This window comes from Mytilus californianus, unplaced genomic scaffold, assembly GCF_021869535.1.
Source record: "Mytilus californianus isolate M0D057914Y unplaced genomic scaffold, xbMytCali1.0.p SCAF_10, whole genome shotgun sequence".
NCBI classification, from domain to species: Eukaryota; Metazoa; Mollusca; class Bivalvia; order Mytilida; family Mytilidae; genus Mytilus; species Mytilus californianus.
Window position 1 is genome coordinate 48,282,184 of NW_026262582.1, and position 72,089 is coordinate 48,354,272.

At 31.7% G+C, this 72,089-nt stretch overlaps 1 protein-coding gene and 1 long non-coding RNA gene across 2 annotated transcripts; both read right to left on the bottom strand.

The window, feature by feature from the left end:
- Nucleotides 1-5,194: 5,194 nt before the first annotated feature.
- On the bottom strand, nucleotides 5,195-39,332 carry LOC127718253 (uncharacterized). The gene is made up of 13 exons (XM_052224248.1): nucleotides 39,223-39,332; nucleotides 38,655-38,753; nucleotides 37,076-37,129; nucleotides 30,014-30,038; nucleotides 28,467-28,724; nucleotides 23,470-24,159; nucleotides 21,070-21,450; nucleotides 18,382-18,488; nucleotides 14,404-15,648; nucleotides 11,594-11,624; nucleotides 10,418-10,692; nucleotides 10,178-10,205; nucleotides 5,195-9,008 (listed from the first exon to the last, which is right to left on the bottom strand). Exons 5-13 carry the CDS (start codon nucleotides 28,624-28,626, stop codon nucleotides 8,698-8,700), a joined length of 3,228 nt encoding a protein of 1,075 aa, XP_052080208.1. The 5' UTR covers nucleotides 28,627-28,724; nucleotides 30,014-30,038; nucleotides 37,076-37,129; nucleotides 38,655-38,753; nucleotides 39,223-39,332; the 3' UTR covers nucleotides 5,195-8,697.
- Nucleotides 39,333-41,445: 2,113 nt separating this feature from the next.
- On the bottom strand, nucleotides 41,446-48,210 carry LOC127718275 (uncharacterized). The gene is made up of 4 exons (XR_007989688.1): nucleotides 48,135-48,210; nucleotides 47,249-47,347; nucleotides 42,683-42,787; nucleotides 41,446-41,544 (listed from the first exon to the last, which is right to left on the bottom strand). It is a non-coding gene; the product is annotated as an uncharacterized LOC127718275 (long non-coding RNA).
- Nucleotides 48,211-72,089: the final 23,879 nt, after the last annotated feature.

The window sequence follows — 72,089 nt, forward strand, 5'->3', positions numbered from 1 at the left end:
CGCTATAAAAACAAACAAATATGTCAACAAAGAACAAGAAAAAGGCATATAATCAAAGCACATAAAAAAAAAAAAGACAAGAACAAACAAATTTACCATGATAGCACAATAACACAATGACGGGAAGTACCGAGCCACATCAAATGGATATTACCAAAAATAGACTAAACAGTAAAAGTAATAATTTACAAAGACAAATAAAAGAATACTATAAACAACGTCAGTACTTAGAATCTATACTTCAAGACCATCGTGTAATATTTGTGAGGTTGAAACGGAATATTTACCAACAAGGTTTAGATATCTTACGAAGACACATTTTTAGAAAAAGGACGAGACGTGCTTTAACATACCCCTGGTTCATCAACTTTCTGCTCAGACACCGGTGTCGTTTTACAAAGTCTGAGTAGCAGCTGCAAGCTCTTGAATACCGAATGAGTTGAGAAATGTACATCCCATATGCAGTTGAAGTTGGTATATTGCTACTAAGGTGGGGAAAAATTGATAATTTCAAAATTAAAATCGTCTCGTTTGTCATATATTCTGACCGATTATGTCAAATTCGAGGTATAAATATACAAATGAGGCAGAGGAAGCCGTGTCTCTTCTTTCTTTAATTTCTAGTTCTGGAGGATATATTAATGGAAACCAATCAAAAAAGTTTGGATTGTTAATGGAAAGAACATCATCAATATATCTGGATGTAAAATTAAATGATCTGGCTTCCTTGATCTTCTTGTTTTTGACAAATATCTGAAGGAACTCCGCCTCATATGAAAATAACAAGAGGTCGGCAAGGAGAGGCGCACAGTTTGTTCCAATAATGCCGACAATTTTTTGAAAAAGTCTACCTCCAAATTCAACAAATATGTTGTCAATAAGATACTTCAGCATACTGATCACTTGTTCCTCTATGTAGCATGTTTTACTTTTTTGTTCACTAATAACAAAATATGCCGTATGGTATCCCAAAGTAATAAATGTATAGCGTATGATACCATTGTTATGTTGAAAAGCATTGTGTATTATTTCTTTTAGACAATTTTAGAATTTCACTTGGTGGTAAACAGGTTTGAAAAAATCAAAAGTTATGATAGAACTAATTTCAGAGAAAGATCGAGATTTAAAGTTATCCAGAAGTTCTTTTGAGTTTTTTAGAATCCACATATGGTAAATACCACTACGCGAGTAAACAGTTTCACATTATTTCTGAAGACCCTTTCTCACTGCGGACAGAATCTTTGTCAATCTAATGGACAATTATATCATCGAACAAGCAAATGAGCCGGCAATGTACCGCTGTTAGTACGGAATTTTGTGAAGCTTAGGTATGGAATACATACAAGGTATGTCCTCCGATTTGCTGTTCAATGTAATGTTCATTGCAGCTATGAAGGACTTATGATTCGCCAAAATCTCATCTTTGTCAAATGATATGTTTTTATATGTGGAATTACCTGATTGCTCATTTATTCCTAATTCTTTTACAAAACACTCGTAGTAGTACGATTTACATACAAAGACAATATTATTTGAAGCTTTGTCCGCAAGAACAACAGCATACTTATCGTGAAGAGATGATAGACATTTCACAGCCTCTTTGTCTCTGAAAATGGACTTTGGTCGATCATTCACACAGGTTTTCAACGTTGAATGCGACGTTTTATCAGAGATCTGATTGTTTTGACCCGTTCTGACAAAATGACCAGTTCAACTTCTTCTCGTATAGCCCATGCTCTAGCGTAGTCCTCAATTGATTCCATGATTATTTTGAAGTTATGGTTCTGATGCACCTTGGATCGTCTTGAATTTGGGTGGGTTTCGTGTTGTTCCCTTTAAAGTTTTCTTCCGCCTCTATTGCTATTGTTATTGCAAATTCATTTATTGGTTTGAACGATAAATGTAAATTCACTAAAACGCTTAGAAAGCACGCAAGTCATTAAATGTTATTTTCTTTAAATGCTTTAAAGAGTTGAATATTGATAGAAATGTGTACTCTGTATATATACATATGACTAAAGTGAACAAGATTTAGTTCCATATCCTGAGTGAGGAAATTTTATATGTTTCGCCTCTCATTTTGCACCAAAAAACCCGCTTGCATTAACTCTTATATATTCCCTTTTCCACTCACCCTCTTTTTCAGTTATAATTCTTTTTTTTATTCGCACAGTCAAGAAACGTAGCATAAATAATCTGGTCATTAAAATACTAAACTATTTGCCACTGAACTTGTAACAAGCAATAATTAACCGAACTATCCATGGTATCACTTTTAGAGCAGAAACTGCTAACCCTTAAGGGTTATAAGGGTTCACCCCTGTTTTTTTTATATTTTCATTTGGTCATGATGTTGTTTGTTTTTATTGGATAGTTAACTATTGTTCCCTTAGTATTTTTGTTTATTATTTATGCAAAATATATTGATGCATACGATTTTATTGCCAAATATGTATTATAACTTGAATAGGTTGAAAAAAATATATGGCCTATGGCCTAGGCATCGTTAAGCTATAGCTTTTGGGAAAGAAGTTGGTTTCGAAACTAATTGAAAAAAATGTACCTGTTAACAGTAGAGATGCAAGTTCATCTGCGATTAGTTGAAACAGAGATCAAATCGGTATGCGTAGATTTTAATGTTGAAGTGTTTGATTAGTTTATATTGGAATATTTTACAAAGAGTTTCATGAGTATGTTAAAACGAAATCGTTACTAAGGCACATGTGTTTGTTTTGACAATAATTAAGTCGAAAAACATATTCAAACCAACATGCATTGTTAGTTTTTTTAAACAAAATAAAACATAACTCTACTTCGTAGATATTATTTCTGTTTACAATGTTTGTCTTTTTCATTTTGGAATACTTTTCTTATTTGCCAATCAGGCAATAGTGCAGTTACTACTCTTATTAGTTGTATATATAATTTAATTAAATGGTAAGACACGATTGTACAGTGTTATATTGCGCATATAACTGTTTGGTAAAAAACGCAAGACTCTAAGAATGATCATGGTGTTAAATAAGTTTGGGAAAAATTCTCTTTTCCATAAAAACGTTATGCATCAGGTCGGCTGTCGCAGAATTTCCATATATGTTCGTTACGATAATTTAACACAATACTTTCTTGATATTTCTCCCATAATTACACCTACAACAAAAATGTCAAACGTAATTGTTAAAACAAAAAAAACTAGATGTTATAAGCATAGTGGAGTTTTGTACCAATTTGATTGAAAAATTGGACAATAAATAAGAGGTGACAGTAGTATATTGTTTATTTCATCAATGCATGATTTGTACTTCCAATTTATTTATTTATCTAACGTAGCAAATTGTAAGCCTTGTGTCATTGATTAGACTAGAACGGTTCCACTGCTTCGTCCACTAGAGCATCACCAGCCTAGGATTAGTTCTTTTGTGTTGCTCTTCAACTTCGTATTTGATTTGACATTCCAACTAATTTGATTCGAGCGCTACTGGTGGGTCTTATTTCGACGAGAAAAAATTCTGGCATATCAAATTATTAGGTAGGTATCTCTCATGAGTATTAAATCACTGGATTGAAAAGTTTTTGTCCACGAAGGCTTCATGTGCCAAATAGTCAGAACGTCTGTGTTGACATACAATATCAACTATGCGGTCAATTTTTGTAAATCTTTGTTAAGAAATTGAAGCAATTTTCAAAACACTTCAGTGTTTTCTATCCAGGTATATATGTAGATGACATAAGCCGTATTTAGCACAACCCTTTAGAATATTTCTCGTTCAATTTTATTCAACATCGTTGGGTCCCACTAAGACGAAACACGTGTCTGGCGTAGTAAATTATAAGCCTCGTAGCTTTGATGAATTTCTAACCCCCAATAATTAATCTGTACGCAATTCAAAAGGCCCACCTATGGGTTCATTTCTGTTTACTATCAATTAACTGTTGTAGGTTTCAATTGAATGTGTGTCCGTTAAATTCATTCATCACTTGTCAGTGTGTGAAAAACTGTCTTATGAATAGATAAGGGACATTAACAGGTCTGCTTTTGTATGGTGCATACTCACCAATTATGAATAATTGCTATTTTTTAACCAAAGTTTTGTTGTTGATCAGAGCACTAACGAGCGTGTGAGACCATGAGGATATCGTCAGAACCAGGAGGCACTCCATTGGCACTGACAATATTTACCACCTTCATATTCATTTGAGAAACTAAGGTAACAACTCCCTCAGCCAAATTGACTCGCTAAATGTTTTACTTATTCTGTTCATGTCGGTTTTGGTCATATAGCTGTCCAAGAATTTTCTTCTGGATTTAAATTATTGGTGTTTAAGAGTTCTTAAAGAAGATAAATCTAGATAGGCATGTCAAACACACCACATTTAAAAAAACATTTGTTTTTTTTTATTTCCTAGGACGTAGTGAACACCTTTAATGTAGGCTTTATATCTTACAATATCATTACTTAACAATACTGGCAGAAATTTAAAGCATACTTTACCTAATTTGGGTGATCAAATTATAAAGTTTTTACTTCATGATGATGTAATTCCAAAACAAGCCTCTCCAAATCAAAGGGTTTAAAGTTTAATGGCTCGATTAGGTTCCACCTCATTCAGTCACAGTTGACATTAGATTGTTTGGGTTCTTCTGGGTAGGCCCTGTTTAGTCATATCTAGCTCCTCAATAAAATTAAAAATGGAAATGGTGAATGTATCAAAGAGACAACAACCCGACCAAAGAGCGGAAAACAGCCGAAGGCCACCAATGGGTCTTCAACACAGCGAGAAAATTCCGCACCCGGAGGCGGGCTTCAGCTGGCCCCTAAACAAAATGTGAGATTCAATTCCCTGAAAACTATTGATACATCCGCGGTTGAGAGATCCTGAAAAATGTTAAATCAAACTTGTACATCTGACGGTTTGGACGTTATTTGCGGTTTGTAATTGTTATAATAAGAAATTGTGTCTGGTGAACTTTTCTTGGATGTAACGGTCTCGTCAATTGCATAAATGATAAGTGCCAATGTTGCCAACAAGGACCGTTTCAAGAGCTGCACAGGACCGGCTAAATATTGATATATGTATATGTTAGTTTTCAGAAAATTGAGTCTCATGTGTATACCCCTTTCAACTACATTTTACGTATCGTGTTTAACTTCTGTCTTTGCACGAGGCTGTGGATAACAACAACCACTTTCTTTGATATTTTAATGTGTAAAGCAAACAATCAATGTACAGCAGAAAAAAAATAATAAGCAAATACAATTAGAGGTTGGTTACTATATTTTTTGATATTAGAAATTAAACTTAAATGTTGAAAAACATTTATTCATGCAGACCTTTTTTTGTATGTTAAAATACTTTCGATTTTGACTTAACAATGAAATGCTACAAAAGGTTTTGGTTTCTGCATGGAGAGCTTGCATATTTCACAACAAACATATTCAATTTATAAAAAAAAACATATCTTATTTACAAAAGATGAAAATCTGATTGATAGTTCAAAAGTTCTGAACGCTCTCTGTTTGAGGCATTGCATAGACTAACTGAAGAAAACTAGCCTATAAATTATTTCACGAAAGAGATATAATTGGGAGAACCCTGACAACAATTGAAAAGTGTCATGCAGTCAGTTGCGTTGGGTGGAGATGGACTCGTCTAAAACCACTGACCACTGAATAATATATATATATATATATGTGTAGGACTATAAATGAAAAAAAAATATGATTAGGTTTATTGAAAGCCTATAAAATTACTTTTAGTTCCCGAAAAACCATTGCAATTTTCTTTAGAAAAATAAAAGGTTTTGATAAAAAAAAATGTGATCTATAGCCGTCTCTTTAAAACTACAAAACAATCTAGGTGTATTGCAAACAGAAATTTGACAATTGACACAAATCATTTTGAACTTGTATATATGATATATATACAGCTACTTTAAGAGATTTTGATTAATAATTGTATACATATTGTAAGAATATTACGGAAATCTCATCCTTGACCTCTAAGAAAATATGTAGTAAAAAAAACATGAATATATAGCATACCAGTTATACAACTAACTAAGGTATCGACTTTAACTTATAAATGAAGCAAAGCATACCCACCACCTCTAAAGTAACAAAAACATATGTAGTTATCAAATTTACATAAATATCACACCATTCATACATGTATAACTAAAGGTTATTGATAATATAAAAAAATAAAAAGCATTAGCAAAAACTAAAAAAAAACTAATATATTGAAGAAAAAATCAAATCGCCAAACATAAACAAAAAGAATATTTTTTTGCACCTGTCCTAAGTCAGGAACCTGTTGTTCAGTGGTTGTCGTTTGTTGATGTGGTTCACAAGTGTTTCTCGTTTCTCTTTTTTCATATACATTAGACCGTTGGTTTTCCTGTTTGAATGGTTTTACACTAGTCAATTTTGGGGCCCTTTATAGCTAACTATTCGGTGTGAGCCAAGGCTCCGTGTTGTAGGCCGTACTTTGACCTATAATGGTTTACTTTTACAAATTGTGACTTTTATGGAGAGTTGTCCCATTGGCACTTATACAACATCTTCTTATATCTATCAAATATTTTCTGTAACGAGTGTTCCTGAAGAGATACAAATGTTATGCGTTAACTCAAAGTCTTTTTTACAGTGGATTATCACAAATAGAACGTTCCAACGAATGAATATGATTGTAGTCAATCTGTCTTAAAATCTTGAAGGGGGTATTCTTATGTGTTTATCTTGTAAAAAAATTTAAATGTTTACTCTAATTTCTGTAAAACCTGTGCTATCTTTCCATCCTTGATGTTGTATTGTTTTGTGTCGATTGATTTCTTCTTTTTCAGATTATAAAAAAAATGTTGACTTTCGAAGTATAGCTTACATATACACAGATTCATGTTAACTAATATGTGAAAACTATATACAGAACTGCAAGGAATTAATCGAGCTGCATGCACTACGCGTTTAAATGCAAGCATTTTAACACTGAACGTTGTATTGAACAAGTTGATTATGTTATCGAAACTTCCGAAAAATCCCACCAAATTTGCACAAATCATACTAGTTTAATCACTAGACTAACATAGCTTATATCATTAAAACTTTCATCCTTACTTATTAGTGTTTCGTGGGTTATATGACAGTCTTATATGTGAGTTGGCATAACATGGGATATTTGTTATTTGTCATTTTGTTTAAAGCAATATGACCCTTACAATGAGCAATGTGGAAATTTGATATAAAATTAGTATATATGAATACATTGGAAAGATAAATACATCCTCTTAAATTAAATTATTACACAGTACTATAAAAAAACAAACTCACCAAAGATACTTATAACTTATAATTGAATATTTTATGAACAATAAATTTACAGAAAATGAACTTCTACTGGTTATTCCTTATCAACATAACGTAAACTTCTTTTATGACATGAACATTCTCTGAAACAACTAAATTTTAAAGGTGACTGATTTAAGTAAGTACAAACATAATGCAAACATAAATTATCGCAATAATGTATCTATGATCCTCTTTAAAAAATGAAAACTTTAATTGAACTAGATTTTTAATTGAAATTAGAGTGAACTAATTATTATTCTTACTTTGTGTGAAATTGCAATGTAACATTTACTGTATGTTTCTGCTAATGTGAATTGTTTGCATACAGGACGTATACAAACTCCTCTGCATAACACTAAAACAATTATCAACATGTTAGAATTTGAACTATTTTAATTCAGTTTTTGCCAAAAAGAAGTTATCTCACAGAAAAATTAAGTTTTAAATTACCTACTAATTATTTAAAACTATAAAGGCTATACGCGACATTGTAAAATTGAAGTGATTTCTTGTAATCTCAAGATTTATCTATAAGAAATAATGAATAAAGCACATTTTGAATAAATTGTTTGAAAGTAAGACACAAAGCATCTTGTTATATCAAAAATAATATATTGCTTATATACACTGTATACATCTGATATTAATTGAGGTAGACTTTTTCGAAAGCTAAGTATGGGCATATACATAAAGTCTAACCAGTTCACAGTGAATACTATTGAAAACAAAAGTTTACTTAGTTTAACATTCAAAGCGCAGACGTTAGAAATTAAACATGTTACTACCTAAAAATATCTTGTTTCAAAATACAATCAAAAGTAGATCAAAGCATCTAGTAACGTAAAACAATTCACATATTTTGTTGAGCTAATTTATGAATAACAATAAGAAAATAGCTCACACCGAATATTGTAATTTTGAAGGATAAGAAGAACAGGTGAATAATGCATTGATCAGCTTTGAATTTATCTTTTATTTTAAAAAGAATCGGAACGATCGATGCTGGTGTAACAGAATCACAGTATTGCTAAGCCTGTTACCCGAGATATTATTTCATCTTAAATAGGAAATATTTGAAGAATTCTTATTTAACTAAGCTCTAAAAAGGACAACATACAATAACTCAAATACTTAATCTGCAATGTATAATACAACATCAAAGAAAGTAGATAATGTGTGTATCATATTTACAAGTGTTAACTGACATTAAGCATATGATTACAGAACAGCAATTGTACATGTGTGTTTAAATACTAAAAATGTGCATTTATCATGTTAGTAATAATCGTTTATTGAATCTGTAGGATTGTTAATGTAAGTAAGATCAAAGACACAAATTTATAAACATGGTTCAAAAGAAGTCTGTCAAAACGTTTTCAACGATTTTTATATTTTTGCCAATGTTGTTGAAAGCCTGACCGATGTGTCTGAGTGATGGTCTAATAGTTTTTAAGCTACAAAATGTAGTCTTCCACTCTTGCAAAATATCTCGGTTAAGTTTTACCAAATCTCTGTCATTTTGTTTGAATCGGATATGCTCCCAGGTTGCAAATTCCATTCCAAGCTCAACAAGAAATGCCAACGAGTTGTTTCCAACTAACGGAGCCAGTTTGTCGAAATGTTCCTCTGAAGGTACCAAGTCCCATTTTTCTGGTTCCTGATCTAATATATTGAAAGATATTTCATTTCTATTTATTTAATTATGTGCTCCATATATTGGCAAATTCGGAATTCAATCTTGTAATCAGATATCTACTTGTCGAGATCTTTCCCTTGGGAGGGAAATACAGGTTCATTGACTAGCGGAAAAGAAAACAAACTTATCTTTGCGTACTGTGCGTATTTTTTTTATTTTTTTTATTTTTCAAATATTCTAGTTACATTTAATCTTTTGTTAAGCTACACAACATTTAATAACAATATTAATGTATCATTGACAATTGGTTAAAACTCCGAAAAATCGCTTTCAACTTATACATGTTATAATGGTTTGCATGGGCAGTAGCCAATTTTGTCCGATTGCAAACTAGTTTACAATTGGCAAAGGGAAAAAATATTGTGTTAAACGTGTGTTATATCAGATTCAAAAGAGGCGAATGACATCAATGGGTCAATCAAACTTGTAAGTCGAAAACGAACTGATAATGCCATGGAAAAAAACAGGATAAATGACCAAAAGACAAAAACAGTACACAAAAAAAAACACTGAAAACTACCGACTGAGCAACACGAACGACCCAAAAACCGAGGGTGATCTCATGTGCTCCGGAAAAGTAAGCAGATCCTGCTCCACATGTTGCACCCGTCATATTGCTCATGTTAATTCAAACCCAGTGATAAATCTTATTCGATATTTATCCGTCGTCATCTTCCAAAAGGGTCAACCAACTCGATGGCGTCCATAAAATTTTGAACGGATAATTTTAACTTCAACTCTTGGTTTAAAGGCTTCCTTGCATCCCTCTATCCAGGAACTCATAATCGGAAATGCAAGCTTTAGAATATTGTATCAACTGACAAAATATATACTCTATATTGTCCATTCTATTGGAATGTTTCTACATAAAAACTGAAAATTAACAATTGGGAAACTGAAATGATCTCTCTGTCGTAATGTTTTGTTCTCAACCGACTAACATTGTCAATTTCTAGATGTATACACAGATCGGTAATTTGGAAATAAAATGTTGTAAGAATTATTATCTCAGGAAAAAACGATAAACTTTGTTTACGACAAGAGTCATATATTGACATTCTTTTTTAAAATGTTAATTGATGATAGTCCTTTACATGTCTAATATATAGCTATCATGGCTTTTTGTTAAACTTACCGAAGTCAATTGGCTGTCCTCTCACCACCTAAAATATGATTACCAAGTATTAGTTTGCAGGAAAGGAAATATTTAATTTTATATATTTTGTGAGAGAAATTTGAAGTAAACCATTGAAAGTCAAGGATATATAAACCGTTGAAGAATGATAACATAAATTTTTGAGGTACAAACTGCACGCAGACAAGGAATATGAGCTAGACAGGGTTAAATTAGTTTTCAAGCATCAATTGAACTAACCTTGCAAAGAGTGTGTGGGTTCTGTATTTTACCACTTTTAACAGCTTTTCTTATTTCATTAAATGTAATATTAGAACCATTAAGACATCTACGAAGTATTTCAAAGTTCAACCTTTCTGGTTCTTCCCCAAATGTCTCATACAGCCTTTCCCATGTGTTAAACTGCATTCCTAAATGAATTGCTAACTCTTTAGTTTCGTTTACGCTGTACTGCATTGACAACCGACGCAGATGAATATCTGTTGGAAACTGCTTCAAGAATTCAGTATCGGTAGCTAAAAATTTCAAAGAATAATGAGTTTCTAAATATAAAAGAAATGCAGTAATAAGGACTGCTTATACGTAATAAAGGCTATTACAGAAATACTTGTTAAACGCAAGTAAATCATATCACACATGTATCTTATCGCTTGGTATCCTTTCTAAGGAATTATTATTTGCCGAATGTTTCAACCCACCAAACAAGACATTGCTTCATGGCATGATCAAAATATTTAATTAAAACCTTGTTTCTATTTTTTTTCATGCTTTCAAACATTTTATAAACTATACTTACTTTCCCATCTTTAGACTAGAATGTACCTGACAGGAGTTATTCCAAAAATATTCCTATGCTTGTATTGAGAAAAAAATTTAATCGAAAAAAATTTGAACTCCAAGCAAAATTCAAAACGGAAAGTCCCTAATCAAATGGCAAAATCAAAAGCACAAACACATAAAACGAATGGACAACAACTGTCATATTCCTGACTTGGTACTTGAGACTATCTATTGTTTGTGACAAATTGTATGAAACAATAAAAACACAAAGGGTATATACATACTAACACAAATACGCGTTATGAAATTACAAGCGTACGAATAAACAAGTTAAAAGTTTTATGCTTCGATAAAGTAAAACCGTTCTTCTTTGTCCATTCCCAAAATTGGGAAATGGTCTACCACTAGTATATATTTAAGAAGTCTGTACGGATAAATTGTATGAGTCTAATTTTAATCATGAATTATGCACTGAAAATCATAATTTCTTGTCATACTAGCTTTCGACCAAAACAGTAACTTTTCAATAAACTGTAAATTTTTACAAAACATGATATAAATCCCTAATAAATCAGTTATTTCAAACATATTTTTTTTAAATTAAGATAATGTTAAAATTGGTCAAATATGAATTACCTGGGCATGCCATTCCACACTGAATTTCCTCCTGAAAAATAAATATAATAATTATTGTTAAATTAATTTCAAAATAAGAAACACATTGCTACTTAATTACAATGTATATTTGTAAGTCATATTAACATTTGTAAATGTGGCGTTTACTGAATTATTATTTGAATTTAATGCAAAATAGTTTTGAAGTAAACATTAAAATCTACATCTGTGCACTTTAGAAAAAAACCAAGTTCATAAATGGCTTTAACTATGGAATTGTCATATGACATGATAAATATGGATCTTCAAAAGGAAAATACGTCTGCATAACGGTGTATGACAACACGTACACTGTTCTTCTTGTATCAAAGAAAATTTATAGGTATAACGTCAATTCAGACTAAGCCAGTTTGGTTTAAAAACAAACTTATTTTCTAATTTCTAAAACGCACTGGTTGTTACGAAATAAAAATAACCCTTTACAAACTTTGCGAAGGCAACACGCTTTTCATGATTTATTATGGACGCTGAAAACCAAAAAAAAATGTTTAGGATGTATAAGTACTCAACAACGTGAAGAGCTATATCACCAAAAGGAACTCTAATATACCATCCAGACTCGTCTTATGTCAACTATCCATGAGGGATTTAAAACTTTTGCTTCTTAAAAGGTACTAATTTATCATTTCCTTCCACATGTTCCATCAACATTTCAATCAGATATAAATACAAGTAAAAAAAAAAGAAAGAAGATACTATAGTGCAGTCTGGTTGAAAACAATAAATTCAACATACAACAGAATTACCAAAAAAATACTAAACAGATCAGTTTACAGTCCACAGATACCTAAAGATTGCGTAATATGAATAAAACAAATATTCTGATAACCAAACAAGTTTCATGAGTGACAAAAATGACGCACGTGCTGTTACTCATTTAAGAATATGTGTCGCCCATCATTTATAACTGCTTCATACTGGCAGTACAAATTTGACTAAACAGTTTGATCCAAATGTGCACGAAAATCAATTAATTGGACCAATTCATAAAGAAGCACGTATAATTCGCATGCTCAAATTAACCTTACATCATTGTATTTTTGTAATGAAAAAACGACGATCGTTTTGTCTACTTTTTAATTGAATCGCATTAATTACAATTATATGATGTTGATAGAGTTGAATAAAATTGAGAATGGAAATGGGGAATATGTCAAAGAGACAACAGCCAAACCAAAAAGCAGTCACACTAAACTCCAAAACATATAAATGAACTAAAGTTAAAAAAACATACAAGACTAACAAAGGCCAGAGGCTCCTGACTTGGGACCGGCGCAAAATGCAGCGGGGTTAAATATGTTTTGTGAGATCTCAACCCTCTCTCTATACCTCTAGCCAATGTAGAATAAAGAAACACAAAGCAATACGCACAGTAAAACTCAGTTTAAAAGAAACCCGAGTCCGATGTCAGAATAGGTAACAAAAGAAACTAAGCAAAATGACAATGATACATTAATGAACAAAGGACTACTAGCAGTTACTGACATGCCAGCTCCAGACCTCAATTAAACTGATTGAAAGATTATGTCTACATCATATGAAAATCAAGTACAATCCCTACTGTTAGGGGTTTAGTATCATACCATCATAAAATATATGAGAAGAACATAACCCGTATCATGCCAACAACTGGTTTTAGAATAAATGTGTTTATTTCTGATGCAAAGACCCTATGAGTGAATCAATATTAATACCAAAATATGCAATCCTTAATGACTTGACAACAGTATCGTAACTATATCCTTTTCGAATAAGCCTGTTTAAAGGTTTAGTTAGCTTTAGAGGTGAATGACGACATTTTTGTGCTTTATAAAGAATATTACCATACAATATTGAATGTGAAATACCCGAACGTATAAGATGTCTGCATGTTGATTTATATTAACGAATGATGTCCTTGTACCGATGATAACATTTAGTAAATGTTTTGACTAGTGATATCGAAAACCCTGGTGTAATGATTTTTCAGTAATACAGAGATTTCTTTCGTTGAAATCAAATACGTTGTTACATACAGGAGCGAATCGAACAAGTTGAGATTTATAAAAAAAACATAAGATGGCGACAAGGGAACGTCACCATCTAAAAACGGATAATTAACAATAGGAAATGAAAATTCATTTCTTTTATCATAAATTTTGGTATTTAGCTTCCCGTTAAAGATAAAGATATCAAGATCCAGGAAAGGACAGTGTTCATTGTTAGTATTAGCTTAATTTAAAGTCAGTTCTGAAAACCATTAGAAACCACAATGTTACATGTGAGAAATCTGCCTGTGGATATTTATGCATTTTGGGTAGAAATTCTTCGGTTTTGAATACGTGTGAGATTCTATAAACAGAGAAATCGTATCATTGATATTTAATGTCAGCGGAGAAGTACTGATTACAGGGTCGATGATATTCTTGGATTAAAACATCCACCAGCAAAAAAAAAAACAGTGAAATAAGTTTTTCGTTTTAAATATTCATTATTTGTTTTTCCAATTATCAAAATTTGTGTTAGAATATATGTGCAATTTGTATGATATCGAAAAATGACTTAACTATAATCAAGATCTGGTGAATTTATCTTGAATGTTGAATTAACATTAATCACTGAAAACATACCCAGAAAGTAATATATTGTCATAGACTTTTTTATTTCCGTATTAGTCTCACAACTGTAATAAAGAGTTAAATCCCTAGAAATGCGGCAATGAAATACATGAATAAATATGAAAAGGTTCTTCAATTTAGCCTAATTTCATTCTTGTTCATTAATGGTATTACCTTTTGTAGGGCCCAAGAAGATAGAACATCTTTGGTGTGCTCAATTCCATGCTTTGGACATATCCATGTATCATCTTGTTCTTGTAGTTTACACATGGACAGGAGACAGGGATCAACCGGTGAACTACAACACAAACTAAGGCTGAATGAGGCTTTACCTGTAACAGATCCTGTGCTGCTTGTTTTTACGTAAAGCTGGCTAATTTTCTCGAGCGCAACAGCCAAACATTCCCTTATACTAGATGCTAGATCTCTCATTATAAGTGCTCTATTTGTTGAATGAACAAGGCGGACAACAATGATGTCATCATCACAGTTGACACACATATCTAGAGATGGGTCGATTGTAAAAACTGCAGACATATGAAACAGCATTTCACCAATTTCCTGTCCGTACCTTTTCACTGCAAATAGACTCAAGCAATAACTGACAAATCGAAATGATAAAGCTGGAGGTATCATTGACGATAATGAACTAAATGCTATACTGATGTTTCTTTGTGAAAAATTTGGCGACTCTAGATAGCCAGTTGTATCCTTGGTTCTAACCATGCTTGCAATGTAGTAGAATTCGGCTAGTATACGTTTGTGCGATGTATCATACCGTTTTGGTTCAACTAGGATATCAAGATGTGTCATGACTCCTAGTAAATATTCCTTATGTTCTTGAAACTTCTTGTATTTATTCTTCTTCCAGATTTCTTCGATAGTCTTCTTGCCGATAACGCCTTTCTGACTCATCAAATCCCAAGAGTCCTGTCTCAATCTGTCATCTTCACAGAATCTCCTATCAGTTACGATTGATTTAAAGGCATCAATCATGTGTGTCGGTGCAAGAATAATGTGCTGATCCAAATTGACTTCGTCAAAGTATAAGATTCGTCCAACAGAATGCTGAAACTTTAGAAATACTTTCAATTCCTCTTCTGTCAGTGGCCGAACAGGCTGAACGTTGTTTATTGTTTGCATATGCTCCATGGTTATCAAAGGAATGTTGCGATTTAGAAGTGAATCAAATTCTAGTTTAAGAGGAATGAAGCATTTAGGAAGTTTCTGGCCCCATGTAGGTTGCTCCATGGCTTGTTCAATTATGATCTTTTTGATCTTGGTCATTTCTGGATCATGCTTGTTCCTAGCATTTACAAAAATCTTATCTTTAATGACTAAATGGGATAGCAACGAACTTCCAGAAAACATCTGTTCTATGTCATGGAATAATTGTTGGCGTTTCGGTTCAACGTCTAGCTGTGAACGATAATGAAATTTTATACTTTAAATGTTAGCATTTTGTTAATAAATCAATACAAATGTTACCCCTGAAAAGTACATTTTCAGTTTAATTGGTGATTTGCTAAAATTAACTTCTTTATTGTACGTATACAAGGAGTAATGATAACATTTAGCACATGAACAATCATTTTGTTAACCGTTTTAGTCATTTTATTCCAATCAAAATTATGAAACCATTTTTTATTTAAATTAACATGATAGTGTACTTTCATATCTTGCCTATTGTGGTGGATATACATATGGATGTGTACTTTTTAATTGTGCATTAAACCAAAAGTCGTAATGTTATTGTTTTCATTGAAATAAAACGACTAAAATGTTAAATTCAAATATAATTGATGGAAAAAGAGCGAGTACGGTCAATGGTGATTTGCTAAAATTAACTTCTTTATTGTACGTATACAAGGAGTAATGATAACATTTAGCACATGAACAATCATTTTGTTAACCGTTTTAGTCATTTTATTCCAATCAAAATTATGAAACCATTTTTTATTTAAATTAACATGATAGTGTACTTTCATATCTTGCCTATTGTGGTGGATATACATATGGATGTGTACTTTTTAATTGTGCATTAAACCAAAAGTCGTAATGTTATTGTTTTCATTGAAATAAAACGACTAAAATGTTAAATTCAAATATAATTGATGGAAAAAGAGCGAGTACGGTCAATGCTTTGAATTTGAACTGAATGAAAGGAAGCATGACAAACTACAGAATTATTTGAAATGTAAAGACAGATTTATGAGGACACTAGAACACACCCACGACATCTCTGGTCCCCGCTTGAATTAAAGTACCTACTTTTTATTCTAACCTTGAATTTTAGTATTCGTGTTGTCATTTGATAAAGTAATGCTGATTATAAGGTGCATAGTTTTCTCTGCTTTCAAAATCTTTCTGTTTGAACCCGTCTTGGTTTCCTCACGACAATATAGTAGTGGTACACAAAAAGTGAAGGGAAAATAAAGGAGAACTAAACCGGAAACTACATGTGACCTATACTATTGGTATCGGTATCGGATTCGACCCGGAACTTGTTAATTATTGGTAAGATTAATAATGTTGAAAACAAAAGGGTCTGGAATGGTGTAACTTTTAACCATGATTTTCCTATATTAAGTATATCTAAAGTTGAATTCCTTGAATCGTCGTGTTTAGTGCATGCCGGATTACAAATTGGACCTCGTTATTTTAGTAGTATAGATAGTTGTTTGGCGTAATATATGTTTATCAAAAGAAAAGTATTTTTATATTTTTAATAAAGCATAAATTAAAAGCAATTCTTGTGTATTGCAACACTTACGACTAAAGTATACTGGCTGTAATTCGTTAACGGTATCAAATGCATGCTTCCGTGTTTACCGAATCATGATTTTCGATCATTAATAATTTAATCTCAAACTCATCAGTTTCCATCGTTTTCCTACTTTAAAGAATTTTTTGCCTGATAGTGACATACTCTTTGTTGCATAGTTAACAATGGTGATAATAGGTGCAATGTTCACAAAACAATCACAAAACCTCAGCTTCAGTTCACCTTACACAGTCTCAAATTGATTACCTATTTAAATATTCAAAAATCTAAGTGTATAATTTGCCATATTCCGCTTAACGTATCTGAAATAATGTACCTTCCTATAGGATAAAGGCTTTCTTTATGATCTTGGTTAGATAAACATGATATCTTCATTATTTGAAACTGCCTTTGAACTATCTGTCATTTACTCTGAGTGCTCTTAAATCGGCATTCTATTCTTTTCTAAATTTTGTGGTTGCTTTTGTGTGCTTCGTAAGTACTGTATTGTTTTGCTGCTATTCCATGACAAAGGAAATGTGAGCGCTTACATGAATGTTTAACTGTTTAACCACGCCAATTTTTTGTATTTCTTACGCCAATAGCATCAAGAAACATAATGTACAGTGGTTGTCGTTGATTTCTGTAGTATGTTTTTCTTGTTTTTTTGTTTTTTTTGTTATTAGCTTTAATTAGGTCTATTTTATTTTTTTTGTGTATTGTTTCACATTATTTGGCCCGTGTCCTTTATATTCCACACTATGCCACATACTGCTATCGTTGCGTTCCACACGGCGACATGTAGTTGTTCATAATCCTATCCTTTCGAATAAGGATATTTTTCTCATATACAGTTCAACCACATTTCACAATTATTGCATGTACCTCAAATTTCAGCAGAGTGTTTATTTTCCTACGTTTTAATATAAATGCTATGTCTTATTTGATTGATGAACGTCAAAGCAACCAAAAGGTTAATCAACGTTGAAACCCGTATCAAGACATCATATTTGATAATTTATACACAAGGTAAATGATTTTGTAAGTGTTCATGAAATATCTATCTGGGCATAATTTTCAGTGCATTTCATTGGAGTTATATTTTTACAGAGAGCTAGAATTTGTGAACTCGGATTTTTCACTCTCACAAACTAAACAGTAATTCGTTCGAACTTTATTAAGTTTTTGACTGTGTTGACAAATATTACACACCAATAAAAGTCTTCAAACTCCATGTATTATTTTAGCAATCGAGCAATTTGAAAAAAGAAAATTGTTCCTAGGCGATCAATATGTTTTCATATTTTCAAATGTTATAGGACACAACTGAAAAAGACAAATGTATAAAAAAAAACGGCACCTTAAGAATCAAACAAATGAATACTTACAGCTTTCAATTTATCCTTATGAGTTAAGACAATCATGATTTTTGGAAATCCTGGTCCACTTCCTTTACAGTATGTGACTATTGTATTGATCCAAAATCTAAGGTAGTCTTGAAAACAAATGTCGAAAATTTGCCATCAGTGTACATTAAATGATATACATTTCGAGGACGTATTTCAATAACACATTATCGTAATTGCTTTGACCAAACTATCGTAGATTAAAAATAAAATTCTATCTGATGATAATTATACCATCACGTTATTACAAAATAAAAGACAGACGATAATAAGAATGTGGATGTTTTGAAGACTCTTTCATTATGCAATAGTATTAAAACATTTCTACATTTCACTAGTATTCCCCATTTCGAACTAAAGACGAATTGAAATAGTTTGTCCTGCTTTGTTTCATAAAACAGAATTGACAACGTAGATACAATTATCTGTCTTAGGAAGGGATAAATCCTACTTTGTAAAACATCACTCTGATTCAAACAAAAATTTCTCTGAAATTATCAAGATGCTTGATTTCTTGATTGACATCAAATTTGTTACGTTTGGAGGACGTGATTTTCAACAAACAATCGGCATTCCAAGTGGAATTGAACAAACAGTGCCCCTCTTCTTGCCGACATGTTCTTGTATTCATATGAGATTGACTTCATACATGAACGTCTTAGGAAGAAAGAAAAGAAGTTATCAGTATCCTTTAACTTTACTGTCTGCTTTATAGATGATGTTCTCTCACAAGATAATTCAAAATTAATTGACTGTGTTGAATCTATCCCATCGAACTAGAGATAAAATATACTGTTGAGTCTGCCTCATATCTTGACTTACATCTAGAAATTGACAATGAGGGTTGGTCGAAAACAAAACTTTACGACAAAAGAGATGATTTCAGCTTTCCAATTGTAAACTTTCCATTTCTATGCAGCAACATTCCAGCAGCGCCTGCATATGGAGTATATATCTCCCAGTTGATACGATATTCCAGGGCTTGTATTTCCTATCATGATTTCCTTGAGTAAACGTTGCTGCTCACAAGGAAGCTTTTACACCAAGAGTTCCAAGTGGTGAAGTTGAAATCATCTTTTCGTAAGTTTTACGGACGCCATCACGAGTTGGTTGACCGTTATGACATATCCATGTCAGCGATGATAGCGGGTATGTTCCTAATGTCATAACAACAATCCCGACACCTTTTTTATCAGAATGTGACATACCGAATTAAACTTATTACCGGGTTTAAACTAATATGAGCAACATGACGGGTACCCAAATGAGAAGCAGGATCTGCTTACCTTTCATGAACACCTGAGATCACCCGAATTTTTTGGTTGGGTTCGTCTTGCTCAGTCTTTAGTTTTCTATGTTGTGTTGTGTGTACTTTTGTTTGTTAGTTGGTCTTTTTCTTTTTTAGCCATGGCGTTGTCAGTTTCTTTTTCCACTTATGAGTTTAAATGTCCCTCATGTATCTTTCGCTTTTCTTTTTAAATCTAAACAATCTTCGATCTTGTTTTAAACTATTTAAGAAATAATGTGAAAAATTAGTATTAAAGAAACGAAGGATTATATTCTCCGGGTATGTTTCCATTGCTTTTGCTCTCAGTAACATTAGTAATTTAGTTGCATAAGAACACCACCAACAGTCGAATTACAAACACTTTGACAACGTTTGATAATAATAAACATACAAATGATAATTCAAATGGGGATAGTTTGAAGATCTTTTTCCGCAGTAAATGTGCTTAATGAAAATAACATGTAGTGTACCGGTTGAAAGTTACAACGATGATTTAGAATAACGATATATACGTTAGGGTTCACAGAAAATATTATTATAGGATAACAATTTCAGCGTAAACGGCGTGTTTTTGGGGCGAGACACGATCTCTTATTAACAATATTGTATCCTTCCAAAGTGACTTGTATTTAAACATTGACAGAATCCTCAGTAAACAAAAGCATTGCTAAAAGTTTGTCTCCCTACTCTTTTTTTTTTTTGTGGTTTATGTCATATAATTTGACTTTCTGTCTTTGCTGCTCCTTCTGATTTAATAACATTGGAACTTTCATAGCATCCAACTACATAATACTATCAAACATTTCATTTTTTTAATGTGGTCAATTTATTTTTATGTTCCCCATGTCATTAGCTTGATAATGACGTATAGAAAAGCTGAATGCATTTTACTAATTTCAGATTTGATAATAAACAATCATTAACTATAACTTTTTGGAATATTAGTTGTAATATTTCAGTAATCGTCATTAGTCTGTCATCAGGGGATGGGAAGCTATGATATTCTGCAATATTAGCTATTAGCTATTGTTGACAAGCCCAAAGACAATTTTGAGACACAACTTTTTTGGAAAGCTATATTACCTGTCTACGTCAAAGCCACTTTTCTGCACTCGAGAACATTTAGGAAATAAGATTGAAACAATTTCTGGAGATATATATATTGTTTGAGAGCATGCAAAGTGAAACATGCAGCGATTACACAAGTTGCTGTGCATGATAATAGGCATCACTGGCAGGACAATGGATTTTCTTTTCATATTTTGAAAACATCTGTGGCCGTAAAATCATATGGGATTTGGGGTCGATAATTTTGTACATTTAATCCCATAATATTTTCCGGTTGATGCAATAAACAATTTACTCTTCAAAATTTACTTTACCTCGTGCTGTTTTACGTCCACTTTTTCCAGGCAGATATTGTGCAAATGGACAAGGATCATCTAGGTTTCTACTACCATCTAAGACTATTAAATAAATAGCTCGGTATGTGAGAAATGTTTGATGTGTACTATAGAAAACATCTTGTCCTCCAAAGTCCCATATAATTACAGGAGCTATTTTCATCTGATGTAATTTCTTCTTGCCAGCTTTTACTGATTCCTCCCAAAATTTTTCTTTTGTCATAGACACCTTTATTTCTTTCACATCTTTTTTAACCCCAAATAGCTTCTGTAATTTTCCAATAATGCCAGGGTTTCTGATCACTTCGGAAGTAATACTTCTTTCTGGGAATCCGATGTCTGTTTCTAAATGAGATTCACCTATAGAACAAGATAATCTGTTATATAAACGGCAATAGTTTTATGGAATTTTTTTCGTAAAAAAGAATTATCGTACGATAAATTTATTATATTTATGCGCTTCTTTTAATTTGGAAAAAAAAACAAAAAGGTTAACTTGACTCATCCTAACTGTTTTGCTAGTCTGTTGTAATTTATTTCCCCTTCAAAATAGGTTGATCAAACCTCCCTAGAAATTTAACCAAACTTGATTGAAATGTTTCTTTGCTAGTCTTCGATCATTTGTCTATTGGGATTTACATTCTGAAATTCAAGATATTAAGATTCGGCATTTTTACCCTTGCAAATACATACACACAACATTTTTTTAGAAAGATTGCTTATCACAAATCAAAACAGAAAGTATTGTAACTTTACTACAGTGACGTTTCTTCCTCAGATTCAAAATCTTTGCCTTGATTTCAAACAGTACGTGCATAAATTGACATGACTAAAAGCTAGAATTTTATATGCCTATACACAGTAATCAATACTCTTTGAATCTATATTAATATTTTTGCAATGATATGGGCAACAGATAAGCATCAGTAGTAAATGAATTTAAGCCTGAAGCGGTAATTTTGATCTCCCCGGGATATCAAAAGTTGGATAATAAATAAACATTCATATTCAACTTATCAGTCAATTTTCAGACTTGTAGTAAACTTAGTATTTTTCACACAATTCCATTGTAGTCAAATCAGTATTGTTCAGTATGATGTGTCTGAGTACAAGTAAATAACAGCTACATATAATGAACAGTCTGAACATAGACTGACTACAGATCTTAATTGGCTGAACAGTACTGAATTAACCTGTCTGGAAGTTTGGAAATTATCTGAAGAACTGAAAATGACGTAATAATTTATTGCGAAGTCTTTCAAGAGCTGTTCAGATCACAATAACCGTTTAAGATTAAAATTGGTTTACTAGAGCATGGTCTCAACATATAATGTAACAGTCTTTCTTGCAGTCGACGCACCTGGTTTCGTTCATTTTAGAGTTTAAGCAATTCACTGTTTTTGTTTGTTACCGTGATCTAAGGAAATGCCAGTACCAAGTCAGGGATATGAGAGTTGTTTTCCATTCGTTTCAGCTTTTGTGTTTGCCATTTGATAAAGGACCTTTCGGATTGAATTTTCGATGGAGGTCGGTATTTTTTTTTTTTTATTTCTCTTTTTGTTTCAATCGATTTCCGAGATTTAAACATTGTCAATTTACAGTCGGCGTAATTAACACTAATACAGAATATGCTGGATTATAGGTTTGTTTTCATTCGTTTTTTCGACAAGCAAGGGAACCGCGATTTTATTGCTGCACTTCTTCTGAAAGTCAGAATTAGGCCTTCAACACGGAGCATAAACTATAACCTCAGTACAATTTGTAGACGGCCACTATCTCCGGTTTGAGTGTAATTATCTATATTTTATCAAATGTAACATTTAGGGAGAGAATTTAAATGATTAAGCATTTTTTTTAGATAAGTTTTATCTGAAATGTTGTATTTGTTTCTTTTTGTATTAGGTATATGATATAAAAAGTAACTGAACGTCATTCTGCTTTTCAATACTTATCGTAAGGAATTAGCCACCGTTATCCAACATTATAACATGTTAAATTATACAACAAAACGTCAAAACAAATTTAATGTGTAGAAAACATGCTTGTTTTATGTACAGAACATCATGATCATAGTTTATATGAATTCGATTGAGGCAGGTAAATAGCTAGTTTTCTTGTTTTTGACATAAAAATATATCGCAGTATGGTGTCATCTATTTTAGAAAGGTTAATGCCACGACACAAAACAACAAACAAATATATTCTGTTAGATGAAACAAAAACTGGAAATTCAAAATTTTAAGTTTATGTCCTCTACAGTTTTAACATATTGTTCTAGTAATATATATATGCTAACATGTTTGGGTACCTATTTTGTTGCTATCAAGTAAAGAATGGTTATGAAAAAACAGTATTTTTTTTATGATAAGTGATAGTCACCTAATTTTGGAATCGAAACTGACAGTTTCGTTGACTCAATGAAATTTGTTGTAGTAAAACCAGAATGAGATAATTCTTCTTTTTCTTTAACAGGTAGAGATGATTCATTTGTTGGAGTCACACGTTCCTCAAATCTGTCCGTGTTATTTCCATGTATAACTGGCAATGAAGGTATGATGGTATTGCTTGTTTGTAATTTTACTTCCGTTGATCCTCCTTGGAAAGCAGCAGATAAGGTTTCTGCTGTTTTTAGCTTAGTTTGCTTTCTTCCCAGTGTTATTTCAGAAATACATGGCGGCTCAATATCATCAACGTTAGTGCTTTGAATATCTTGCAATTTGTTACTCTGGACAGACAATTGATCAGTTTTGGTACTTATAGTACAATATTCATCTCCCTGAAGTTCTTCCCCATCAGGTATTTGAGCAACCAAAGTCGCATCTCTTTTGGTATGTACAGTATCATCAAAACATAATTGTTCACTCGGTGGAATATTCTTGGAATAAGGATTACGATTTGCTGATGCATCAGCTACTGACGGAAACGTTTCAAATTTATATTGTGTAAGAACTCGCTTATCAAGACTATTTTCATCTTGATCTGAAGGGTTATCTATTCCAAGTACTTTTGTCGATGTATCTTTACTTTGTCGTAATGATCTACTGATTGTGACCTCTGACAAGGTAAAGTCTGAAAAAAATGATGGAAAAAATATGTTATGGTGCTTTTTATTTGCAAGTTTCGAGTGATAAGAATTTTTAATTAGTAAGAAAAGAAAATCCAAATTGAGTTAAAAATGGAGTTATATACCAGTATAATACTGTAATTTATATTTAATACTGTATCTTAGCATATCATTCCACATAATACATATTAAGCAGGCCGACTTACGAACTTTCTAAAAGATTAAATTATGTAATTTTGGGCTTTGGTTTCTTAACAATTCCCAAATGTTAATCATAGTCAATTTGGTTGCAGTTTGTTATAAACTACAACACTTGGCTTCTAAAACAAACTTAATATTAAGTATTGTTCCTGCTGATACCCGAACCAATCTCATCTGCCAACCTCTCTATCTTTAACAATACCGGCAATACAGTTAATGTTTAAAGTATAAATTTGAAACTTTAAAATAAAAAGGTGATATCAGACAGCCTAGTTTTGCTATTATAGGAGAACATGAGATATAAGGTTTACATAAATCACGACATAATATCACAAAGACTAAAACACAACACGTAGGGCTTTTATGCTTTCCTCCTTCAACCAACACAAACCACCAGAGGTTTGACATTCTGTTGTATGAGTCAGCAAGTAGCTCATGTTTATACATTTTATTGGGCAATGCATAAATGAAAAGAGAAACATGAGGGGAGTTTTAACTCTTAAAAGTTCGGGGCATATAAATGTTGAAAATAAGCCGCACAGCCCTATATTTTGACCTTTGAAAAAAAAAGTAGTGCATATGAACTTTCCATTCTAGGGCCTATTTCATCGACTTACATTTATAGCAAGTTAAGTTAATGGAATACATAGTCAAACAGCATTTAACTTAAAACCTTGAAAACACCAACATCCTCTTTAAATCTCCTACATGGCATGCGACATTCACGCTCACGTGAAATTAGTTACTTTAATTCATACAAGAGTTATCTGAATCTAAAAGTCAAATATCCAGTAGTTTTTTTTCTGTTATATGTTAATGACAACTTGCAAGATTGCTGGACCCCCAGTTAGCTCAGACTTTTCACAGATGATATTATAATACTTAGTATACAGACCGATAAGATCCCTGAGTTACTTTAATTAGATTTAAAATTACTCAATGTTATGTATCTAGATTATACAAAGACGCATACAACTTTCACAAAAAAGGTTTTAAAATCTGGATTATTTCAATAATAATAGTAACATTAACCCTTCATATTTCATAGACTAGTATCCTCTTGTTGTTACTGATGTTAGTAAACAGTCTTCGAATTCAAGAAATCTGTGGTTTATAATCAAATCAGACCTGAATTCGAGCACAAGCTTCTAAAAAACACCGGAGCATTTGCATTAGTGAATCGGATGAACGAAAAATGCACGTCATATATTAAAGTAAATAAATGAATACACATTCATTACAGCAAACTATTGATTATAGCATGTATAGAGAGTGAAATTCTTGCAATATAGACCATACACTTTGGTATTCAGCTATTATGTCAGGAAACGATAGCCAGCTATATATTGGATTCTATCCAAGCATTTACCTGAAAACTGGAAGAGTCATGAGATGGCTTTAGTAAATATAGATACTTGCTACCCATTAATGTGTAAAATAACACCCTCCGAACGAAGATGCGAGTTGACTCATCATTTTATCAAACAATTGTTCTTACAATATCAAAGCCATCAACAATGAAATTCAACGACATATATAACTGAATAAACATAAAGCCAAATCATCATCGGTGCCAATAGCAGCATTCTTATATCGGCTGTCTTTAGTCAAAAACTATCAAGTCAACTTGAATGTTAACAGCGAATTTGGCATGTGGTATGGTGATGTAAAGGGTGGAAAAAACAAAGGTTTTTGACAGAATTCATTTCAGAAAATGACCGAAATTTAAAATTTCCAGAAGTTCTTTAAAGTTCTTCAGAATCCACTTATGTTTAATGCCACTACACGAGTAAACAATGTCGCAGCACTTCTGTAACCCTCCTTCACTGCGGACAAAATGTTGATTAACCTAACGGTGAATTCATTTGAAGAAAATGCAGATGAGCCTGTATTGTATCATTGTTTGTACAGAGGCTTATGATTTTTAGGTATCCAAAACAAACAAGATACGACCTTAGAACTGTTGTTCATTAAAATATTCAATAAGGCCATGAACCACATTGGTTTGACAACATCTGAGCTTTATCAAAGGTTACATTTTTGTATGTGGGATCACTCGCGTGATCACTTATTCCTAATTACTCGTAGTAATAGAATTTACATAAAAAAAGCATATTGTTTGAAGCTTTGTCCTCAGGAACAATAACATATTTGTCCTGAAGAGACTTCAGAGTTTCCGCAGCATCTTTGTTTCTGAATACGGATTTAGGTCGAACACTTACAAACTTTTTCAAACTTCTTGTGGATTCTTCATTTTATCAACGACCTAATTGCTTAAACCCATTCTGACAGAGTATCTAGTTCAACCTTTTCTCGTTTTGCCTATGTTCTGTTGTAATCCTTAACGGAATCCCTTATTGTTCTCAATTTTATTGTGGCTCTCTAAATTTGGAACCATGAGATATCACCTTCCTGAGATGTTCGTGTTGAATTATCTGTGCGTCACCAGTAATGACTTGGCCAAAGGGCTTGTTAATATATGAAGATAGAAAACTATTACATGTAAGAGGGTTTTTCAAGTGTTCTACTTAATCAAGAAATTACAATGTTTGTTTATGGTAAGATATTTTCGGTCCAATAGTTTAGGTGTAACTATAGGAGACAATTGGAACAGACTAATTTCAAAACTAAAGCGGAATTTTAGAGGTTACTTTATTTGTGATGAAGAACGTTGCTGATGTTGATGGCGTCGACTCCTTTTGATTGATTTTGAATTTGACTAAGGTGAGAGAAAAAAAAATGTTCTCTGAAACAATTGGTTTTTTATTCTACCTGATTTATTTGGTACTTGATTTTTTTTAACGATCACAGTTTTTAAATGCACGATTTGTGAAACAGATATTTTATAATTATCTGAGACCCAGCAAACGCATGTAAAATATAGCATAGACACTTTTCCTGTAAGTGTTTGTATGCATTACCCTTGACTGTTGATTTGATTGCTACCAAGGGGCTCGCTATTACTAACTTTTGTATTGAACAAATCTACAGTAGATCTAAAGATAAACATTTAGACCATATATATAAAGGACATATTAGTTATGGCCACCATTTTTTAGTATACATTCTAGGTTGTACGGTGTCATGTAGACAATCACGGTAGAATGTAATACAGCCATTTTTCATGTGAATGAGTGTGGTATATAAAGTTTATACCAAGGACAACGATACACGATACATGTTCATATTAATGTTTGATTTGTTTTGTTATTCTCTAACAGGACAAGGTTCACTTTAGGCCAAATATGGCTTTGAATTTCTACTTTATCATACAATTTTTAAATTGCTATAATTTAATTCTGATTTCTCCGTTAAAATAATCTCTTCATAAGAGTACATCTTTGGTTTCAGAATCAGCATATTTTGGAAACATTGTCAAAATACGATGGTTTTGTACATTTGTCGGACCTAAAAGCTTGAGAAAACACATGGCCGCAACCTAGGATCCAAAATGTTCTGTAACCAAAAGTTGCCAATAGTTGATATTGAATCCTAAAACACAAAACCTTTCAGGATCATGAGTGGCGTCCAAAGTAATTAAGCAAAAAACTGTTAAGAATTATTAACAATTGACCAAAACTGAGGTTATAACACATATAATGCATACTTAAGGAGTCAATGCTTCGTTCTTTTGTATGTGATTTTACAAAATGAAGTTATGTTGTATTAATAATAATATCACAAATATTCTGTGTATAACTTGTAGTACTTTGACATGATTAATTAAAACAAAAAAATCTAAGGGCCAATTTTAACCCTTCTCCTTTGGCTATATTGAAATCACCTTCACTTCTTGTCTGTGAATACTTTGATGTTTTAAATATTTTGAATGAACTTCACACTCATTTCAGAATGCATTCATGTTTGGTTAACAGCTCAATGGTGATGTGTTGAAGGCGTGTGTTTTTTTTTTTTTTTTGGATAGGTCAAAATAAAATAGAGAATGGAAAACAAAAAACTACTTCCTGTTTTTCAATACCTTATTCAACGAGTGGAAGTATGCTCAGCATGACAACACGTGCACTCTTTTTTACCTTCCATTACCAGGTGAATTTCCCATAAATTGAAAGAGACTTTATGTAATGAATCATTACAGTGCCAAAAATATTACCTTGTTTGCCATGCATCCATTCTTCAGTTTCACGATCAATAAATGACAAACCATTATACAAATCAATACCATCAGTCGATATTCTGATTTTAGTCGGACCTTTGCCAATAAGATATCTTGCAATTGTAGTTTTACCAGTTCCTTGCTCTCCTGCAAGCATTACACGGGCTTCAAAATGAAGATATCCTTCTTCTTCTAATAATCTGGTAAATATTCTGGCTGACTTTTTGTCAAGTTCTTTAACTTCTACTGGTAAACCTATTAAATGGTGTTGGTTTTCATACGTATATCATATTTATGAATAAAACTATTTTTTTAAATGAATAACAGTGATAATATTAGAACAAACATAATAAAACACAACTGTTTGACAGGGTCTCGGTAGTTCAAATAATGTATCACTAGCATATCATATTTGACGATAAATGATCACAAATTATATGATTACAAAAATCATAATCAAGTGTAACATGTATACTATTTAACTTGAAAATTTGTTATATTTAATACATTTAATATGCAGTTTATTTTAATCTAATGGATAGAATAACAGTAAAATTTCATATAAATTACAAACATAGATTGTGATATTTAATTGTGATTCTGAAAAATGGAGCGAATGCAAGTACCAAACAAATATTTGCATTTGATGAGTTATTCATAATGACAAAAAAAAACAGGATAACATATTGTGTTGGTACTCCAATGCCTGTTTAATTTCAAGTATAAGACCAGTTGTTGTCGTGATTGCAATGATTGCACTTTATGGCCCTCAATATACACCCATTAATTAAAGATGAAATAAGTTTCTAGTTAATGAATCAACATGAATGATGAAAAGTACGATTTTTTCCGTCTTTTTTAAAAGGCGCTATTATTCAAATTTCAAACATGCAAAATCAAAGACATCTTAGTGGAAGTTGACAACTACATATATAAACTTATACGCTTAGAGCGCAAGGTTCGAAAACTCAATAATCGAGTCAAATATGGTATAATGTAGCAAACTTAATTCGATGCGTGTGCTATATAGTTATAAGAAGATGTGGTATGAGTGCCAATGAGACAACTTTCCATCCAAGTCACAATTGTAAAAGTACACCATTAAAGGTCAAAGTACGGCCTTCAACACGGAGCCTTGGCTCACATCGTACAGCAAGCTATAAAGGGCCCCAAAATGAATAGTGTAAAACCATTCAAACAGGAAAACCAACTGTCTGATCTATATAAAATACGAGACACGAGAAACACTTATGAACCACACCAACATACGACAACCACTGAACATCAGGTTCCTGACTATATGTACTGATTTGAGTAAAATTTAAATGCCTACTCTTTTTATCCGTAAACTAATGCTGATATGTAAATATTTATACGAAAGATCTATATGTTTCTAAATATGGTTAATGATTTTAAATGCAAAGCTTAGATTAATTATGCATTTATTGCAACCTGCCCATTTTTATCAAGCCAATCATTGCTTAACAAGTATAGAACATTTTATAAGATATAGACAACAGGCTATTTTTCTAGACATTACTTACCTAACTGCCAGTACTCTTCATATTTCTTGAAAGATAAAAGACAATTGAAAAAAGAACATACTGAACGAAAAATAAACGATAAACATGTCATTCTGAAACGAAAGTGTCATCCGAGTAAAGGAAAGTCATTTGGACGAAAAATAGTATGCAATTATGTGAGCGTTTATCTTTTATATTGTCTTAGCATATATGTTTAAAGAATTTTATTTGCTTGAGCAATCAACTAAGTACAAAGACAAATTATTCACTATTCATTCGACAGCATATGTCACTTTGAATTTTTGCAACTTATAATATATGTTCATAGCAAACCAACTCTACCAGTACTATAATATTTTGAAGTTTATTTTACCCAACAAATCAGGTTCTAAATCATAATTTGTAAAACGTTCACTCCATAAAAAACAAATGATGTACACAAAAAAAATATAAAAACTAATTGAAATAAAAACTTATATGTGACAATATGATATATATAAAATTCGAACAAAATTAAATGATCGAAACAAAAAGAATATAATGCACTGACGATTTTGATACAAATATGATCGGAAATTAATAATATAACAATTTTACCCTTTGTATGAGGTCAACACAGGATATATCGACCCAAAGAAGTATATCGACCTCGGACTTCGTCCTCAGTCCATATACTTCTTTCAGGTCAGTATATCCTTGTATCGACCTCATACAAAGGCTATAATTGTATAATAGCTTGTTTACTATTGTTTTAAGAGCTTACTACAAAATGTATATTGTAAATATAAAATTGAAAATGACAATAGGCAATCTGTCAAAGAGACAACAACCCTTCTAAAGAGCAGAAAACAGCTCAAGGCCACCAATGGGTCTTCAACAAAATCCTGCAACCCGAAGGCGGGCTTCAGCTGGCCCCCAAAACAACAATGTGTACTAGTTCAGTGAAAATGGACGTCACACTAAACTCCGAAACATATATGAACTAGATTTCTTTTTAAATACAAGACAAACAGAGGCTCCTGACTTCAGACAAACGCAGAATGCGGCGAAGTTAAACACGATTTGTGAGATCTCAACCCCCCCCCCCCCCCACCCCATATACCTCTAACCAATGAAGAATAAACAAAAGCACAGTAATACGTAAAATTGTTTAAAATTACCAATATTTCTTCCTTTTATCAAAAATAGTTCATTGTTATTTGAAAAAAGTTTATTTCAAAGGCCTCAAAATAATTTTTTTGTTGTTGAAAGTTTAATAATTTAAGGACAAAAATACTTAAACTTTTTGCTTTTGTTGAAAAAGAATGAAGTAATTTCTTGATTTTAATAGAAATTAACGAACAACCATTTGATTTAGTACTTTTTGTATATCAGGATTAGTTGGTTTTTTTTTATAAAATATGCTAAATTTCAGGGAAAAGATATTAAAATTTTGTTTGCGTTGCTTAAATTGCAAATATTTCTTCATTTATACCAGAAATAATGCAACATCATTTGCAATCAGTCATGAAAAATGCCTTTAGATAAGTGATTTTGTATAAGATGTGAATAATATAAGGATAAAGATACTAAAACTTTTGTTTGTGTTGAATAAGAATGCATTTATTTCTTCATTCTAATAATAATTATGAACCGCTATTAGAATTTAGTACTTTTTGTACATCAGATAGGTTGTTTTATACAAATAATGATATATATCAGAGAAAATACTAAAATAGTTTTCGTATTGATTAAAATTTCCAATATTTCTTCTTTTTATCCAAAATTATGCATTGATATTTGCAGTAAGTCATTTTTAAATGCCTCTGAATATTTATTTTTTTCATAAGATGTAAATAGAATGAGGATAAAGTTTTGTTTTTGTTGAATAAGAATGCAATCATTTCTTTTTGCACTGTTCTTTACAATCAGTTATTTCAATTGCTTCTGGATAAGTAATGTTTTATAACAGTTGAATAATATACTGTAAATAATACTTATTTTCTTTATTAAAGACATTTTTTTTTTTTTTTTTTTATTATTCAAATGGAAATTTTGAACCGTCAATTATTTTAGTTTTTGTTTTTATTGTTTATCAAGATGGGTTGTTTTTTCCTAAAATAAGATGACTACCTAAGTAAAGATGCTAAAATTTTGTTTGCATTGTGAAATATGGCAATGTGTTTTCCTTTTTTTTTTTAAATAATGCACTGTTGTTAGCAATCAGTTATTTGAAATGCCTCAGGCTAAGTACATGTATTTGTTTATAAAAATATGAAGAACATACTTAATCTTTTGTTTGTGTTGACAAAAGATTCAATCATTTCTTTATTTCAATGGAAATCATGAACCGCCATTCGATTTAATTACTTTTTGCACATCGGCACATATCAGAGAAAAGATACTTGAATGTTGTTTGCATTGTTTAAAATTACCAATATTGTGTTTTTATTTCTATCTATTTTTATTTATGATATTTTAATGATATAAGGATGAAAATACGTAAACATTTGTTTGTGTTGAATAAGAATGAAATAATTTCTCTATTTTAATAGAAATTATAAACCGCCATTTGATTTTAGTACTTTTTGTACATCAGGATTGGTTGTTTTTCATAGAATATACTGAATTTCAGGGAAAAGATACTAAAATTTTGTTTGCATTGCTTAAAATCCTTCTTTTATGTCAGATATAATGCAACGTCATTTGCAATTAGTAATTATAAATGCCTTTAAATACGCAATTGTTTTTAAGAATGAATAATATAAAGATAAAGATACTTAATTTTTTGTTTGTGTTGAATAAGAATGCAATTATTTCTTTATTTCTTTATTTCAATGGTTTCATTGTTTAAAAATATCAATATTTCTTCTTTTTATCAAAAATAACGCACTGTTGTTAGCAATCAGTTATTTTAATTGTTTTGGATAAGTTACTATTTATAGAATTTGAAAAATATAGGGATTAATACCCTTCATTGGATATTATATGTGTGTTGGGTTGTTTCCCCAAAAATATATAATGAATTTTTAGGGAAAATATACTGTATATTTTGTTTTCATTATTTTCGAGTGTCTAACTTGCATATTTTTATATTTCATTGAAAATTATACACCAAAATTTGGAAAAAATTATCATTTCATTTCATTTTTCATTACATTTTTGGAGAATTTATCAAACAGTCGCGATAAAAATCGTTTTAGCCCAAACCGGGTTTGAAAAAAAAACCTCAGCATAAACGACAATCACAATTCTTTAATTATATCTTAATTAAGTTTTATCTGCATATCTCTATTATTTTTTAATTCTTAAAACTTTGATGTATGATTAATAATAAAATGTCGAGCTTTTGTACTTGAACGATTCGTATTTTTCCGTGGTTCCATTTTAATCAAATGAAACGAAATTAAGATTCCGTAATTTGTATGAATTAAACACATGACGTAGTAGAATTCAATCCGTCAAAAGGTCACTCCGTTCGATCCGTCCGAACAGTCCGACCAGTCAAAGATTTTTACTATAAGTCTGACGGATTAGTGATGAGACCTTGAAGTGAACTTTACTGATCGGTGACTGATCGATGAACGTTAATGATCGTTTAAATAGTAACACCTAAGGTTGCAAGTACTGAATAGGAACAGTCGCATAAATGCAGCGGGGTTGAACATGTTTTGTTAAATCTCAACCATCCCCCTATACCTCTAGCCAATGAAGAATAAACAAACACACGGTAATACGCACAGTAAAACTCACGTAAAAAGAAGTCCGAGTCCGCTGTCAGAACAGGTAACAGACGAACTAAGCAAAATGACAATGATACACAGATTAGCAAAGGATTACTAGCAGTTACTGCTAAGCCAGCTCCAGACCTTAATTCCACTTATTGAAAGATTATGTCTTCATCATATGAAAATCAAGTACAATCCCTCTCGTTCAGTTTTAGTATCAAACCATCATAAATATATGAGAAGAACATAACTCGTATCTTGACAACAACTGTTTTAGTAAAAATGTGTTTATTTCCGAAGCAAAGACCCTTTGAAAGAATCAATATTAATTCCAAAATATGACATCCTTAATAACCTGACAACAGTATCGTAACTATATCTCTTCTGAATCAGTCTGTTTAAAGGTTTGGTTAGCTTTTGAGGTGAATGACGACACTTTTGTGCTTTGTATAGAATATTACCATAAAAGATTGGATGTGAAATACCTGATTGTATAAGATGTCTGCATGTTGATTTATATTTACGAATGATGTCCTTGTACCGATGAAAAAATTTAGTAAATGTTTTGACTAGTTTGTGATATCAAAAACCCTGGTGTAATAATGTTTTAGTTATACAGAGATTTCTTTTGTTAAAATCAAATACGTTGTTACATACACGATCGAATCGAACAAATTGAGATATACAAACACCAACTTAAAATGAATAATTAACAATAGGAAATGAAAAATCATCTCTTTTATCGTACATGTTGTTATTTATCTTATTATCAACTATCTCATTACTGACAGACCATCCAATTTAACCTTTTGCTTTTGAGATGTAACTCCCAAATCTCACTGTTCACACAAGGGTCAACATAATTTATTCATTAACTGTAATTAGCTATTAGCTGGATACTCAGTGTCTTTTCGTAAGTTGTTTTCATTCTTCGTTCCGATATTTTGGGTTTAGCCCATTCCAACTGATTGTTTACACATTGTTTGTATGTTGTGCTATTTCACCACTGTCAATGATTTTGGGAGGGTTGATTGCTTGCAATAGAAAAATAAGGAGATATGGTTTTTTATTCCAATGAGACAAATATCCACTAAAGTCCAAATGAAGTCGATTGTAAGCATTTATAAGCAATCGTACATCTTAAATCCTGTGATACTATGAATATGTTTTTCCCAAGCGGGGATGGGCACTTTTACTGACAAATGTGATCGATTAATAATGGATTACTTGAAATAAATATGTTGCCCTCATAGTCTAAAAATAAAACTCTTATTGAAAAGTATTCTTTACAGAGGGTATTAGCTACGATGTAGACAAACAATTCAAAATATGATTCTTTTTGTTTCAAGTTTTAATAAAAGCGGAATTTTGAACAAAAATAGTTTGTTATAAGCAGTCAGTTTGGACACAATTTGTCAAAACAACGTCAGAAACACCGCAGATGTATTAGTTCCTTGCAAATCAATAATCTAACATCATTGAATCCGTATTGATGTGAATTTCTATTTAACCCCTTAACCAGAGATGGGTTAAACATGTACTCGGCAATTGCAGCTATTAAAGGGAAAAGACTGTCAACATTCAAAACGAAACAAGGGTGAACCATATGTTTGACTGATTCGATTCACAAATAAATCGATCTTTTACAGGTAAAAACGGTGATTAACATATTTTTTAAAACCGATATCGTGAAATCAAACATAACTCAAAATTCAAATTGCACGTGCTCGCTAGCTACTTATATTTATAAGTGTGCTATATTTAGTTTTATATCTGGTTATATGACCTTCAGCAGGAGAAATGATTATAATTTAGATAAAATACAGTGAAACAGGTGATTGTATTAACGTGTGATGTTGCATTGTTTTTTATATTATTTTGATTACATTAGTTTTTCTTGCGACTTAAAGTGTTTGCTTTATTTATATAAATATCTCTACTTATGAATGTTTTTATTGGAGTACTGATAGAAAAAACAATCAGTACATTTAATACCTTAGTAATGAGATCGTCTTGATCTGACGTTAAACCTCACATAGAAAACAAAACATTAAAGTATAAAGATTTCAAATATGCTTTTTTGGGGATGAGTAAGATACCAACAAGTTTTTCGTTCAGATATCACCAGAGGCTGTTTTTAAACTCATAACTTTTACTGTTTCGTATTCATTGACTTTTAAAGTAAGTTTTACTTACACTAGGAACTACAAACTCCCTTGTAATACTCTAACCATACGGAAGTTTAACAAATATAGGCCTAGAAGCATAAACAGTAGGCAAATCCGGTTGTTATTGATTTACATATAGTAAACAAATGATGTTTGTTTTTTTCTATCAGAAGTAGGGATGATAAGAGCCTTCATGTAGTCCTTCTTTTAAATGAGTTACACACCAAAATATCTATAAAACTGTGTTGATATAATCGCAAAATAATGTCATATCAGTCAGCTGCTAGTGTATTCAAACTATTTGTACTTTGTGTGATAAAAATATCGATTATGACATACATTTACATAAACTTACCATTTTGTACACAATGAATTTAAAAAGTCAACACCATTGCTTTCCTTAAACTTATTTCTTACAACATCTTTAAACAATACATCTTGTAGCAAATAAAGGAAATAAAAGTATACCGCTGTTCAATAGTCATCAATAATTTAATTAAAACAAATCCCGGTCACAAACCAAAACCGAGGGAAACACATCATCTATAAGAGGAAAACAAGGGAACAACAGAATTACTGAACTGCTACAAAAACAAACTCCAACATACATAGAAACGAACTATTTGATAACAACTGACATATTACTGACTTGGTACAGGACATTTGAAGAAAAAATGGTGGGTTGAACCTGGTTTTATGGCTAGCCAAACCTCCCGCTTATATGGCAATGATAAGATTACCGCTAAAATTACAACATTACGTGACAGGAATACAGTACAAATAAACGCAAGAACACTTAGGACAGAGAAATACATAAATAAATAATATAATAGTGCATTACATCATATAGCAAAACCTGATGATTCTATATTTCATATATACAAACTAGTTTCAAGATATTTTGGCAGTTTTAATTGAAGTTGTTTATTTAGTCCACAGGCCCAGACGTGAATATCAAAGACGATTATAGATTTAAAGTGTTCGAAAAAATTATTCTTTCTATATTCAAATTTTAGGATTAAACATTGGCCTGATTATTCCCTCTCCTTTTTTTTCCACTGCGTAATGTTATCTCTCTATTTGATTGATGAAAACATGATATTGGCAAGATTCACGTAATTAGTACATTATTTTATCAGAACAAACCTATTATTGTCTATATAAGTGCATCTTTATGTGATAACATCAATTCAAGTATAGTTCTTTACCTTTAAAATCTGTTTGATATGTGAATTAACTGCGACGTGTCTTGGAATCTGTTTCTGTAGTTCATTTGTTTGAAATAAATAAAAGTTCATGCAATTTTCAAGATATATTTATCATTTAATGTATATTGTTTTTTTAAATACATATTTATGTTTCAATTAGAATGAAGATTTGTTGCAACGTATAGGCCTTTGATCAACGTATTAATTTGTGTTTGAAGTTTTTTCTTGGTATAATTTGTGGCTGATCTTGTGTATATCTTTGATCAAATGATTAATCGTCTGGTATAATTAGAATTTAAAACTCAAAGAGTACGGAAAGTGCGCTGTTATCTTAACTTAATCATCAATAGTATTCATACTTGGTCGATGGTTGATAATGGTTTTTATATAATATTTTTGGGACAAATTTTTATGCACCAGATGCGAATTTCGACAATAACTGTTACTTCAGTGACACAAATGTCACTTCAATGATACTCGAGCCATGTAATACAAACGGTGAAGAGCTGTTTAAACAAAAAAACATGTAACCAAACCTGGACGAGGATTCAACGCAATGCATGGGGTAGATGCATTCCTTAATTTGAATTGATATACAAAATGTCATAGTAAAAAGTAAAATCACAAAAATACTGAACTCCGAGGAAAATTCAAAAAGGAAAGTCCCCAATCAAACGGCAAAATCAAAAGTTCAAACACATCAAACGAATGGATAACAACTGTCATATTCCTGACTTGGTACAGGCATTTTCTTATGTTGAAAACGGTGGATTAAACCTGGTTTTAAAGCTAGCTCAACCTCTCACTTGTATGACAGTCGCATGACAGTAATGGATACTGGACTGGTGATACAAACGAATCAAAACAGTTATGAAGGCAAAATCAAATACGATTTAAAATTATCATCACTGAAAATGTAAAATTGAAAAGAAAAAAAATAACAACATCTGGCATAACGTCTCAGCAAAACCAGGTAAGGGTTTTGCTCATTCGTGGAGGCTTTTCGATGACAGTCTATTGAATTGTTATATCATTAGCAATCATACTATATCATATTTGTTTAAAAGTCTATCTGTGCCTTAGGGAAGGCTAGCCAGAGTGTTGCGAAAACAAATATTTAATTAACCAAGAAACCGAGTAAATCGGTAAAATCGTTTGAATTAGTGGATGATTTTTCAAATTGTTGTACTTTTTTACAAATATATTGAAATGCCACGGGTGACTTTTAATTTTAATCGTACAAATCGTCTATGGTTCAAATCATAAAAGTGTCAATTGTGTTATAGTCTAACTTTATTCTAATGATACACTGTTGATGTCGTTAATTATCCATTATTTTCCTTGCAAGGAACAACAAGAAAGGTTATATTAAAACAAAACTACAACAGTGAAATAAATAATGCTTTACTGTTGATTACAGTTAATTACTTTCTGGTATTATCACTCGTGGAAACCTCAAATGTTGTTTTGGCAATTAGATCTGCAAGCGCTTACGACATTTGTGTGTGGTTCTTTCAAAAAAGTATGTCAAGAAAAAATATTGATAAATGCAATAAAAAATATATAATGTCTCTTTTACCTTGTGATTATAAATTGACGGATTACAGCCCCTACTTATGAAAACTTGAACATTTTCTCTGTTGCCTTTTAAGGAAGCAACGTGTAATGCTGTATTTCCCTGGAGAAAACAAATATGTTCATATAAGTATTTTATGAATATCGGATGTTTACTATTGAATAACATACTTATATCTTATAATAAATCTGGAAGTATTATTGAAGTTATATTTTATCAAGTAAATATTTTACTGTGTATTTATGTAAAAATGTTAGGAGTTTATAATTGAGTAGATCAGAGAAAAACCTACAAAACTCATCTTTTACTACAGAAATAAACGTTTCATACTGTTCTAAAGGTTCGGACCATAGGACAGAACTGTGTATCATGTTTATAGTACTTTTGGTCGGTGTTAATTTGAACTAATTGAATCAGTTCTAATATCTCTTAAACTTTGACCAGGAACTGATTGTTGAAATAAATAAAAATATAATTTGTATCGATACATTCCAAAAGAAGTCTTGCAGTTATCTGCTTTTAAAATATTTTTGAACCAATTTATAAGAATCACATATTGCTCTGTCTATACCTCATTATCTATTTCGTTTGGATTACAATCGCTGTCAAGTAACACTTGAATGATGTCCTGATATGGCTCGATATCAAGTCTATCATTAGCTACATGTAATGCAGTTCTGCCCTGGAATAAGACAAATATGTATTATATCTTTACATTAATACATTGAACATATTGCTTTAGAAGATAACTAATTCTAGAAATTTGTAGTGAATCTGTTACAAATTTATAGACATGCACTACAGTAAGTACCTGTTGAGCAAAAAATAAAATTTGCATACCCTTATGCTTGTTGGATTTTCGATCAAACTGGGAAAATTTTTAAAAACAAACTTTGAATATCCAGTGTATAATAACATGCTTACGTGAAAAGAAAATGGTATGTTTCTTTATGTTATAGGTATACCTATCAATTCGTTTAGTTGAACTAGCTTTGATTATGTTTTGTTATAAAATAAGTTGAAAAGGTATGGCTAAATATCTAGTCTATCATTAGCTACATGTAATAAGTTTATACCATGGTATGATCGTATTCGTACCATACCACCATACCATAACACATTCCATACCATCGTACCATACCATGTGTTACAGTATGCCTTGCAATCAAGCATAGCACATACATTTGTATAGGAATACTCTTAAAACAAAAGCACCAAATCCGCATCAGAAGTATATTTGTCACTGCTTCCTTTTTATAATTCCTTAAATTTCACCACTGGCAATTCCAAATTAGATTATGACGTTGACCGTTCTCTTTGACGTAATCTACATAGTTAATGACCCCAATAATCTTCAACTTATTGTTAATTTCTACCAAAATAATGCTATGTCAAATATGTATTTGGCTATGAACTTGTTCCAATCAAGCGTCAATGATACGTCATTTGTAGACGATACGTGCGTCAGGTTTACAAAATTAAATGCATACTATATAAAAATCTGGCAAAAATAACAAAAAGCTTTTTATCAATAAAATATCATGAATATATATCCAGAAGTTTGTTTCTGAAAAATGGATAACATTAAATTGGCACAAACGTGTAGCTTATAAATTGATATCAAAGCAACGTTAAATGTTAAAAAATTATACGATGCCAGTAATATCTAACGACAGATGATACGGAATTATTAAGAGAGGACGGCCAATGATACCGCTTGTGCACTTGTTTAGCTAGTGCCTAATATGTGTAACAGCCTCTCAGAAAAATATATGTATATATATATATATATAGATAAAAAATTCCTAGAAAATTAACCTAACAATTATAGATCTGATTCCTTACTTCCTCCCCAATAGGGGCTGGAACCTGTACTTTTCCCTTATACGGCAGCACTGCCTATCATTGCGCTGACGCCTGTTAAGACTGGCACACTTATTTCGTCTTAAATGAACCGTAAAGATACATGCATTTAAGCACCATTTGTTACATTCACAATCCGATCTTAGTACCCAGAACCTGTCTTTAAACTTAGTTTTTAAAATGCATCTTTAATAGAAATATTGCAAACATTATTATCAACGATGACTGATACTTTAAAGAAACATTATATACAAGTCTAAATTAAAAACAACGTTCAAACCTATGATTTCGTTGGATAAAAACCGCAATTTTTATACGTGTGCATGCAAAACAACTTCCTTGGTAGAGGGGTCTAAATACAGCACAAACAACATTTTCCAAAAGACCAAAAATGTGAAAAAGTATATTTTAACAAAACGCATTTGACTAGCAGGTCGAACAACTGGTGCTCTTAAACCCTGCTGACTGCCATTGGCGATTGCCAAATAAACGGATCATAAGATATAACAAAATGGATCTTATTATTAGTTTTTTTACCAAACAGAAAACAATAAACTTGGGAAAAAAATTTTATACCGCAAACATGAGGTGCAAAAATTTGTACAACATATCCGGATTTCGACAATTAATGTCTCTTCAGTGATGTTAGGGATCGAAACGGTATTTGGAAGGCCATATAATTTACCTCAATTTAGGATAGACCCTTGAATTTTAAATATATATATCTGACGTTCAAATGTTTAAACATTTCCGGATGAAGGTAAATTAGAAAAAGAAGATCAAATTCACGGATTTAATAAAGTGTTATTTTCGTTTATCTATCAACACGCGTTCACTGAAAACCACAAATGGGCTATCTGTAATGTATTTGCAAAGCAAAAAAAAAAGCAAACAAAACAACACTTTTGCAATGTCATTAATTATATACTACCTTATTATCTATTTGGTCTGGATTACAGCCACCTTTGATTAATACCTTGACTTTCTCATGATCACCATATGCAGCAGCGTAATGTAATGCCGTTTTACCCTAAAATATAGAAATCATTTTATGATTAACACATACACAGACACACACGACATTTTTTTAGGATTGATCAACAACATTAAGTGGCATAAGCTTAAATACTTAAAACACCAACCTTAAATTTTCAAAGTTGGTAAAAATTATGAAAATATTGGTAAAATAGATTGCTCGTGAAAATAAATTGATTTACAGGATATGGAATAAGGCAATTATTCAGCAAATCAACAAAAAAAAACCAACATATAGTGGTCAACATAGTCTGTCTATTCGTAAACTATATTGCATAAATTAGCTGTTAGTTTTTTTCGTTTGAATTGTTTCACAGTTTCACATTGGCTTTTTTATAGCTGATAATACGATGAGTTGTTCTCATTGTTGAAGACCGTACAGTGACTTATAATTGCTTTTGTTTTCGTCATATGAACTACGGTTAGTATTTACTCATTGAACATCATACCAAATCTCATTATTCTTAAATTTCTTCGGTTAAATAGATGATAAGTAATTTAGGAACATAAAAAATCTACCATCAACCACATGTTGACCTCAGGGTGAACATTTGAAGAAAATTCAAATTACTTCAAATGGCGATGTCTTGACCGGGTCAATTAAATCCATTTCAATTGGAAACTCAGTTTTTAAACACTTCACCATATTACACTTTTTGTTTGAATCACTGGAAAAAAAGATACAAAAGTTCTTCCAAAAATTACTACAGAATAAACACTCCACTACCATGTACTACCGGTGCATTGTTGTATATGGAAACCTTTGCGCAATTCATTTCAAGTAGGTGGTAATGGTAGTCTTTTTCTCAATTCCTCTGCCCACATCGTAAAATTTGATATGCGTGATGATTCGCTTTGAAGCTGAGAGATTTTCACAGATGTGGTTAAATTTTCAGGGTACGAAGTGTGATGACTTTTTCACAAATTTGTCACTTGAGCAAGAATCAATTCCCTATTTTCACACGTTGAAATTTTATAGAAATTCAGTTCTTCACAAACTTTTAATAACTTCAAAGTTTCACATCTGTACATAATTTTGGACCCAAAGTATCGTTGATCTATCTCATCGAATTGCAAAAACATAAGAGATGCTGAAACGTTCTTTGCAATATAATAAAGCGTTTGTACTGTACCTCGTTGTCTGTTACGTTTGGTTTACAACCACCATCTAATAAAATTTGAACAATATTTTGATTTGCGGAGAATTCGAAAGCAGCTGCATGCAATGCTGTTTTCCCCTGAAATTAAAGATACATTATTGTCATTCTATATTCATGCTATACTTAAATAGGAACAACTAATAAAATACATTTTGTACTTAAGACTATTTTTAACTTGTAGAGCCAACTATATATACAGTCCAGGATAACATGGTTTTTTTTTATGATTGTAGCACTGATTTCTGAACACGTTTCAAAAATAACATTTCAATTAGTCAAAATAGGCATACATCAATGTTAACTATCTATAACTAGCAATAAAGGTATTACAAGAAATTGAAAATGCATTTATGCAAATTTTATAAAACTATCTAAAAACTTAACAATCTATCAATTTAACCGAACAATAAATGTGGCAATATGCTGTTAAACTCATTAGGTAAATCATTCATTGATCAGAATGGAAGAAAATTATACGAATTTACTTCAACATGTTCAAATCGTTCGTATGATTTCAAAATTGCAATCAAGATGTTAATGACCAATGCATTTCGGGAAAAAATAAACATGATGAATTTTGTTTAATGCGAATAAAAATCATATTTCCAACAAACATTTTAATATTACCAAACTAAAACCATAATAATCATTTGAGCTTCTCCAATACGGTTTTAAGATGAATTAGTCATTGACCAATCCAGCGTTTGTAAATAGTTTGGTTTCGGGCTTATGTAATGAGCAAAAAAAATTATCAAACAATCATAAGCTCACCTTGTTCTTTTTTTAAATTGAACTTCTACATGTTAGGTTCAAAAGACAAAAATTCAAAACTCAGCTTGTATTGTTCGTTTTAAATTGTTAAAAAATATTCTTTTGATTTTGAAGTTTTGAAAAGATCAACGTCACAGCAGTTAAAAATACATTGCAATCTATTTTCTTGACCTTACTCTTTTTACTCTATTTGTTCCTAACATTCACAAGAGAATTTTCTAACATACGATTTTTGAAATGCAGAAATGTAAGAGGTAAATCCCTGTATATTGAAAGGTAATTAGACAAGGGGAGTACTCGACAGTACTGTTGGGTACATTGCCATAGCTCACACGAAAAAAAAAATCTATAGGATACGCGGATATTCCAACAACATGTGTAAAATTTAAATGGTTGGACATAATTTACCAATCTGTTTATGCTCCTTCCGTTCAAATCGCAATTTCAAGTTTTCTTTTTTTGTGTGTATTGCAAGGCAAAATCCTTGCTTTCAAATTAAAGCCGGATATTACATTTTTAGGAACACGTTCTACGACCTATTCTTATAAAAAAAAGGACTAAAAGATCAATTATACAAAGTGAAGCATACAAAAGCGAATATATATAACATATATGAATAAGTTGAAATTAGCTAAACACTCAACAGTGTATCTCTGGTGATTATACTTTACTTTTCGCTATAAAGATGATGTTCTCTCACTAAATAATTCAAAATTTGGTGACTATTTTGAACGCATATATCCCATCGAATTTGAGATAAAGGATACAACAAATACAGTTAAGTCTGCCTCATATATTGACTTACATCTAGAAATTGACAATGCGTGTTGGTTAAAAAAAAAATTCTTTACAGAAAAAGAGATGATTTCATCTTCCCAATTATGAACTTTCCATTGCTATGTAGCAACATTCCAGTAGCGCCTACATATGGAGTATATATATACATCTCCTTGTTGATACGATTTTACAGGGCTTGTAATTTCTATTATGATTTCCTTAGGTAGAGGTTTGCTGCTCCCATGGAAGCTATTGAAACAAGAGTTCCAAGTGGTGAAGTTGAAATCATCCCTTCGTAAATTTTACGGACGCCATCACGACTTGTTCTAATGTCGTAATCAATCCCGTCCCTTTTTCTCGAATGTGACTGACCGAATTAGACTTATAACGATTTGTACTTACATGAGCAACACGAGAGATCCCACATGTGGAGCAGGATCTGCTTATCCTTTCGAAGCACCTGAGATCACCCCCATTTTTTAATGGGTTCGCGTTGCTCAGTATTTAGTTTTCTACTAGAACACAACTGCGACTGAATTAAAGTACATATGCCTTATTTAAGCCTGGATTTTAAGTATTCCTTGAGGCATCCGATGAGGTCATGCTGATTAAAAGAGGCACAGTTTTCTCTGGTTTCAAAATCTTTCTCATTGAACCCGTCGACCCAGAACTAGTTAGTTATTATTAATATTACTTATTTGGAAAACGAAAGGGCCTTGAATGGTCAATTTTTAATCAACACCATTGTCCTATATTAGTTATTTATCCTGCAATTGGGTGTCTTATACATTAATAGCACAGCAGATATCGCTAGCTTGTATCTGTATACTATACAGATATCGCCTTAAAGCTCCGCACACTGCCGGACTACGCTTGTGTTGTATGAGCCTCCGTGACCTCAGCATGTGTATTGCAGTCGCATTTTCTGCTAACACATGCACATGAACAGCAGGATTAAAAATGTAACTCCATTTTCTACGGCGCCAAATTAAAGGCAATCTTCAAGGTCGAAGCTTGAATGTGTACATGTTTAACACACGAAATTAGCAATGCAACAATGTCAATTTCAGCATGCTCAATGATTGTTCGAATATATTTGAATATTACTACGACTTATAAGTAAAATAAACAGAAACACATATATTTTAAATCGAAAGTTTTTCTGTCTTTCAAAACAAAAACAATGTACAAAATCAATTGCAGGATAAAGACAATAACTGTTAAGTGTCTTTAAATATCATCTGTATTTGTACTCGGCAAGAAACAGGAGTTATAGCTCACTGACGCTCGCAATACACCTGTTTCTTAGCCTCGTACAAATACAACTGATATTTCAAGACAATAGTTATTGTCTATATATAAAGTTAAATTTTTCGATTTGTCGTGTTTACGTCATGACGGCTAACAAATTGGAAAGTTCCTTCGCTGGATTTTTAGTATTCGTATTGTAATCAGATAAATTCAAGCTGATAAAAGGTGCACAGTTTTCTCTGCTTTCAAAATCTTTCTGTTGAACCCATCCTGTTTTTTTTGTTCTCACTGAAACCGGAAACTACATGTGAAAATAATTGAATTATGAAGTACCGATCCCGTATAATGAAAAAGATAGGGTGTGATTATGACCCGTGTATATAGCAATTCATAAATACACCGTGTGGTGGAGTGCCTGTCAGAGGCGGAACGTACAGATTAGGTAACAGGGAAGGTTGACATATACTATTGGTTTCGGTATCGGATTCGACCCGGAACTTGTTAATTATTCGTAATATATATTATGTGGAAAACAAAAGGGCCTGGAATGGGGAAATTTTCAATCAACACCATTGTCCCTTACTATATATAAAGTTTAGTTCTTTGATTCGTCGATTTTACGTAATGTTGGCTAACAAATTGAACCTTGTTATTTTAGTATTATAGATGTTGTGTTTTGTTTACTGTTAGTCTGTTATGACTTATAAGTTTTAATGTCCCTCTGGTCTGTTTCGCCTCTTTTGAAATGTTGAATATAAAAAACTTTGTTAGTAGTAATCATCAGATACATCTTGTATTTTCGTTTTATTCCCAGCACGGACATTTTTCTTTTCGGTTTATTTTAATAATCAGAGAAGACGGTTACATTTCATCCGTTGAATAGTGAGAGCGTTTGTTTTGGAAACAATGTGCGGACCCGACTAAAAGAGACTGTACATGAAGATGCAAATTTTTTAACATTAAAAGGGGACTTGCACTTAAATCAGAGGAGAAAATCGGTTACAGAAATAAGGCAGTGTGCAAGGAATATTATACATTTGGTAACATGTAAATGTTGAAAACAAAATTTAGTATCTAACAATAATCAGCCTTTAAGTTGATAAAAGAAGCGACTTCTTTCAAAGAACTAGTACAACTATGGTAGTGTATTCAGTATTTTTAAATACACTCATATTATATTCTTGAACCAGGTTTAAAATATTTTACGACAGACGAACGTTCCGTCTACAAAAGACTCATTAGTGAATCAAATAATTAAAATGGTCAAAATTAGTAACAGGTTAAATAGTATTAAAGACCTTAAATTTCAAAAGGTTTTGACAAATACATTTACGGTCATCTATTTCTGGAGTAAAAAAGTCAAAGTGTTTCGAACAATTCAGTAAATAATTAATTTACAAATATGATAATGTCAAAAATAACTAATGTCAACACATAATTTATAAGTGATGACTACTGGGTTCGTTAAACTCTCAGGTTGCAAACCTGAACTAGCAGTGACATTGTCCCAGTGGTTACTTAACAACTCATCCGATATATAATGGTTAAAATTGTGTATGCTAGACGCACGTTTCAACTACACAAGACTCATAGGTGACACTTGTTAAAAGTGATGCATTTTGTTATACATCCATATAATTGAAGCCCCAAAACTAGGACCACTACTTTATATAAATCAACACAGAAATTATTTAACACACAAGAAACTTTACTTGGTAAAGTAAATATCATTTATATTACCAAGTTATCTTTCTGATCTGGAATACATCCCCCTTTCAGTAAAACTTGTATGTTCTCGTCGTGGCCCCTTTCAACGGCGTAGTGTAATGCAGTTTGACCCTGAAAACACATTAATGAGTCATATTATTAACGTATTGTTCAGTGTAAACTGTTGACACAGAGATGAATCACATATTTATAAGTTCCATATTATATTAGAAATGTTGATTTTAAAGAAAAACAAACAGCACAAATGTGTACCCCGAACGTTCGAATTAAAACACACTGATTAATCATAAACAACTACTAACCCATTCGACATCATCATTCAAATAAGCAAGAATACACATTGAACACCTAATTAATTAATGTATTCTCTGTTAGAGCTTAAAGTTACGTTTACCAGAATGGGGAGGAAAAAATAATACCTCTGAAAGGTACAATACTGAAACAGTTGCATGTAACATCATTCATTTACCATTATTTGCTCATAACTAACGGTCAACCTTTTAGACCATAAACTTTGCGAATTGTTGACGACGCAAATGGCTGAAACAAATCAAACCACATCACATACAATGCTCGTAATTTGGTACGCCAAATGCACATTTCGTCTACATAGACCAGTCAGTGGCGCTCGAATGAAAATATTTAGGTTTGCCTCACGCCGGAAATAAGTTAACAAATAATGTTGAGTGAGGACCCACCCAATCCCCCTAAAAAATTTAACGTACACAACAGAAAAAACAAAATAACCTATGTGAACTATCTACTGTTTCTATATATTTTTAAAGAATTTTTGTTTATTCGATCATCTTAATATACCAATAGGCTTCAATTTCATTTTTTACTAATTTAAATATTCAATATTTTAATTGGGACGGCCGGATAGACATTTTTATTATACCTGTGGATCTTTTTCGTTTGCTTGACAACCACTGTCAAGTAAAATGCCAATGATGTCTGGTCTTGCATATCGTCTACTAGCAACGGCAAGTAATAATGTTCTCCCCTAAAATGACAAACACAGTTTTTATCAAGTAAATAACAGTCTGCTCCTTTAACCTTTTATACAAATATACTGTTACATATACGTATCATAATGAGCTCTGGTAATTTGGGTAGTACTCCGTCGATATAGGGGAAATTCGTATTTTAAATATTATGGATAAAAGGTTACTTGAGACTATAACATAGTTTATAAGAAACACTTCTTGAAGTAATATTACTCAAATATTATGCTAAGTATGGAATAATGGTATTTTTGTTTTTGATATTGACTTCATCAGCACAAATACCAAGCGATCCCACTAAGGCGAGCTGGTATCCGAACTAATGAAGTCAGTTTAAAAAAAAATGTCATTATCATTTTATCGGAAGTTTGTCGATTTTGGTTAAAAATATTAAGGTAAATGAAATAGTTAGTAAAACTACTTTCACGCGTACAAAATTAGGGATAGTTGTTCGGTTGTATGAATGAAGTCGCGTGCATTTCATTGATAAATTGACGCTGATGGACTTGAGCACGTGACGATTGCTGTATTGCTACATGACGTCATTGCCTAATATTTTCGAGTATCAAGTCCAGTCCATGATGGAAAACGTAAAAATTGACGATAAAGGTATTACTAACCGATTTGATAAAATCAATCTGATACGGTTACATTGCAATGGGTACTTCTGATGAAATTATTACAACGGTTTGCTCAATGGACTATAAGGGAAAACGCTGTATGAGCGTATACGAGAACCTAATCCCGCTTGCAAATGTTTTACGCCCAATCACATGTTTTTTTCTCTCTATATGATTCATTTTGATCAAATTTTGTTAATTCCAAACGACCTGAAAAGGTTAATTGAAACATTTATCATTATGATCAATGCAAGATGTACAGTATGTTAAATAGATTATTATTATAAATAATAATGCTCAATCAATGGTATTTTACAAAAAAAACAACTACACCAAATTGTGGCTTCAACATCACACGTTTCTAAAAGTCTTTTTTGTGATTGCTTTAACGTGATTACAATAGAATTAATACCATGTAATTTCGATTCATATACCTAAGCTTTTTACATGTTTTATGTCAAATCATTTCAAACAGGGTTTTTTGATTTTTAGATTAATTCTTTCGTATCATGTTCCTAACGATATGTGTTTCTTTTTTTATTTGTTTCAGGCTTTGCGTCATAAAACTTTCGAGCACGATTATCGTACTCAGACACAAAAATCAACGAATCAAAGTGTTGTATTTGTAGTTTCGAGCACACATTTTGTACTCCGAATACTGAGTACAGTTTTATGGTCGAGGCCTCATGTGCCAAAAAATCTTTTTAGATACTAAATTAAACAAATAAAACAATAAATTCCCTTTCAAAAAAAGTAAAATACATGAATCATCCAAAGTGTTAAAAGACATGCCAACATTTGATGAATTTCATGTATAAAAAGCTCTTACTTAGTTTAAACCTCAAACCTACAAATTGGAAAGCCAGGTGATATATAACAATTTGAATATGCGATAAGTATTTAAGAAACAGGACAGTCATCAGAATTAAGATTGATTGGCCGAGACGGTATTACCGCAAATCTAACAAGCCTGACTTAAATGATTGATTAGCTCTATAACGTTTGTATGTAATGTTGGATTTTCAAACTTTTTTGCGCTAAAGCATTACTATAAAATCTTTATTGTTGAAATCCGCAGTTGGTGCATTTTATTTCTTACGGTGAATGTTAATCAAGGATAATTGGATGAAGATCAAGGTAACCAAAAACTTTGTGTTATCCTGTTCTCCCTTCGAATGAAAAAACAAGAATTATTATATTAAATCAACAAACTGCTTTTGACATTTTCAAAGAACAATATTGTAAGAGAAATTTGAGCTAAAAAGTCTAGTCCTCCAAATAATAAAATTAGTTTTTACATATTGACGAGTAAATATCACACAACAGTATCATTTGTTAAATATCAATGATTTATCAAGTGCATTACTATTTCACTTCTGAATGTATCTTTTATAGTATTGTTTACACAAAATCAATTCAAAATATATTAGTCATGAATAGTGTTCCTATTCTCGTATCGAACGATACGAGAATAGGAACACTATTCATGACTAATATATTCAAAATATATTAGTCATGAATAGTGTTCCTATTCTCGTATCGTTCGATGTAAAATTAAAAAAGTATTTCAATGAAACAGTGCAATTTTGTTTATATGTAATTTTTCTCAATTCGCAAAATTCATCCCTTATACAAGGAATTTTTTTTTTTTTTTCATCAAGAATTATTTTTAGGATAATACGGCAACAATATGAAAAGAACAGGAACTTTAGTTTGTTGGCCGAGTGTTGTCCTTTCTATTCAAAATATAAGAATAACTTTGGTTTCAATATTTTGTTTATTACCTTATATTTATTGGACTTAATTCTGATTAGTCTTTTAGTATAATACAATCAGTTACATGTTCATTACTTACATTAACGTTTAAGACTGATTGATATTCATATGGTGAAAATGTAAACTTTGTTTTAACTGTTTTCCGACCTACACATAAATTCAATGCATTTCAAAAGAACTTCTGTATATGTGCGTTGATGGCTAAACGTCACATGCATGGCATGCATCACCTGACATGCGAATCCAAACTCAAGCATAATGTTACAATAGGAAGTAGAACACAATCGGAAAAATATTGTAAAAAATAAACTCATAACGTTGTCTGGATTCCAGTACGGAAAGGTTTACTGTATAATATATGAAAAAGATAATAGGAAGTACACACAATATTAAAGAGTGCAACACACCACATCAACATCCATAATTCCTTAGGAAATTCAAACATTCCATCAATCCATCAAGTAGACCACAATAAAACAGTACATGGTAAAAAATTAGCCTTACTTTGATTGCCGGAACGTAAAGCGTAACTATATGTGCCGTCGCCACTAGGTATATGACGTCGCGTATCTATGTAGAATATTGTAACTATGTTTATGCTTATGTTTGAATTGAATAATGAACTGTACAGTAGTATTTCCTTGAGAATCAACCTATATTTGGTTGGGTAATGTCAGTTTTACATGTAATATATATGTCAATATATCCACAAGAAAGGCTTGTTTGTTAATTATTCCAAATTGAGGAGAGGGGTAGAACAAAAAGGGAAAGAAAAATAATGAGATGCACACAGACATTAGTATAAGACTTTAAAAACATAGAGTGACGTTGTTCATTAAACATTACAATTGTAATTATCTGTATTTATTACTGGATTCCATAACCAATAGCTAACAGCTATATTTCTTTTTTTTCCGGATTGCCTCTGATGAAATATTGTTTCATACACCAAGTCGGAAATGCTTAATAAAAATAACTGAAATTCGATTCGATATGAGATGTGTTTTGATACGCAAGACTTATATTTAACTCAGATTCATCATCTTTGAATGAATACTGCTGTATCAACATGATCAAGTTTTATTACATACATTTTTCCAACCCGAAGGTTAATCTACTTTCAATTACTCTAGTAAACATAGCAGTCTTTCTTTGTTGTGTTCCAAGTTAATCTACGAGAAAGCTATGCGAAGTAGATCTAAGTAGTTAATTATAAGAAGACAAGGAATGTAAAGGAAAGGCGAAAATTTATCTAAAAATATAATGAAGTTGAGAAATCACTTAACACGTTTTATTATAAGATATATAAGCTACCTTCAATTTTTAAAAGGGTCTGAAAATTACAGGTACACATGTATGACAGGATACGCATTCATCCTGATCCACAGGTTGAACACCTTCCACTTATTTGAGTGCCAAAATATAACCCTTCTTCTCATGGTTTAATAATAACGTCTTACAAAAGAGTGAACAAACTAATTTGTCAAAAAAGTAATAATTGCCGAATATTAAACATATCAGTATAATACAACTTTATTATGAAAAACGACATATTGTACATAGAGCTAACATTCCATTATCGAACATATTCTTGTATGGCTGCGATCTCTTTGCGCATACATTTTTTCAGCTTCTGGCTTTTCAATTGACACAATTACACATTCTGAGAAAGCGTAATTTTGTATCAAAATATCAGTTTTTTTTTTTTTTGTTAAAAGTTTATAAAAAAAATGGTAAGTGCCTAGTTCGTTAAGCAGTTGCTACTTTATAATCAATCCATTCTTTTCTAATTTGTGCTAAGGGCCTACTTTATTAATGTATCACGTATACAAATCAGAAATTTTTTGCATAAAGATAATTATAATTTTAACCATAATGCCTTCGAATTTTATGAATAATCACACAAATGTCATGGACGAGAGATAAACATGCAGCATCAATATAATTTTTTCTACCAATATGATGATATTTTAAAATACATGTTTCAATGGTAATTAAGTATTAAGGGATTTGGAGTACAAATGGGCATAAACATGTAACGAAATTGATATTTTTATGACAGGACATTTTCAGTTTTTGTCAACAAATCTCTTAAAAACGTGGGGTATATGAAAAACAACTCATCTAAGATACCTAGCTAATAATTTTGAACACCAGACGACGCGTTAATTAAAACAAAAAAATCAAGCAACAAACTTGACCTAAATTTTCTATGGGAAAACGTGGGGTATTAACAACTTTCCCCTAGATTCCAAAGTAATACAAACAATATTATTTAATAAACAAATCCTTTTTTTGGAACATACCTTAGCAAAAATTTTGAAATTATGTTTGATCAATAATTTGAATATTATACATAAGTTATCATAATAAAAAGCTATCTTTAATAACTATGTGACTGTGTCTTTAATAATAGAGAATTATGAATTGTACATGAAAGGTCATACTAAACCAATTCTAGATTCCCAATCTTAGTTTTTAAAGCAAAAAACAAAGATGTTTTGATGTCTGGTTAAATTCTTTTTTTTTTTCTTTTTTTTCAGGCCTTTTAAAGTTAAAATTGCAAACTTTGAACAGTTTAAAAGAGGGACCAAAGATACCAGAGGGACAGTCAAACTCATAGATCGAAAACAAACTGACAACGCCATGGACAAAAATAAACAGACAAACAGACAAATAATAGTACAGATGACACATTATAGAAAACTAAAGACTAAGCAACACGAACCCCACCAAAAAAATCGGGGCGATCTCAGGTGCTCCGGAAGGGTAAACAGATTATGTGGCACCCGTCGTGTTGCTTATGTTATTACAAATCCGGTAAATAGTCTATTCGGTAAGTCACATTCGTGAAAAGGGAAGGGTATTGTAGTTACGACATAAGGAACATATCCGATATCATCTGTGAAACGGTTATTCCATAACGGTCAACCAACTCGTGATGGCGTCCGTAAAATTTACAAAGGAATGATTTCAACCTTACCATTTGGAACTCTTGGTTTAATAGCTTCCTTGTTAGCAGCAATCCTCTATCAAGGAAATCATGATAGGAAACACAAGCCCGGGAATATCGTATCAATTGGGAGATATTTACTCCGTCACCATTCAAAAAAATTGCATTTTACTTTTCAAACTATTTACACCAATGATATCAGCAATCGGAGCCTGGCCCAAGAGTTACTGCGAACTATCATTACTTGGGGAGGTGTGATTAAGATGTTGTTACTACACAATGCTAAAGATCAGTTTCATGCAATCTAAGTTTCTCGTATCTTGCAACATAATAAGAACTTTTGACTTCTTCCCCTTTATACTAGTATTTCTTATTACAAACTTCAATTCTAGATGAAACTAGGTCCTACTTTGTTTCATTTAAGATAATGACCCAGCAGTTACACATATTATGTTTTATTAGTGGATAAACCATAAATAGGTAAAACAACTCTGAAGTATTTTCTGAGACTGGAAGGATGAACAGGCTTGCTTTGTTTTAATTAACAACATATTTGTTACGTTTGGAGGCCTTGTTTTACAACAAAAAATGACATTCTTATGGGAACAAACTTTGCTCCATCTCTTGCCTACTTGTTTGTATATTAATACGATGCGAACTGTATACAAAAGCTTCTCAAGAAAAAATAAAAATAGGTAGCATTATCCTTAAGTTTCATGTTCCGATACACAAATGATGTTCTCTCAATTAATAAATTTAAAATAAGTGACTGTGCAGAACGCATCTATCACATTAAAATTGAAGTAAAGGATACTACAGTTACAATACAAAATGATTCATCGCGTGAACTCAGATCTAAAAATTGACATAGCGGATCGGTTGACTCAAAACTTCAAAAATCATGATATCAGCTTTCCAACTGTGTGCTTTGAATTTCTATTTATATCAACATTCCAGCAGCGCCTGAATATGGAGCATATATCCCTCAGTTGATCCGATATTCTAGAGCTTGTGTTTCCTTTAATAATTTTCTTAATAGTGCGTTGCTGCTTACAAGGAAGTTATTGTACCAAGAGTTTCAACTGGTTTTAGTTGAGTTTAGTTTTGGAGAAACCATTAAGATATGGTTGACCGTTATGGTTGTTTTCAATTTAGACTTGTTTATATATATGTGTGTGTGTGTGTGTGTGTTTCAGATGACCACAGATATGTTTCGATTGTCGAAATCACAATCTCGCCAGGTTAACTAATCATCAGCAACACGACGGTTGCCACTAGTTGACAAGAATCTGTGTACCCTTTCGGAGCACTAAAGGTGAGTTTTCCTTTCTACAATATTTAAAACTGGCTGTATTGGGATATAATTCATGCACAATAGATAGAAGAGACTTAGGTTCTTATGATTTAGGTCCATGATTCATTATTTTGAAATAATTGAGGTCCAGGTTAAAATTTTATTTGACGTTCTAGATTTTGACCTTTGCTATAAATCCTATCTACACACGATGAAGCCATAGGGTCTTTCGCAATAAGTTGGTATATAAGATCAGCTGGAAATGACACTAAGTGAACCGGAAGTAGCCACTTGCAAAGATTTCATTTAAGAGTATATATTTTTGAAATCAATGTCAACACTGTGTATCATCGCCACCGGAAATTGGGTACTAACGAAGCGGAGAGAAATGGAAAAAAAGTAAACAAGGTAAGAATTCATTCAATTTAAAGCATTTCTACTGATTTGACGAGGGTACCGCTTGAGAAATGATTTTCTTATTTTTAATTCTTTAAATTATTAGGCCGATAAGTACAACCTTATGACAAGATTTTGTGTTATACTCCAAAACTTGCCACTTAGTACCCGAAAATATCGAGGTCGATCGTCCTCTGTCGCCCCATTGGCAAGATATTCAACTGTTTTTCATTTTTTTTCCAGACACGTTTTTAGATTATGATAATGTGACATCATATTTACTGAGATTTGTTGTCATAAAGATGTTTTTTTAAAAAATATTGATCAAAACATTGTTTGTTTATTGTACGGCGAACTGCAGAACGTTTTACGGCGAATTGCAAAATAACAACTTTTGTATGTACGGCGTCTTGTAATATATTGTAATTTAAAGATGAAATTAATAACTGTTTAGATAATATCAAGTGACGATTTTTTGTCCATATCAAAGCTTTACCGGCTTCCAAATATACAAATATATCTTTTATGGTAATATTCTTTACAAAGCACAAAAATGTCAGTATTCACCTCAAAAGCTAACAAAACCTTTAAACAGACTTATTAAGAAGGGATATAGTTACGACACTGTTGTCAGGTCATTAAAGATTGTATATTTTGGCTTTAATAGTGATTCACTTATAGGGTCTTTGCATCGGAATTAAACTTATTTATTCTAAAACCACTTGTTGGCATAACACGGGTTATGTTCTTCTCATATATGTTATGATGGTATAATACTAAACCCCTAACAGGAGTTAGTCTAATAATCTGTTGTTATTTATGTATTATTGTCATTTTGTTTATTTTCTTTTGTTTCCTATTCTGACATCGGACTCGGACTTCTCTTAAACTGAGTTTTACTGTGCGTACTGTTGTGCGTTTGTTTTTTCTACATTGGCTAGAGGTATAGGGGGAAGGTTGAGATCTCAAAAAACATGTTTAACCCCGCCGCATTTTTGCGCCTGTCCCAAGTCAGGAGCCTCTGGCCTTTCTCAGTCTTGTATCATTTTTAATTTTAGTTTCTTGTGTATAATTTGGAGTTTAATATGACGTCCATTATCAATGAACTAGTATACATATTTGTTTAGGGGCCAGCTGAAGGACGCCTCCGGGTGCGGGAGTTTCTCGCTGCATTTAAGACCCATTGGTGGGCTTCGGCTGTTGTCTGCTCTATGGTCGGGTTGTTGTCTCTTTGACACATTCTCCATTTTCAATCCCAATTTTAAAATAAACTACATATTAAATATTATAAAACATATGCCGTTAATTTCGTTCCGAAGTCGTCGTTGCGTACCTCTACTCGACTTTGTGTTTTTAAAGACAAATAGGTTTTTTCAACCATATTATCCTAAATACATTCATATATCGTTATACTACTAAAGACTGTTGTCTTATTTGTTGTCAGGGTGAAATTTTGTAAATCTAATAAAAAACGGACCATTCATCTTTCCTTGGTGCTGGAAAGAATGTTTTTTTTTTAATATAAACAGTGGAGATTTAGTATGATTGCAAATAAGATAATTATTCACCAGGGTCAAATAAAGTGTATGTAAGTAATTATATGCTATCATACGGCCTTCAACAACGAAAACTCGTACCTTATAGTCGGCTATAAAAAAAAATCCGACATGAAAAATGTGGAAATATTCAACAAGAAAACTAACGGCCTTACTCATCACCAAACAATGTACGAAAAACAACAAATATGATAGAGATGAACCAACGACAACCAGAAAACTACAGGCTCGTGACTTCGGACAGACACTTTAAGAATGTGTGGATAAAATACATTGTTTATTTTTATAATTTATGAAACTAATAATATGTTGAAAGAAAAGTGACGAAAATATATTTTTTTCGTTGAAAATTAGAAGAAATAAATCATGAATTGTGTTTTAAATTATTTTTTCTTGTTTCTTATCGAAAATAAGATTGTATTTTTTTTTTTTAGTTTAAGTAAATCCAATCAATCTTTTTATCTACAGGGAAAAAATAATAAAAGACTGTTGCTAAGGCTGTTTGGCCTAAACTTAAAGGAGTAGATGGAGGGGTAGTGAAAAGGAGTGTATTCGTCCGAATTCTCATTGTAGTACATTTTCATGATTACTATGTATAATATTTCTAAGTAAATTTCAATGTAATATTGTGCCAATTAAAATTATATAATTAATACAAGTAAGACTTGCATTTGCTTTAAAAGATATACATGTAGCAGCACGTGATTATTTGTTTTCAAACACACCTTCTCTGTTTTGAAACTTATAAATGTATGGATCTTGGCCTATCTGTTTAGTTGAATATAAATGTGAATTCATAGTGTTTCAAAATCAACAGTTAGCCTTATTTTTGTGTGTGAGTGTAAAAAATCGGACCTTACGATAGATGCTTAAATTAAAAATCATTTTTCTTAATAAGAAGAAAAAAGTGCAACTAAAGCACGCCTGAATGTAAAAAGGTGTACCCGACTTATTATTTCACGATAAGAATTTACCGATTTCGGTATTTTGACAAAACTGTTTACGAGGGCAAATAAATAAAAGAACGCTATCAAATCAACATTTAAATTTTCGTGGATTTTTCCAAAAGAATTCATGAGTATGCATCATCAGGAATTAAAAATTATTTCAACCTGTCCTTATTAGATGTTATTTGATTATATTTCTTTAACTTATAAGTCAAAGATGCTAGCTTTTGTGTATTGTATTAAAAAGTATATAGCATTAAAATGACAACAAAAAAAAACTTCATACAAGGTCATCTTTATTCTCAAAAAGAAGGTTTATATAAATAGTTTTTGCCGTAGTCACAGCAAGATGTGTATCCCTTGTATCGGATTCTTCTTTCATTCTTTCCAAAAATGATTAATTTAAGGTTAATATTTTTAAAAAATCAAACAGTGTTAGCCACCGAGCTTGTTCATTTCTAGAACATTAATGTTCTTTATTCTAATATATTGGCTGTATCTGCCTTTTACAAATAAGACAATAACATAAATTGAATAAGGAGATGTGGAATGATTTTCAATGAGAGGACTATCCAACAAATTCCAAATGAAATGGATTTGACCAACTATTGGTCATTATACACTTCACAATGAACAAAACCCATATACCGTATCAAAATTGCTTGATTTATGACACAATCATGAATAAATGTCACACAGCAACCTACGACAGCCGCTATATTACATGTTCCTGACCAGTGACAGGCACATATAACGTCAGGGGCATAACAAAAATTCAGTGAAACAGTGACATACCTTTCCGAAAGTTGAAACATTTGCCATTTTTTGTATATGCCGTATTCATATGGTATTATACTATACATCGGGTATGTAAAAGATGTAATAGGACTGTGTTCAAGCCTTATATTGTGTATACATCTTAAATGCTGTCAAGCAAATAGTATTTTTATCAAATGCATAATTAAATATTTGAACTTAATACTTTGTTTTCTTTAAAAGGACGGCAAATAAATATTTCAAAATTAGCAAGTTGCCATACAGTTGAAAACAAGTTGCCATACAGTAAATTTGTCAACATGAGCAAGTTGCCGTACCCTAGACTTCCTTTCTTATGGTCTATATTCTTTGAAAAACATCTTTTTGACAACAAATTTTAGTAAATATGATGCCACACTATAATAATCTAAATGTGTGTCTGGAAAAATACTAAAAAAAAGTTGAATATCTTGCCAATGGGGCGACAAAGGACGATCGACCTCGAAATTTTTGAGTACTAAGTGGCAAGTTTTGGAGTATCACACAAAATTTTGTCTTAATTTTGTACTTACTGGCCTAATAATTTAAAGAATTATATATCAGAAAATCATTTCTTAAGCGGTACCCTCGTCAAATCAGTAGAAATGCTTTAAATTGAATGAATTCTTACCTTGTTTACTTTTCTTCCACTTCTCTCCGCTTCGTTAGTACCCAACTTCCGGTGGCGATGATACACAGTGGTCAAGTAACCTATCACATGATACCAGAAGTGAAAATGTGTAAACCGGAAGTAGCAACCTTTCTCCATAATTTCAAACAAAAGTACATAGAAAACATATTTTGGAATCAGTGCAAAGAAATCTAACATTTGACACCGGAAGTGACTTTGATTTGACTGGAAGTAGCTTTTTATCTCGCTTCATTAAAAGTGCTGTAAACATTGGGGGTTTTTGCAACACAATGCGAGTAAAGCTATGTTATAAAACTGACATTATCTTTTATCAAAATGTTCTTATATTACACATGTATTAAGTGAATTTGGTTGGAAAAACCTTTTACTGTTCTCTGAACAATTGGCTTTTAAATGTTGTTTACCTTCACGAAATTTATTGCTTTAGTGTATTTATTATTTCGCAACTTCATGAACATATCGCTAAAATATTTGATTGTTATGAAACATGTTATGAGCTTTCAAAGGTGCGATAAGGGTCATTTTTGGACCCACCCCTAAAACTCATTTCATTTGTCATGTTGTTATTCTATACCAAAGGTCATCTGAAAATGGTGGAATTTTAGGTCTATCTCGTACATTTTGTTGCCTAGCAACCATTTTAATTGTGTAGTAAACTCATAAAATATGCTAAATATACAGCTGAAATATATTTCTTAAATGCCGGGTTGAGTCTTTTAAAGTTGTTAATGTCCCCGCCGTGACGGAAGGGGGAAATGCGGTTTACCCTTGTCCATCCGTATGTCCTGCAATTGGTTTCTGTTCTTTAATTTTACTTTGTCATTTCAAACTTATACACAATCCTTATTACCACCAAACACAGATTAAGTTAGAATTTGGGTGGAGTCAATTCCACCGTTCTTGAGGTTTTGCTATTCATGAGTGAAAAAAAAAATAGTTAAATTGCCGTTTTCGCTCTAACTTTACTTTGCTTCAATCAAATGTTATGAAACGTAATACACAATTCTTATTACCACCAAACCCAAACACAGATCAAGTTCGAATTAGGGTGGCATCATATGTCACCGTGCTTGAGTAACATATTACTGTTTGTTATTGAACAATGAGACCACTCAAACTTTCGAGTATCTCTGATGACATCATAAAGAAACAAATGTCATCAATTTTAAAATAAAACTAAATGTCAACATGTTTGAGTAAGTACATTGACTCTTGCATATTTACAAGCAAGCGTGTCTGTGTCCCATGGACAGTTTTGGCATTATTCCATTAAGATAACTTTCTCTCTTTAAGCCTATTTGTTTTATCATCATGTTTATTCGAACCACTATCTAACCAAATCTTGATGGAAATTTTGGTAAGATAAACAATAAGTTATGCTGTTTTCGACGGCATCAACAATGTGTTAGTTTGTGACTAGGTCAGCTTATTGGGAACAAATAGAGGTAGGTCACTGATGTTTGTTATGCAGCTGTATTAGTATTGACACATCTCATTTAGATGAAGATTATTTGGCACAAATCCGTCATGGTCTATTGACTTTGAAAGTTTTGCATACATTACATGTTAAAGCTTGTGAATAGATTAGTTTAAGAGGAATCACTAATGTTAAGTTAATGATAGTATAAACATTTGCCAGTCTTTGTATCAATGAAGATTATTTGGCCCCATGGTTCATTGACATTTGAACTTTACATGTTTTACAAGTTAAAGTTTATGTTAAGGTAAGTGATAAGGGAACCACTTAATATGATAAGTCAATGATACTTGGTATGCAGTTTTACAAGAATTGGGATTTCTCATTTCCATGGAGGTTATTTGGTCCTGCATTTTAAATCATGGTTCATTTACTTTGATGTTTTGGATATTTTAAATGTTTAGATATTGCCATTGCAAAATATCATAAAAATTACAAAAAGGCGAGACATATCTATGTGTCAACAGTTTTTTTGTGTTTGGTACTGTTTTTCTCTAATTTTGTATCTGCTTCCGTTGACTATTTATTTCACATGATGAGACATATACTGTGTATCGCTCTAAAAGTCGTTATTAAACAAACATTTAAACTTCAGGATGACGAAAGAATTCATGATATTATAAGTTAAGTTTTAACTTCTATCTTTCAGCTTGGCTAATATAGATTTCCCATATAAAAGAAAAAAACTGCACCCCTTCTTTGTCTCCCTACACATATATGTATTATTTGAAACTTAACACATTTGGTTTAAAACCTCTCCATATTTTGATCGCAAACGAAATAATACTCATGTTTAAATCTTTTGGATCTTTTCAGGTACATTTTTTCTTCTGGAATTATACCTACCCTTCCCCCTCCTCCTCTTTTCATAGATCCTGGATCCGACCCTAATATCAGAGGAGATTTGCCATTTATAAGGCCAAGTGTTGAATTAAGATTATCAGAAACATAAGAAATGATCAGATTTTGTTGTATTATATGTCTATCCAAAATTTCATCAATTAAAAAAAGAAACGTTTACCTCAAAATTATCGATGACGCCCATACAATATATAGTTCATTGCTTTTGTTTTTTATTTATAGTTAAATTTGATATGCTTACGAAAATAATAATAGAAACACATGTTAACGACTCATATGCGAAAACGTAAAATTCATACAGGCCTAAGAATGTATAAATTAAACTTTGTCAGAAGAATAGGTAGCATTTTAATGGCAAATTTCATCCTTTTATTGCCCTACTTGGCAACAAAAAAAAAACTATCGTTTCAACCTTTGCGCCAAAAAGATTGTTTATTTGAAGTTTGTTTGAACGTTAAAATGTTAAAATTCTAAATTTGTACAAGCATGGTGCGGTGGTTAAAATGTAGGAAAAATATCCCAATTTCTGTATTTTTTCTTATTTTTCCGATTATGACGTCATCTGCACCTACCATTGTGAGGTCATTTAATCTTTTTGTTAGATAAAAATTGTTTTTTTTTCTAAATCATTGATTAATCTTCCAAGAATTTATGGAGAAATTTTTATTATTTTGTAAATCTGGGGCAATTTTATGCCATAATAGTCCTTACTCCATTGACCCAGATGAACCAAACATATCTCTTTAAAATTGAGGCCAGTGTATCATATTAACCAGTTTTGCCAAGTTTAACCCGGTAAAACCTGGGTTTTCTCAGTATTTTCCACTGGGCTTGGCAATACTCCAACCGGGGTTATTTGCCAACCCTGGTATTGCTTGTTCAACTGGTTTTGTTTACTTTAATCATGCTAAGATATTATAAAATATACATGTGAGTTCAACTGATTGTTATAGTTTGTCCTTATAATGTACTGTTACAACACTGTCCCAGGCTATGAGGAGGGTTGAGCGCTCACAAACATGTTTAATCCCTCCACATTTTGTATGTGCCTGTCAAAAGTCAGGAGCCTGTAGTTGTCGTTGGTTCATATGTGTCATATTTGTTTTTCATAAACTATTTTGATATAAATTAGGCCTTTAGTTTTCTCAATTGAATTGTTTCATATTTGTCATGTCAGGGTTTTTATAGTCGACCAACCGGTATGGGTTGTTTCTCATTGTTGAAGGCCGTACGGTTGCCTATAATTGCTTACATTCACTTCATTTGAACGTTGGTGGATGGTTGTCTCAATCATACCACGTCTCCTTATTTTTATTCTCTAATTTGATTCCAACAAACTGTTAGTAAACCTTATTCATTAACGTCATTCAAATGGGTAATAGATTTTACAATTCATTGTTATCAGATGTAATCATGATAACTTGCCAATGCAATCATTAATTTAATTAGTAACTTTGAGAAATGGTGTAATCATATATTAATTTAATCGTACAAATGACAAAGTTATTGTTATTCAATCAATTACATTGAAAGTAATCTGACCCATCTCTGATAGAAACCTCATATTTTCAGAATCAGTGTACATAAAGCTATCGTACGGAATCAGTAGTGACCATCGGGTTAACTGAAAATGGTTCATTATCTCCATTTTTAAGGCAAAAGTATAAGGAAACTATATATTTTGTTAAATCAGTGTAAAGTGAACTATCAATTGACACAGGTTATGACTTTCTGTTAACAGGAATTGGTACATTATCACCCTGATTTTAGAGAAAAGTCCCAAGCAACCATACATTTTTAAAATTAGAAATAGAATATCCTTTCATATGCCAACAGAAGTGAAATAATGAAGCGTACATTATGAAATCGTAGCGAAAAAGTCGTGTTTCCCCTGAACGAACTAATAATACAAACTGAAGAATATAAAATATGATCGTACTACCAGTTTTCGCAAATTTTTAAAAAAATTGCTAACATTTGATAAAATTTAAAAAAAAACGATTAAAGAGGGTTTTTAATCATCTTTTTTTTTTCTTCTAGAGTGATTTATTTTGATTTAAAGTGTATAAAATTTAACAAAATGTTCTAAACGAGTCGTCCTCAGATGCGTAAATCAAACATACATTAATAGATGGTCTGGTTTTAAAGACAATAACCAATGGCAAGAAAAACTTTCTGTGTCAAGAGTGACACACGGATTGTCTCACCTAACACGAATGTTTATGGAGAACATCAATCGAAGATTAGCTTTTAATTAACCAGACATTAATCTATTGTATAATAGAATACATTGCAGGGTAGGAGACGGAACAAACAAAGGAGAAAAATCGATGACGTGCATACAGCAGGAACCTATAGAATATTTAGATTTAGACACTATCTCTTGAAAGGAAAACGACAAAAATCATACTTGACAATAAATATATAAACATTCACTGAATTCGTTCATTCAAACATTGTACTTGTAATCATCATTATTTGCAATGGTCTACAAATCAGAAGGCTACTGACTATACTTCAAAAGTTTTTTCCAAATATGACTGATATAAAATTATTGATTCAAGCACCAAGTTTGTATTGTTATCAAAAGACTCATATTTTGAGGAAAGATTTGTATATTGGACACAAGTGAAATTATATCAGTTAAACTTGTATGATTTTTAAATCGAATTTTATCTGAGTAGCCAACGACAATGTTAACTATGTCTTAGTGCTTTCGTGGTCGTTTCTTTTGTATTCATAATATAAGATATTGCTATATATCGTAGATCTATATTTTAATGTTTTTTTATCAGTAAATAAAAACTTCATGCATACAAATTCGTTACTATTTAGAAAAGAATGCCATTCTCATTGGTATCTTTATCTGTATTTGTTTTTTGGTTTTTTTTGTTTTTTTTTTTACAAGTACTGTTAACATTCTTGCGATGGTGTGCTTCTGAAATATTAAGATATTGCACTTTCTGAAACCAAAGTAACTTTACCTCTTCATCCTTTTTATCTAGACTCAAGCCATGTGCGAGTAAAGACGTAATGATGTTTGGATTAACAACTTCCTGACCAACTGCTACGAATAATGCTGTTTTCCCCTGTAATTACATAACAGATACAAGACTAGGTTTAAATATATTTATAGGTTTCATAACGAGTGAGAATGAGATATCACTTGATAACAACTCGAGTTATTTAATTTCTATATAATAATAAACGAGCCTTCGACGTGTTTATTATTACTATTTAACGTAAATAACGAGAGTTGACATCAATCAATATCCAATTTTCACAAGTTGTTAAACCTATTTCTCTTATGGTCAATACTCTCACGGTGTTAAATTAAAATTTCCATGAATTGATCTAGTCTTTTGCACATTCCAGTTTGACTTCATATGACCTTTTCCGGTGTCAAACTTTAACATCAGACATTTTAAGACTTTTTGTATTCTTCAGAATGTAATAAAATTTGACAAAAAGAAGATTGTCAGGTGAAATGTGTGAGTGTTTTCTAAATAATTGAAGAAATCACTTATGTTCGTTGCCATAGACGAAATGTACATCGTCTTAACCTTTATAGGTATAGAACCACTAATTAAGGCCCGGTCGGAAAGAACATACAAGAAAGTAGTACATATTTTAAACAAAATAGTTCCTACGCATAGCTGTATCTTTGTCAATAGGTGGAATATTTGGGTAGTTTTGGTATCAAATGAAAGCTTGGGGACTTGGGATCACTGTAGAACCCGTGTTGAAAGTTTATTTTGAATAATAAAGAAGTATATACAATTTTAATAGGAGGGCACATTTGCCCTGTTGTTCAGATCAGAAGTACCTGTTTTTGTACTATCAAACTTCCGGGAACCAGTACGCTCTAAAATGCAATTAAAGGTATGTTGAATTTTTCAGCACAAGTCAGAATAAGGTATAGTTTTGACATGAAATAACTGCTACTTTATTTGAACTTAAGACAAATTAGCCATTAATGCTTGAAATTGCAGAATTTAACATAGAAAGCAATGGGGCTATGAATTAGTGGTTTTATACCTATTACTGAAAGGCATGTGAAATTCTATTTTTAGAAATGACACCCTTTACAATGAAAATTAGTCACATTTGTTGTCAGTAATCATGTTACATTATTTTTTTTATGTAACAATTATGTTGGTGTCAAATTACAACCCTCAAATTGCTACAATAAGGTATATCAGCCTTTTTTGATCATTTAGCATGCACACAGTTAAGATTTTACCTGATGTTTGAATTTTTGCATTACCTAAGACTGAAACCAATGAAACATGTACATTATGACTAGTTAATAGTATAAATATTGCTTTTGGTCAAATTATCTAGTGAGTGTTCATGTTTTATTGGGTTTCTTAGTGAATCATTTATTTCAAATGAAATTGATGTATACTTATATAGGATTTCCCAAATCTCACTTGAAATGCATTTTATAACCAGTTTAGCAAGTTGTCTAACTGGGAGATACATAAATTGCTCTTGTTGATCCATGTTTATACATAAAAGTATGGTTTTTACCAAATCACTCTCCTTTTTCAACATGTAGAAAAAAGGGGGGTCAAAATTATCTATTATTTTTTTTATGTTTGGACCACTGTATTTATATTCAAGGAAGAATCTTTGATAAAAATAAGACAGATATGTAAGGACACTGTTATTTGAGTAGATATTAACAAATAAGAACTGGTAAACATTGAAAAAGTGTCATATCTGTCACTATTAGTATCCATATGGAGTTTTCTTTGTATAACGCATATATTACTACCAGTCCAATTTGAGCTTGAATTTAGTGATATTGTGTTTTGACTAAAGCTTTATGTGTTTTTCTATGCTAGAAATAGATCATAGAAGGAAATTAAGTCAAGCAGAAGTCAATATAACAAGTTAGGTGCTGTTATAGGTATAGAACCACTAATTAAGGCCCGGTCGGAAAGAACATACAAGAAAGTAGTACATATTTTAAACAAAATAGTTCCTACGCATAGCTGTATCTTTGTCAATAGGTGGAATATTTGGGTAGTTTTGGTATCAAATGAAAGCTTGGGGACTTGGGATCACTGTAGAACCCGTGTTGAAAGTTTATTTTGAATAATAAAGAAGTATATACAATTTTAATAGGAGGGCACATTTGCCCTGTTGTTCAGATCAGAAGTACCTGTTTTTGTACTATCAAACTTCCGGGAACCAGTACGCTCTAAAATGCAATTAAAGGTATGTTGAATTTTTCAGCACAAGTCAGAATAAGGTATAGTTTTGACATGAAATAACTGCTACTTTATTTGAACTTAAGACAAATTAGCCATTAATGCTTGAAATTGCAGAATTTAACATAGAAAGCAATGGGGCTATGAATTAGTGGTTTTATACCTTGAAAGTCTTCTTTGACCTAACGAATAACCAATGGAAATGCCGTAATATCGTCTTGTGATGCCGGATAAGCATATCAAATTGATGCAGATTTTCGTATCACTTTTTCGTATCAAACTCCATGCACAGTGATACGAGAAATAGCTATTCATGAAAGAAATCGATAACAGGCCACAACCATGAAGAATTTTGTTTTACCAACTTTAAAGAAATAAACTACTCTTATCATTCGATGTACAAAGAATTCACATTTGATGAAACCGTTTACACATGTGTTTACATGTGGTTATACCGGGCTGTAAAAACATCCGCAATTACAAAGTAGATGACAATAATGTTCAAAATGTATAGGGGTTAAAATAAAAAAGAAATATGAATTCAATGCCGTGCATACAGTTTTCTTGTTTTATAAATGGATAAACCATACTTACGTAAAAACAATATGAAGTATTCGCTGAGAATGAAATGATTAAAAGGCCTGCTTTTTGAATTGACAACGGTTTAGGACTTGTTTACGACAAACCGTCGGCATTCCTATGGGAGCAAACTGTGCTCCTTCTTTGTCGAAGAGATTTTTTAAATGTAATTTTCAAAACTAGTTAATTGTAAACAAAAAATAAGCAGCCTAAAGATTTAGTAAGCAAATGCTTACACATAATATTAACTTTGAAATCAAGAAACATTCAAATGTGTTCCAAATTTCCATTTTAGGAATTATAACATGTGTAAAGATATAAACAAACATCAGGCTGAGTGAACCAAATATTGGTTATTTCATTGATCTTTCCAAATCTGACTCCTTTTACAGAATAGAGGTTGCCACTAACATATACACCATAAAAAACAAGCAATTTGGTAGAAGCAAACGCATTATTCTTTGAGGCCTAACAGTATTAAACCTTTTTTTGAATTTGTGAAACTTGAACGGACGCGCCCTAAAGATCAGGAAAAGGATCTTTAGAAATTTTATTTTCCATACATAACATGAAAACCTGAAAAATGGACTCATATGTTTGGAGATTACATTCAGAAACAGTTCAAGCAGTCTAGCGTTCAAGTTTCTGAATAATCAATAATCTAACAATTTAAAATCAGGATAAATATACATAGTTTTCTTTTTTTTTCTTTCTTTTTTTTTTTTGCCGCTCACCCTTTACATCTATGTACAATTTGTGATTAGAACTTTTAAATCGAAAATAGCTATGTCAATAGAAATTTTACAGAGTTTGTTAACTAGCTTCATAAGTGATAGTACCTCGGGGTTTTTATTTCTAAACTCATATGCATTATGTGTTGTATTTCCTTGAAAAAATGATAACTATACAATTTTTTTTAGAATATAAAAAAGAAGATGTGGTATGATTGCCAATGAGAAAACTCTCCACAAGCGACCAAACGACACAGAATTTAAAAGAAATGGAACATTAACATAATTGAAGTCATTATTTCTCTTTTACACTGAAAACATGCGGAACTCTTTATAATTTTGTTTTCTATTTCTGATAAATTGAAATTAAAGCAAACACAAACTGGGGAGGTGGTACATTTACTGCCTTCGACAACTAAAGTTGAAGCTTTGTTTACAAAGAAGCACGAATAAATACCACCGAATGAATTTTCCGACACATTTCATAATTCTGAAAAATATTTTGTTTTCCAAAACAAAAAAGGGGACATCAAATCCAGAAAAGTAAGTTTTCATTGTGAACCAATGCTGCTCTGAAAATTCACATATTTTCATTGATTATTAACACTTTTATGTCTGATAAGATTTAAAATGGAAGATTTTTCTTTATTAAACTAAACATTTAGTAATCGTATGATAATGTTTTTCTGTCAACATTGTAAACATACTGATCAATTTTATGTCTATGGTACTTGAACTTTCCGTTATTATCATGTTTCAAAGGTTACATCTCCCACCTATCCAGGCAAACTGTTGATTGGACATGGCATAGCAAAGCAAGGCATATGATACAGAAAAAAAATGAAGAATCGATTTTACACATCTACCGGTGTTTTATTATAAAGTATATAAATAAGTCATCGATATCCCTATTTTTTACACAACATTATACAGAACATAACTCTACTACTAACCGTATATTCAAACTAAACTACTGATACTGACCGTGCATTTAAAATAAAACACACCCACTGACTTAATATGAAGGATTTGACATGTTAGATTTTAGCCAATGATATTCCTAGAAGTGTAAAGGAATGAGATAAATGACTGTATACACCATACGTGCGTGAACGAAATATTAATATTTCTGACTAGTTGTCAGTTTCGTAAGTTTCGTTTTTGCAAGTAACCCGACATAGAGAGGAGGAAATATGATAGCAATATTTTTTTTTCTATTCAAACGATGATCAGCGACTGATATACGTCATTATTGACTAAGCCATACCTGTCAATTATTCATATATTGCATAATCAATATACGAACAAAGTCAAATATACTTTAAAATACAAATTTGAATGAAATATGAAATTAACTTCTTTGAAGACTGTAGTTGGCTTACCTCGCTGTCCAAAACATTTACATTTGCATCTGCATTTAAAAGCGCTTTGGTTATGTTTATATTACCCCTACTTGCTGCCAATTGAAGTGGGGTCAAGTTCTGAAATGTAAATTGATTAAACTTATAATATAAGCGGATTCAAATACTTTTTGTTTGTTTTTTCAAACAAACCTATTTCAGATTTCATCAAATTTCAGTACAAAAACTATACAGGGTATTAATATAATACATTAGTCTAAAAAACACATTTAAAAAACGTATTAAATACTTTTTTTTATCTTACATGTATTGATCAGTTCATGACTTTTGCATTTATTAGTTCTATTTTTTTCTCTTCATATTGACACAAAAATGTTTTCACACTAGAATATATGACAAATGTATTGATGGTGTTGATTTCAGGTTTTGAATTGTCAACTTGACATTCGTCAGCAGTAACACTTTTTGTCCCTTCATTTGACGTTAACATTGATGTGATTCTGTCTGGAAGGTTTCTAAGACGAAAGACTGAACTCAAACTTAAGAATGTTTTAAAGTCATCATAATAAATAAATTGATCGATACGATGTGTTTGTATCTCACCTAATAGAATAACTGTAAGTGTAAGTGTATTGTATCTTTCTTCTTAATGATTGTTACATTTTTACCGTACGGATTCGCATTTTTGATAATACATGCATAATACGAGATCCAACCCTGTCAAAACCCCCATTTATCACCAGGTAACACACTCGTGTTTACCTCGTGTTTACCTGGATGTGTAACGTTCAGATTGATTTGAGATCTCAACATGGATAAACTACTGTTAATTTTATTTTTCAAAATGTCTTCTAATCAAACATGTCAAATATATTATTATTATTGTATTCCAATGACACTCATGAGTGTGATTGCATCAGTAATCAAGACGCGTTTATATTAAACAGTTATTTGATTGATACGTATGCATATGCTTCCTGTTCGGTGCGAGCCAAGGTTCTGTGTTGAAGGCCATACTTTGACCTATAATTGTTAACTTTTAATACATTGTGACTTGGATGGAGAGTTGTCTCATTGGCACTCATAGAACGTCTTATTATTATATATACTAGCAGACTGTTTTTTACAAATGGATCATTTTACAGCAGCATCTATATAATTGATAATGTTTGTACTATAAGGATAAAAAGAAAAACGGGAGACAATTAACCTGCCCGAATTCCTGACCATGATATTTCGTGCCCATATGTCGAGTAACAGATCATTGACAAAGCGTAATGTGGGGCGTTGGTGTTTTTCGGTAGAACACAGACGTGGTTATTTAGCTACATATCAGGATATTTTGGGCCAAAATGTGAGGAAAATTACATAGGAAACACTAAAAAGACTAGTTGTAGCTTGTCATTAGTTTACTAATTATAAGGTACGTAAGAAAAGGATATTTTGCAAATATTGCTTGACACAGCTTAAACCTGCAGGAACCTTTCAACTAAATAGCAATATATATATTTATATATGAAATCAATTTAAATAAGCATTGTTCGAAAAAGAAGAGCGGACCCAATCGATGCATTTTTTTTTTGTGTAGAAACGGAAATATTACTTTTTTTTAAATATATTTGTATTTGAGACATTTAAGTCATTATTAAAACTTGGAAATAGAATGATCTGTTTCTACAATTAAGATCAGAAAAATACATTTAAATGTACGGCAATTCTTATTTGTATTTCGGACACTTTTATGTTATTTGACATGCCCACACTATGGAAGAAGCTTTCTCATTTGTCACAGTACAACTCAAATTTGTATTTACAGATTAGTGCAGTCCTAACCTGTACAAAAATTACCTTTATTACTGTTTGAATGCTCTCCAAGTTCACATAAGAGATTAAAACAGGTATGCAAGTTAACTTCATCGGTGGCAGATCAGACAAATGTCTGTTTTGATTAGATCTACTACAGACCTATTGACACTTCTGCTCTATAAAAGACCTATGTACATGTCTGATTTGACCAGTCCTACAGACAGGTCGGCTTTTCACAACGTTTGTAGATGTGTGTTTTTTTATTTACACCACTGGGTCGATGCCACTGCTGGTGAACGTTTCGTCCCCGAGGGTATCACCAGCCCAGTAGTCAGCACTTCGGTGTTGACATGAATATCAATTATATGATCATTTTTATAAATTTACTGTTTGCAAAAGTATGAATTATTCGAAATACTAAGGATTTTCTTATCCCAGGCATAGATAACCTTAGCCGTATTTGGCACAACTTTTTGGAATTTTTGGTCCTAAATGCTCTTCAAATTTGCACTTGCTTTGGCTTTCAAACTTTTTTTATCTGAGCGTCACTGATAAGTCTTATGTGGACGAAAAGCGCCTCTGGCGTATACAATTATAAGCCTGGTACCTTTGATAACTATTTACACCACTGGGTCGATGCCACTGCTGGTGGACGTTTCGTCCCCGAGGGAATCACCAGCCCAGTAGTCAGCACTTCGGTGTTGACATGAATATCAATTATATGGTCAGTTTTATAAATTTACTGTTTGCAAAAGTATGAATTATTCGACATACTAAGGATTTTCTTATCCCAGGCATAGATTACCTTGGCCGTATTTGGCACAAC

Excerpts from the sequence above, each read along its gene's own strand:
- LOC127718253 (XM_052224248.1), bottom strand. The coding sequence starts at position 28,626 with ATGCTTGCAGGAGAGCAAGGAACTGGTAAAACTACAATTGCAAGATAT. Across the intron at positions 18,489-21,069 it reads TGGACGTAAAACAGCACGAG|ACTACCTTAGATTTTGGATC; the intron begins GTAAAGTAAATT and ends TTTGTTTTCAAG. Across the intron at positions 10,206-10,417 it reads ACCCACACACTCTTTGCAAG|GTGGTGAGAGGACAGCCAAT; the intron begins GTTAGTTCAATT and ends ATCATATTTTAG.